Source organism: Brachycentrus maculatus, unplaced genomic scaffold (assembly GCF_059751285.1).
Source record: "Brachycentrus maculatus isolate JH-2025_06_01 unplaced genomic scaffold, ASM5975128v1 h1tg000093l, whole genome shotgun sequence".
Lineage (NCBI taxonomy): Eukaryota > Metazoa > Arthropoda > Insecta > Trichoptera > Brachycentridae > Brachycentrus > Brachycentrus maculatus.
In genome coordinates this window covers 273,543-334,490 of record NW_028280847.1, presented here as the reverse complement: position 1 = coordinate 334,490, position 60,948 = coordinate 273,543, and the positions used below count along the sequence as shown (strand labels likewise).

General features: G+C 32.9%; 3 protein-coding genes and 1 long non-coding RNA gene across 6 annotated transcripts in view; 3 read left to right on the top strand and 1 right to left on the bottom strand.

Moving 5' to 3' along the window:
* The first annotated feature begins 1,815 nt into the window (after positions 1–1,815).
* Positions 1,816–31,646, top strand: LOC148310478 (uncharacterized). The gene is made up of 3 exons (XR_015837390.1): positions 1,816–2,140; positions 29,573–29,845; positions 31,162–31,646. It is a non-coding gene; the product is annotated as an uncharacterized LOC148310478 (long non-coding RNA).
* A 9,825-nt stretch (positions 31,647–41,471) lies between these two features.
* Hakai (E3 ubiquitin-protein ligase Hakai) lies at positions 41,472–47,890 on the top strand. 2 transcript variants are annotated; one of them, XM_088258341.1, is made up of 6 exons: positions 41,472–42,119; positions 42,994–43,181; positions 43,823–43,897; positions 45,571–45,672; positions 46,032–46,247; positions 46,566–47,890. In XM_088258341.1, exons 1-6 carry the CDS (start codon positions 41,909–41,911, stop codon positions 47,040–47,042), a joined length of 1,269 nt encoding a protein of 422 aa, XP_088114467.1. In that variant the 5' UTR covers positions 41,472–41,908; the 3' UTR covers positions 47,043–47,890. The 2 variants fall into 2 exon arrangements, with proteins under 2 accessions (XP_088114467.1, XP_088114466.1); XM_088258340.1 differs by having other exon boundaries at positions 41,481–42,119; positions 46,563–47,873.
* Positions 47,891–50,628: 2,738 nt separating this feature from the next.
* On the top strand, positions 50,629–53,522 carry LOC148310476 (uncharacterized). The gene is made up of 2 exons (XM_088258368.1): positions 50,629–50,857; positions 52,523–53,522. The coding sequence occupies exons 1-2, from the start codon at positions 50,799–50,801 to the stop codon at positions 53,502–53,504; spliced, it is 1,041 nt and encodes a 346-aa protein (XP_088114494.1). The 5' UTR covers positions 50,629–50,798; the 3' UTR covers positions 53,505–53,522.
* Positions 53,523–57,202: 3,680 nt separating this feature from the next.
* LOC148310475 (glycogen debranching enzyme) overlaps positions 57,203–60,948 on the bottom strand; it is an 18,061-nt gene continuing 14,315 nt past the window's right edge. For both annotated transcript variants that reach the window (XM_088258367.1, XM_088258366.1), the window contains exons 14-18: positions 60,811–60,907; positions 60,261–60,419; positions 59,979–60,044; positions 59,756–59,892; positions 57,203–59,668 (exon numbers count right to left, since the gene is read on the bottom strand). In XM_088258367.1, the coding sequence (XP_088114493.1) occupies positions 57,421–59,668; positions 59,756–59,892; positions 59,979–60,044; positions 60,261–60,419; positions 60,811–60,907 (2,707 nt within the window). In that variant the 3' untranslated portion in view covers positions 57,203–57,420. The remainder of the gene's footprint in view (positions 59,669–59,755; positions 59,893–59,978; positions 60,045–60,260; positions 60,420–60,810; positions 60,908–60,948) is intronic.

Genomic DNA, 60,948 nt, shown 5'->3' with positions numbered 1-60,948 from the left:
AATGTGTGGCAACCGGCTCGATATTTGGATCGATATATATTTAGGTAAATATAAATGTCAACCAAATGTAATATGTATTTAAAAATTGCAGAATGTATCACTCATTTGCTTTTCGTGGTTATAAATAAGACGAAAATGTGATCACTTTAAGTCTATGTCATGGGCCAATTCATGGTTCCGTATTAATGACCCCACCTGGAATCTCATCAGAATCTATCCGAAGTGATACGCTACGGAAGTGGACACGTTTTTAGTGGAAATGAGTTGAATTATTGTTATCTGTTGAACGTATAGCAATATGTGATATTGAGTTAAGGGAGTAGATGTATAAGAATAATATTATGATGTTACAAGGACAAACAATAACATAATTGAGATAAACTAATGTAATCTTACGTCAGAGAAAGAAACGCGCCTCCGCACGCACAATGGGGCCAATACTTTATTTTCATCCTAAAATTCAATAACTTTGAAACCAATAAGAATATTGACAAAAAATTAAGGAAATATTACTCAATCAATATAAATTTATAATACATAAAAAGATTTCTTTAATTGTATTCGTAGTATGAATTATATAGTTCAGCGAAAATACACTTTAAAAAAAGTTTTTTATGGATAAAACTATTTTTATTAAATTGTAATTGGTATAATATTTTACATGAAAAAAATATCAATAAAAAATAATAATTACTAAAATATATATATATATATATATATATATATATATATATATATATATATATATATATATATATATATATATATATATATATTATATATATATATATATATATATATATATATATATATATATATATATATATATATATATATATATATATATATATATATATATAAATATATAAATATTTATTTATTGCATCCATACCTACAATTTTGCAGTACAAATCAAAGAATAATCGTTCATAATATTTATTTGATAATATTAATGTTAAAAGGTGAGTACATTTGTACTTGAATTTCATTACATGCATTTGGTAATTAGTTATTACATATTTTTATTTACAAACACCAAAATAAAAACTTAATAATAAAAAAATATAATTTCTAAACAAAACATACCTACCTCTCTTTACCTTTTGATTATTTCCAAAGTAAAAACACAAAATTGTAACTGAAAAAATTATATTGAATAAAATGCTGTAATAATATGGCGGCAGGCTGCAATAACATCCGTACATATATAATTAATTTTTTTGTACTGTTATTTATTTAAACGGTTTTCGCTCAAATATTTTTTTTTTTAAATGAAAATATTATTTTAAATTAATCACTTATCTAAAACGTATCTATATATTCGAAATTTCATCTAAATGAATCCACTTTTAAAATAAGCATTCGTCGCTTTATATTAAAGCAGACAGAACCTGCGCATAATACGTTTTAGTGTAGCTACTTGCTACCGTGTGTACATGCGCATATCAATAATAAATTTTTAGTTTATTGCATCATGTTTTGCTTACAAATATTAACGTCTAACTTATCAGAATCGACGTACATATATACAAATTGTCTTGCGGAGGCAATGGGGAAAAAGGGAAATGTACATTTATTCAAAAACATATCGTTGAAATATGTAAAAAAAAAAGCGCGTGCAGCACCGTACACGCGATAGAAGTGAAATTCTTAAAAATGTATGAGAGTGAGAGATAGAAAGCATCTCAAAAGAAATACAACAATACAAAATTTGAATAAAAAAATATTAGGTTTATTCAATATTTACACTGTCGTTGATTGGTGCTTCAATTGGTAATACTGGTTTGTGATAAGTAATATATAAGATATATTTCCTCGATTTGATATTTTCGAGATAACAAGGAAAAATTGCATCCATTTTAGTTCCGGAATTTGTTATTGATTGGTTGAGTTTGTTAAATCACAACGGTAAATATTACGTGAGGTGGGGACGACAACGAAGGCGACACTGGAATGATCATGTAAGCAAAATGTCAGAAGACAAACTTCCTCGTATCGTTCTTCAAGGAAACCCTGAAGGACGCAGACCCCCAGGCAGACCTCCAAAAAGGTGGAAAGACAGCTGGGAGTTAACATCCCAAGAGCGACAAGCGGAGGCACAAACAGACCCTTAGGATCCTAGAAAAAGAAGAAGAAGAAGGTAAATATTACTTACACAGCGCGTGGTGTCTCGCTGTTCAGATATAGCGTCTGACGTATAAATCTACAACATTAACTTATTCTACTCGTTTTTATTTGACATTAACTTATTCTATTCGTTTGTATTGTTGTGTTAACGTCGCTTTCTTTTGCTCCAGTGCTGTGGCATCGTAATGTATTGCTCTCTTTCTCCTTCTCCTTCACATTATATCTTTCTTCTCTCTCATGTTACGAAATGTGTCTAGTAAACGTATAAAATATCTTCTTCATCTATGTCAAAAAGCAATGTAAAAATCCTTTTATTGGTTCTCAAAGGACTTGTTAATTTATGTGATACCTTGTCTTACACAAGCTTGTAAGAATACGAGTATACAACCCCGGGTACCCATGCCATTGCTGCAATGCTATACTCCTTTTCTTCTTCTTAATTATTAGTACCTGCCACACCATTTTTTACCATTCGGCAGTTATTTCCATCATCCTTAGCTACTTTACTTACGCCTCTGTATCCTATCAAATATATTTCAACAATCTGGAGGGCACGACGGATCCCGTTACCTTCATATAGTTAGCACTGCATGGGTCCGATGCAGTGCTAACTATATTATGCACCGCTGGGGGACCAAATAAGCGGAAGATATGTAGGTATATTAAATCTGATTCGATGGATAAGGTAAAATCGTGATGAAATGATTCCGTTTATTCGATTGATAAGGTAAAAACGTGATGAAATAAATGTAAATAAAAACATCATATTCATATGTATTGACATTCTGTATCAACATTTTTTTTCACGATTCTTATTAAAAATACCTATGTATATATCATCATGATGACGAACACGTTAATGCAACCACGTTGTTATATCGTTGCCTCCTGACTAACTGTTGTAACTATAATTTAGCGGAATTTCATTTCAAATGAGAAGTTAAGTCTCATCCCTGTATATTTCATCGTTGAACAGGTATCGCGTATTTATACATATTTAATGGCCGTTTTAAAAATATTATTTAAATCAATATAATTTCAAATCTTACTTTTCAACTTTATATCGATGATTAAAAACATAATGGACGTTTTATAAATTCAACTTCTCCTGAGCGCATAGTTTACACAACAGATAATACGCGAAAAAAAATACGACATCTTGTCTGGAGAGTGACGTATTTAAAAGGAATGATCAAACTGCGCAGAAAAAAATATATTTACGTTAGTAGGAATGTGATGTTAATTGACCCGCATTTGACACGCTTAAAGAGTATTCTACTACTCGCACTAATAAAAATGTTGTTCATTATACACATTATGTACATACTACGAGACGTCACTTATCGAATAAAGTAGAAAAGTGAGTATAGGGATACATTGTATATACGAGTGTATATATTTTATTTTATATTATGCCATTTGTTGATGTTCATATTGTGTGTCTCTGTTTCTTTTCCAACCCCCATTTGGCGATTGTATTGGATCGACGTTCTTCACCTATATTTGCATTAATGTCGCCAATGATCAGATCTTAAGATCCTTTCAATATTTTCAAATAATACCTCAACATCCTCATCGTATCTTGCTTCCAAAGTCGAACAGTTGTATAATATTGATATTAAATGGTCGACCTTCGATTTGTATAATATTAACATCAATTTGTCTGATACTGGTACGAATTTCTTGACAGGTTTGAGTAAATGTGGAGGGATGAATATTCCAACACCATTTATATGATTTCGATTTGCATCCTCGCTCTCTGAATTTAAATTTTCTTTAAGATTATAATGGATACCTACACCGCGCCAGCGGAGTTCACTTACACCCATTATGCAAATGTTCATTTTATTCGTTTCCTGAATCAAGTTGTCTTTCTAGCTTTCCTGAGGCATATACCCTCCTTTTACATTCCATGTTGAACCAGAAAATTTTTGGTACTCCTGACCCATTGAAGGGTTGCCCGGGACTCGGGGTCGTGCCTTGGGTTCTCTTAATAATCATGTCCTGTGGAGATGTGTCCAGAGTAGTTTCCCCTCGTCTTCTCTGGAGGAATTTCTGTCAAGGTTACCTTACCTCAGCTGGGTGTATCCAGTTTTATGGCGCTGGAAACTTCGCCCTCTCATCTCTCTAGCCATGACACTAATATCAGTGGTCAGTGTACTTACAACTTATAACTATTGATCTTCGCCCATAGACAAATACAGGTTACTTATGAATATTTATTAATGGGAGTATACTGACACTTGGAACTAAAAAATCCAATTTTGAACAAGTCAATAAAAAAAATCCAATATAAATAAGTGCGAGGGCATCAAATTTTGTCATTTTAAACTAAAGTATGGACTTGCTAAATCTATTCGTAGTTTTAGGATCTTTGGCTGAAATAATTTTAGTAGTGGAGAGTTCGCGAAGTTTTCAACAATTTTAATGATACTCAAGGTGATCGTTTTTATACAAAAATTACCTTCCTACCGCGATTATAGCCATAGCCGATTGTATACGAAGTTGATCAAAACAACCCGACAGTAACCGAAGTTAGTTCAAGTTCAAGGCTTTTACCGGCGCAGGCGCAGGCGATACTAACGATGTTATAATGGGCAACTTATGTTTTCCCATTTCTAACCCTTACAATACGTATTATATAAAATAATAAATAAGGTTTATGCCTATAGGAGGTGTGTTCAATAAATAAGGTGACACTAAATTTTATGGATTACGTAAATTGTTTGTTTTTTATTTTTATTTATTAAAGAATGTATCAAAGAATCTATATTAAATTTTGTGGCACTTAAATGTGCTTCTAAACTATGCTATATGATATAAGAAACTTCTTTACCGATATTAAAACAAATTATACACGTATAAATTTCCATCAGAGATATCTATTTTAGTCTAAATAAACATGATTTCACATAGTATAAATAGCCAGGAAAGGGTCAACAAACGTCCATGCCAATGACGCAAATTATAATGAAATTAAAGGTATTTAAAAAATACACTTTTATTATTAACGATCTAAGTGACTAATCGACATTCAGTGAAGGTGTACATGGACGTTATCATAATTAATTGAAAACAAGATGTCACAGAAATGCGCTGTAAGTACATTAGTAGGTCAGAGCTGAAGTAACGATCTATAAATATCACCAAGTATGTACCTTATACACAATGTAAAAACTCTTCCACCGCTGATAACTCTATTATGCCGCATTATCAAATCATAATAATGTGACGTCAAATCTTTTGCCAAACACTGCCAAATAAACACATAAAAAACATACATCTTATTACTGGGTATAATAACAACATAAATGGAATTCATTTGAAATGCGTCATAACTTCAGAAAACAAAAACAACTTTATTGTGGTTATGTATAATAGTTTAAAAAAGATCTACATAAATTCACGACAATTTTAATTACCTACGATATTTTTAATGATTAATTCGACAGTCTTTGCTTATCTATCCATTTAAAAAATCAACTTTTATTTTGTAAATACCACTATGCATTATTGTATTGTGGTATACTAAATACATATTGTATTGTCACACGATATGATTATCAAACACTGCACGAGAAACAGCCTAAATTTGAGAGTTGCGCCCTCGAAACGTAAAATTATGAGAATATTTTAGAATTACTAAAGCCTCAAAAATATGAAATATCTCCTACACCCCCTTCTTCCTTCAAGATCGTAAGAGTACTCCCAACTCCGAAATTAAACGTTTTTAATACGGTGTTTGATAATGATGTTCAGCGCATCTAATTACGTGTCGCAAATATTATAATAATAAGTGGTTTACCTGATACCTAATTGAACATTAAAAAAAAGTACGGCATATTTTAATATTTTCATGGGTCGACTAAAAACGAAGCTTTGATTGAAAATATAAAAAATTACATACGAGTACTCGTACTTATATGATCAAATACTAAAAGATTAACATTTCAATTTTAAACAAAGAATCATCATTTCATTTCCTTCGAAGCGTAAAGCGTAGCAGAGCTACTTGGTACTTGCGCCCTCCATACATACCATATTTCAGATTGCACCTGTTGTACGTATAGGACGCAACGCATTCACGTTCCTAACAAAGGGGGATGTAAATGTGTGCGTGTGTATGAGATAAACAGCAAGGCTGGTTGGTCGCATGTGTGAATTTTACATCAACCGCCATAATGGTAGAATTTCGGGTAGGAATAAGGAAGGCAGGAAGGTAGAAGTAGGAAGGCGCGGCGCCCCTGGTCGACTCCGCTTTACCGCTTTCCGTATTTACCATTTTAGAAATGAGTACATAGGTATCACCCTGAAATGTGATAACACACATTCAACGGTTTAATAGTAAAAATAAAAGAATCCACATTAAACCTAGAGCTATCGTCAAATTCTTAAAATTTATGGTATGATTTCTGGTCACGGCTCAAGCCACTTTCAATATTGAATCAGAAAATCGTTCGCTTGCATTCTAGAAAGGTATTAAAATAGTTATCACCAACATCCTACTCTCATCTAGTTACAATTTTCTCCAACAAATTAATATAAGGCCGGGGGAAAAATATCTTGTTCAAGATGGATGTGAAAAATATATTGTACACATAATGATACGTATTTAACAATGTGTCGAAATTTGGATCTATTTTAAAAATTGATAAGCGATTAATTTTTTATGTCGAAACACAATAAAAAAAAAACTTTTCATTAAATTTTCGTAATTTTCAGTGTGTGTGATATTTTCCGCGTGTGTGTGAAATTTCCAAATAATATTTTTCTATCTAATATTGGTCAGGAATCTAAAAGTAAATACTAGAAATTTAACAAAAACTGTCATATGATGATAAAGTTTGTTGAATAAAAAAAAAAAAAAAAGAACACTGAGAAATTTCAATTATAAAAAAATGGGCTCCGTTCAATCGCTATTATATTATGTTAGAAGTAAATAAACAGTATTTTTTTTTTAATTACTCAAAGAAATTATTTGATGAGTGGAGTATACGAATAAAAGAGTATTTATTGCATTTGTCTTTAAAGGTGAGTATCCGTTTAATAACATATTTTTATTCAGGCTAGTTTATTTTATTCATTGCGATATTTTTATTGGTATAAGTATACAGTTTATTATGTAAATTATACCTGAGAATCGAATCTAGGCTTGGTGATAAATATAACTTATCACGTTGTTCGGTCATTACCCGCTTAATATTGCGTGGTGCATTATCCAATTTAATGATTGCTTTCAATCGGCATCTGGAGGATTGTGCAACTTGCGATTATTTTTTATATTTTTTATTAAATTTAGTACAACTATTTGAAATTTTAAAACTTCTTTTTCATCAAATTTGTCTAATGTCGGAAATATCCCATTAAAAATGAAATATGGCGATTATTCGCATGAGGTTCTCGGAATACATAAACTTTATCATCTTGTACAGGATGTAATTTATGTTTCAAAGGTTTTTTGAGTATGCGTCTCTTAGAGCGCTTGTGCACTACACGGAATTTTACCGTCTGGCAGTCCGGTTAGCATGATAAAACGATGATTAGCTTGGATTGGCTTGTGCTTTTGTCCATCTTTCTTCGGATCGGTGCGTGAACACGTTGCGCGTAAATTCGATCACTCTAAACTGTCGTAGTCGCTTTCCTTTTTCAAAACCGGACTGCCGGACAGTAGAATTCCGGAATGTGGACAAGCGCCCTTAGTCAACTGATTTTCTTCCATCGTTTCGCTGTATCATCTATCGTTGCTTTTGAATCCCAAAGATCTTCTGTTTAAACGTTTTCATTATAATTTTCCGTTTTGGAGTCTGAACAATCTTCCGTTTTATTTTGAAAAAACATAACCTTTGTAAAAAAAAAAAATATTTTGGTATATACGTATGGTTTTGTGGTTTTTCGTGATAAAACCAGATCCCTTCTCCTGTTTTTTTTTTAAGTTTTGTAATAATTATCTCGAATAAGCGTCCTCTTCAAGAGAATAATTTTAGCTGCCGACAAAAAGATTAGTTATCTTTTCAACATAGGGATTAACGCGATTTATAAGTATTCAATTTTAAACATCTAAAAGTCAGTCTTCTAAAACATATAAGAGATTAGAAGCATGTATGGTCGTTTCGCTATCCCTGTTAATATCTAACAAAGACTATTATACATTTAACAAAATCCTTTAATTTACTCCTTTAAATTCCTGCTTCCGCTATCTGACGCTGATTTGGACATATCCAGAGAATAATCCCACAAAATGGGTTTTGCTTTTACCAACGAAATAAGAAATTCCGCATCTACGTATCTACCAGTTCATTTCGAAAAATACTCTTCGACACGCAACCGCCCCAACGCTTAACGGATTACTGCGGCATTCCCCGTTTATCCGGTTGCTGATCGGTACAGAAAATACGACGTACGGCAGCATCTGAACACGACCATTTTAAACGGATTCGTTTCTGCGTACAATATGTACTTCACTTTTTAATCGGGAAGATGGATCCTATAATCCTTTTATCTTTTATCCCTAGTATCTTCCGTGTCCTGCATTACATCGTGATATACACACGACGAAATACAGTGACACGTCGCGACGTGTCGTGTTAAGTTAACGGACTTTAGTCTGAAGATCGATGAAAACTAAATAAACCATTATTTTGTTATGTTGATTTTCAAAGGTTTACTCATTAAGTATTTTCTGATGTTTATCCACGGGTTGGATTGTGTAAAATGTTATTAAATATCGAACCCTAACGGCACCCCTAATTGTAAGCAAGTCAACCAACTGGCGAAATATTAAAACGTACCTACCTATGTACTCGTATATAAGTGTGGAGAGTAGGATATGGTTTTACCTGGTACAAAAAAAACAGATATTATGTTTATCACAAATCTATGCGACTATAGCATTGGCAAACTTCAGAGTCAATTAAAACTACCAATCTGCGTACATTGTTACCATAAAGTACTCGTAGAAAATATACCTTATAGTAAAGTATGTCCAATATTTTTTAACAAATACTCCTTTCACTATTTTAAGTCCTTAATAACTGGGGAAGTATTTTTTTATTTAAAAACGCACTACGCTACGATAAAAGTAACAAATATTATTTTTTTCATCGCCATTCGATAATATTTCTGTCTAGTCTCGAGATTAAATGTTTTCCATTGAAGACTAGTACAAACACCACACATGCCAGGACGGGAGACAATAAAAGCAATAATATACAAACATACCTAGATATATCTTTGTTTATACGTTACATAGCGCAACATATTATTTCATCTAATTTAAACGATATACGAAATTTTATTTCGAAACTTGTGACAGGATATAGGATACAGGACATGCTTATAATAAATATATATATATATATATATATATATATATATATATATATATATATATATATATATATATATATATATATATATATATATATATATATATATATATTTATATATATACATATATATATATATATATATATATATATATATATATATATATATATATATATATATATATATATATATATATATATCCCTGCAAGAAGCAGGTACAAACCGTTTTTGCTGGGATGGAATTTTTTTTAAGAAACGGAGAGATATCTACAAAAGGCAAGTTTGCCTAAAAGGAATATATTGAAGATCCAGGTATAAACATTATGGCAGAATGGAAAGTTTTAAGGAGTTGAATTTTTTTATGCGACGTTGAGGAATGCCTTTATACACATTTAATTACTTGATGTATTTCCAAAAAAAAACATCTTTTTTACTATATTGCACAAGTACACAAGAAGATTTAAAAAAAAAAAGTATTTGTTGCTTGTATAAAAATATTTACATATTCAGTAGAATTTTTTTTTTAAATTCACGAATATGTAAATATCTTATTTTATGCGTTTCCAAGTTGATACGGCCTAGTACAATAATTTCCGAATTATACACGTATGCCATCAGAAACATTTTAACAAATAAAGTAGGTAACGTATGTATTTTGAAAAGTCCATCCACTGCGATTTTATTGGATAGCGAAAAATGACGCCAAAAAAGTACATATGTACAACGAATAGAATATTTTTCTTTCTGAAACATATTGCAGGTTTAAAGCTTTTTTTAATTTTAAAGTAATTTGTAAATCGCTAATATTGTTTAAAACGTGAAAATTTGCAGGAAAATCCGGACTGAAAAATCCCATAAAATGTCCATAAAAATGAGGAAAAAAATGTGTGTGTTTACACGTTTGTTTATGTAGCAGGATATCATGCAGTCACTTTCAGTTTTAACCCATCTCAGCAGCATTTAATTTTACATATCTAGCGTCATTTCATCAACAATTAGAAAATGAAAATCGCATTTTTTCCAAGCAAGTATTTTATGTTGTTAACCAAATAGCTTCTACATAACTTATGCAGTTTTCGCATTACCACTTAGGTTTTTAAGTTTTTAAAATTTGACTGACGCTAATCTCATTTATATACATGCTTTTGAATAAAGAGTGTATGGCGAAAACAACAACAAAAAACTCAGAAAGTGCTACCTTGAGATGCCTTTAAGCATCAGAACTATATAAATTTTCAAAGGATAGAATAGCTTTCAACATATTTGCTGTCATTATACTTTTGTAATCCAAGGAATGCACTGTTTTTTTTACAGTACAATTAATTTTCCACAAAAATTCTGAATTTTCTGGATGAAATAAGACTTTTCGGTATACAATATGTTAAAGTTCTTTTATACAGTCTGGTGAAATTTTCATCACATATAAAATTAACACCACATTTCACGTTTCAGTGCATATATGACCTTCCAATTTTGACATATAAACCTACCGCCCTCTTATACAAGATTCTTCCATTTATTACAAGTATGCATATATCCCATGCATACATTTTTAAACATATACGGAGAAACTTTATATATGTATTCACAAGTACGCAAACACCCTTCACTTTTCTACCCCCCCTCCAGCGATTTCCAAACATTAATTATTATTATATAAAAATATTATTGTATGGAAAAACCCTTGTAGTCGAATATGAATCGTTAAAAAGGTTATTCCCATTAGGAGTTCTACAAATACTTATTGAAAAAATATATGTAGTGATTTGCATACTAACCAATTTGATTATTCAATGACAGAAAACCTGTGACAAGTGATTATTTATAAAAAAAATATATGATGTATGAAATATTTATAAAAAAATAAGTGCACATTAACTGTTTTGGTGACGGTTTATCTACGTTGTTTATATAAATTTTCCATTACTACCGAATAGAAGTAAATTTTGACCATACCGATGTACCTGAAGTTAGTTATCTACTGCCAAGGCAAGGGAATCGTCGCTGTAATGGATCAGGTGCGGAAAGGGTTATTATTGCCTAGATGATCTTTTGTTTTTATTTTTATTTTTGGGCAAGTCCTGTCCAACGAGCGTTGTCCGCTATGAAAGATTTAATATTTTTCACCTGCATTTCACGTGCACCTGGTTAACTATTGTTATTTCAAGGTGTCACTGTCCACAAGTCACCAAACCACAAGTGCGAGTGCGATGGTGATCTTACGAATGGCGAGTCGAAAATGTCGGTAGAATGACGAAGCGTATAACTGGACGAACGGTGCGGTGGGGTTACGCTATACATATTATTGTTTGTTAATTTCCATAGTTGTTTACCTATATTTTACTCACAATTATTATACAAATTACGCCGTTAATTTCTTAACAACAATACGGCTTTTTTAATCGTTTATAAGTTGTTTGTAAACAAGTTTATATACCTTTATTCATTAAGTTTATATACCTGTATTAATATATTTTTAATCGTAATTAATGATATTCGTACATAATAATTTATGATAGTACATAGTACATGTTCGTATACATGTATACCATATGTAGATTTACTATGCTAATTTGTGTAGTTTATTATAGTAAATGGTTTCTCTCCCTCCATATTATTATTTTTTTAAATAATTGTAGTTTAAATTGGGTTGAAGATATAAAAGTGTTACTCACATGTTACAAAATTAAATTGAAGTATTTTTAGGATGACGAAATACGGTGAATTTATTTCGTTTGGGTAAATTGTAAAAAAAATTAAATTGTGATCATGCAGGGTATGTATGTTAGAAAGAGAAGTCAGTTAGAGGATGACGAAAGATAGAACGTAAGTGCGAATATGTCAAACGGCACGAGAGGGAGCGCGAAGGTAACAATCCTGATGGGCGACTAGATGGGAAGTAATGTTGTCCGTCAAATTGTACATAATAAATACCTTGTTCCAACCTACGTTTCATCCCTTGAAATATTCCCTGCACCCAGTATATTACAGATCTCAATGCCTACATTTTCCTGTCGGTCTTGAGATAATGAATGAAGGTTTCTATATGTTTAGTCCAAAAAGGTGACAACGATAGTCACTTGATTCTCTTACTTTTACTGTAGAAATCGTCAAAGTAATTCCGAAGTACTGAACAATGTTGACCCGAAGAGTCCTCCTAGTATACATCGCCATCTGGTAGTATTCATTCAATATGACACCTTGGGCTGCCAGCTGAAGCGCAGGACATACATGCCTTGCTTTCATGCAAGTACCGGTTAAGATCACATTGGACCGATGAGGTGCTGTGCCCTATACGCCATTTGGTGCGAAATAGAGTAAGAAGAATAAATAAACTGCAAACACATTACCATTTTTTGGTTTTGTTGTCGGTTTTTCAACCCTTTATAACCGTTGGTTTTTGTTTTAAATATGTAGTTGTATTTTTTTTACAATCCTTGCATTAATATTGTTCCCAAATAACACTTTGAGAATGCCGGTCTCAAGTTCCTAGTCAGCCCCTAGTTATCCTATGTTTGTGTGTAATAAGTGCCTCACGGTTAAATTTAACCGTCGTCGTCTCGCTTACATTGGCATTTTAGTAAACTTATACGCAGTTTATATAAGCCTTAATATATAAGCCTAATACATTCATATTCATGGCATAGTTATGTACAGTTTGTGAAAAAAATATAGCTAAGAAATTGTAATACTTCTGATCTAAAATGTTGGCTTTTTCACTTACGATAAAAAGGTATCTATAGTTTTAAAATAGGGATTAATTGGCGAGCTGAAATTTTTCATGTGTTGCGTGTTCGATGTGTTGAAAGAATAAAATAATAATTTTACATCGAATATTGTAAAACTAAAAATTTTTGGAATAGAAGAAAGGTTGATAAGTAAATTGATGATCACACTAGTACAATAATTACGGTTAAACGTATTTTTTACGATTTTTACGAGTCACAACCTCCCACTGTGACAGATAAAGTAATCTCCAGTAAAAATTATATGTAAAGTGACGAAGTTTTAAATCAACTAATAGAATAGCACTGGATACGCAGAAAAAAGCGATTTCCCGTACAGTAAGTGCTCATAAATTGTCTTTGAAAATTTATTTGCTTTGTAGTTAAATCCTATATAACGAATCTTTAAAAAGTTTTACTACAGTCCGTTCATATTTATTTTACCTTTGATTTATTAACATTCATATTTATTTTATTTATGCTCACATTTATTTTACTTTATACATATTCATACTATACATATTTATTTTACCTCTGATTTAAATTAACAACAAAAAAAAACATAACAACTAGAGGTAAAATAACTGTAGATTCACAGTACAAAAAAAAACACTTTTAAATGATAAGTAAATTTATATTTTTTTAAAGTGAGATTTGTTTGGTTTTTTATAAATAAGAAATTTTTTGGGCAAGTTTGTACAAAACCTTAGGATGACTAGTTAATCGTAAGATTTTACTACACGCGGTATAATGTTGGTAGGTAGGTATCATGTTGTGTTATGTCTACTCAGTCTACTTGTATGGTATGGAACTATCCATTAACCTTGAACTTGATAATCGATTTTCTCAGCTCGGTTTTGTACGGAAAGAGTTCGGTCATTTCCGTAACGTCGTAGTTTCTAGCCCTCTAAAAACACCAGTGACTGGAACGCACGTAACATATATATATGTGGCCTCAGTCATTTTATAACTAGGCACCCGAGTCCCGACTCCGACACCACGTTCGCGATACATGCGATATAATTATTATTAGAATCCTTGTAAAATTTTGCATTACGCACAATAATGTGATGCAATAGTAGAGACATATTTTCCATACGACTAGTCATAAGTATTATTTTATTTTCAATAGGGAGGAATATTGAATTTAACATAATATACATACATGAAAAAGGATTTGCGTGATTTTATTTGTATTTACAATTTTCATTAAATAAATGACATTAACTTCATCACACATCTGACTGACATCATTTTCCTTCGCAAGATTTGAATTTGGTAAACCATCACTTTAGTAAGTTGGTGACATAATGTTGCATCATTACTCATATCGCTCACTCCTTTCAAGAACGTCATAAATCAAAAAACTTGATTTTTCAGGAGAGCGTTTTTAAAGTTTAAAAATATAACACAATGTATTAAAAATAAATATCAAGCCACTTATTGAACTTTTTACTGTGCAACAGATCTTATGAGGTAAAACCTGAAGGTTTTTTCTCCATTTGTAAAATATTTAGTTTATTTAAAAAAATAATTAAACATTACCTTTTCTTCAAAATGCAAAAACAACACTTTCTGCCCTGTAGCGGGTAAATATTAAGTTAAAAATATGCCTCTTTTGGTGGGATATAGTACATTTTTTGGGCATTCCGAAAACATGCACAACTAAAAATTGTCAATTTTTGATTTATGACGTTCTTGAAAGGAGTGAGCGATATATGCTTGATTTAAAGTTTAAAAAACTGCAGGCAGCTCAGATCCCTTTTTAAAAACGTAATAAGTAAACGTATATACATATTCAATAACATGTAGGGACTAGGGACGTATTGGAAGAAATAATATTTTTTTCTCTATTTATAGTACAGTTTTGTCGCTCAGTACCCATGAACTAAAAATTCTAAGCAAATGTATTCATTCAAAATAACCTTTCGTCGTAATTTCTTATTAGAGTTTTTAAAAAAGCCGCTTGTGTTCTTCACGTCAGCTTTATTCAATACATATTAACCTAAGCTTTGTTAGAATGAAATCAATTACATATTATGATTTATTTGCTGAAAAAGGTTCTAGAATCCAGTGAATAATCAATAATAACCTCATCATGTCATTAGCACTGCCTTGACTCTTATCGTATGAAGGTCAAATTCTATTATCGTGGATAAATAATTATTAAATGATAATAAAAATAAAGGTATGTAAATAATTGGAAAATATGCAACAAAACAAGAAATGGTGGAATGAGGAAAATTGTCTTTTAAAGGGTTAGAGCCAAAGATCCAACACAGAAATTTGCGTGGATTGTTATATATATTTATTTTTGTTGTATTCTTTTATTGCAACTTTATAACAATATATTTATATTTGTTATAAAGATGCAATAATCCGGATTTGTATATATATATAAATATATAAATATATATATGTATATATATATATATATATATATATATATATATATATATATATATATATATATATAATATATATATATATATAATATATATATATATATATATATATATATATATATATATATATATATATATATATATATATATATATATATATATATATATATATATATATATATATATATATATATATATATATATATTTATATATATATATATATATATATATATATATATATATATATATATATATATATATATATATATATATATATATATATATATATATATATATATATATATATATATCTATATATATATATATTATATATATATAAATATATATATTTATATATATATATATATATATATATATATATATATATAATATATATATATATATATATATATATATATATATATATATATATATATATATATATATATATATATATATATATATATATATATATATATATATATATATATAAATATATATATATATATTTATATATATATATATATATATAAATATATATATATATATATATATATATATATATATATATATATATATATATATATATATATATATATATATATATATATATATATATACATATATATATATATATATATATATATATATATATATATATATATATATATATATATATATATATATATTTATATATATATATATATATATATATATAACGTGGTAATATTTTTCTTTGTAAATTGGGTGTAAATAATATGTAAAGTGGGTGTATAATAATAAAATAAACAATGTGTTGCTTTGTAATTAAAGAAACGACAATAAAAGTTTATTCTTAATTAATCTTTACAATAATTTTTATATCTATCTGATTCTGACAGTTAACAATATTATATTTTTTCTATCGGATGTCTTTTGTTTTATTCTGTGCGACGCATGCGACATCTGGTGGTAGAACTGTTTTATGTAGGTACTATTTGTAAGTACTTAATAAAATGTATAGGTAGGTACCTAGGTATTTTATTACACACATCGCTCACTCCTTTCAAGAACGTCATAAATAAAAAATTGACAATTTTCAGTTGTGCACGTTTTCGGAATGCCCAAAAAATGTACTATATCCCAGCTAAAGAGGCATATTTTTAACTTAATATTTACCCGCTACAGGGCGGAAAGTGTTGTTTTTGCATTTTGAAGGAAAGGTATTGTTCAATTATTTTTTTAAATATACCTGATATTTTTTAAACGGAGAAAAAACCTTCAGGTTTTACCTAAAAAGATCTGTTGCACAGTAAAAAGTTCAATAAGTGGCTTGATATTTATTTTTAATAAATTGTATTATATTTTTAAACTTTAAAAACGCTCTCCTCAAAAATCAAGTTTTTCTATTTATGACGTTCTTGAAAGGAGTGAGCGACATATATATATATATATATATATATATATATATATATATATATATATATATATATATATATATATATATATATATATATATATATATATATATATATATATATATATATATATATATATATATATATATATATATATATATATATATATATATATATATATATATATATATATATATATATATATATATATATATATATATATATATATATATATATATATATATATATATATATGTATATATTTATATATATATATATATATATATATATATATATATATATATATATATATATATATATATATATATATATATATATATATATATATATATATCTATATATATATATATATATATATATATATATATATATATATATATATATATATATCTATATATATATATATATATATATATATATATATATATATATATATATATATATATATATACATATATATGTGTGTGTGTGTGTGTGTACGTATCCCACTTACTGTATTAATGAAAATAAAAGCAGGGGGAAATATTCACATTGAATGAATATTTACCTCACTCAAATGCAAAAAAAGTCTGCTTTAATCTAGTTACGGATAAATTAAGCAACCTTATAGCGATACCGTAGTGTGACCACAATACAATAAACTTAAGCGATCATTTAGAGAGGACCGCGAGATCTTGATTCGTTATTTAAAGATGCTTGTGTAAGAACTATCAACACGTGTACTCTGTTGCTGCCAAAATATTCTTTGTGATAAAAATAAATATGCGAGTTCTAATTTCTTTTGAACTGTTACTTTTATTTATTCAATTTCTAATTAAATAAATAATGATATCCTAGGACAAAGGAAAAACCTTAAATGTTTTTCCTTTGTTCTAGTTGCATAGTACTGCGGTCGGCGCTGCGATTAGGGGTATATAGTTAGAAAATTGTATTTGCTTACAAGAATGTGATAAATTTGTTTAATTTGAAATTTTCATTTAATTTACATTTATATTCGAGTAAGAAAGGGAGGTGATACTTTATATGCCCATGTGGAATGCACGCCACTGAAAATGGCTGAATGTAAAACTTATTAAAAAATCACGGCATAGTCCCGAAAGGAAAATCGGAACTCGCTTCAGCCTCAATAAAAAGTATGGAGATGGACCCAAAATAATATACAGCAGGTTTATACAACACGTATAACACGTACTATGTTGTTACCCTGAACGTTTGCTTAAAACTCATTACAAATCAATAAAACAAAATATTTGGTTAAAAATACAACATTATGTTAAAACATAACATTTTGTGAGTTGTCTTATTCCCGGGATTACAAAAGAACATCGAAACTGTATTCCCTAGCCGTAAAACACCGTGAAAAAAACTAGTGTAAAATATTTTAAAATCATATACATTTTTTTCTTTATTTAAAGGAATAACCCCCAAAGCCTCTACTTCTTAAAGGCTTTTCTGGAGAAAAGATAGTATGAATGAGGAAAGTTAATGTTTAAAATACAGCATACCCAGACCAATTGAAAATAAATATTTCTTGAATTTATTTTGTATTGGCGGGAATCGAGTCCGCGACGCCTGTTTCGCAGTCGAGCGTCTAACTCAGCCACGCCGCCTGTCTACAAAAGGATACCTGTATTGCAAGATTAGTTAACATGACCTACATGTAAGTGGTGTTTTTTTAAATATAGGTAGACATATTTTCGTGCTGCAAATGGGACACATGTGACGTCACACGTACACGTATTGCCCGAACTTCAGGTCCTAAAACAACCGAACTTCAGGTCCTAAAACAACTGTCAAATTATTGTACTTATACATTTACTTAAGACACATTAACATTCGCTCTTTGCTATTCCTAAAAAACGTGCTACAAACCTTTTTATATATATTTTTTTATAAACAAAAAATATAAGAAGCATGTAGCTGAAATTTCGTTTTAATGATAATATCATATAAGATTTATAACATTGTTTTTGTGACAAAATCCAAACAATACATGTGTCAACAATTTGAAAAAAGACTTGAAAATGAAGTACAAGAAACACATTGAAGTTTACTTTACTAGATAACAGAGCTCTGGAGTAGAAAAAAATATGTAGAATATGTAAAACAAATTTATTTTACGTTGTGTGAAATAAAATCTTCAATTAGGCACCGCGAAATAAATAATTCGGGTATTATTATATTCCTTCAAGTAATGTAATTCGTATGATCTGACGAGTTATCTTGAAACACTACATGATTCTCGTATGACTCGTTGGGAAGTTACATGGAAGAGTGATAGAGAACATTAAACACGGCGTATTTTTAAACACCTTTTCATGCAATTTTACAAGTTACTCGCAACTAGTTCACGTGGGAGTTCTAAAAATATGTTCCTAGAAAACTAGATAATGTGTAGGCACCGTTTACATTGGACAACTTGGTGGAGAGAACGAAAGTCGACATCAACTAAAACAGCGTAATAGCTCTTTGTTAAAAATATTTAGTTAGAAAATGAAAAGTGTAGTTACTAGACATGGGTGATATAATTAAAAAACTAAACTTTTTTCGAAAAGAAGTCGTTACATTACATATTCGGTTTTCAGGTACGAACATTAAAAGCTAATCACGGCAATCAGTGCACCAACAAATACCAATAACATACCAATATGGTAACTGAAAAGTAACAATTATTTAATAATAATGCTTCCTGAAGGTACAAATGTATTGAAAATGAAATAAAAAGTGACATTCACGCTAGTCTATTTTTTGTGTAGGTCGAAAGATATTGCTTCATGGCAATGTAGCCCTTCAATGTGCATACCAATTATACCAAATAAATCATGAAGCAGTAAAGAAACGCGGTAGGGGTAATGCTTCGTGCATTAGACACGACAGTAGAAACTCATTCTAGACATGAACCTATTAAATTTACCAATGTAAACTGGGCTTAGAAGAGGTAAAATACGATATTATTATACTAAGAATGTAAGTAAATCTTAGCATCTGGAGCGGGACTTCAAGGACGTACAAATAAAAGAAAGTAATTTGGAGTCTTATTAAATTATCAGCAAGGCTAACGCATATCTCTACCTACGCCAGAGATGGCAAATCCACGACACGCGTCCGTGCGTGTCGTAAAGTGATAAGTCGGTAAGATGCGTGCTCCTCGACGTGAATTTTATATTAACCTCGAATGATTTGGACATTTATAAAATCCTATTATGATATTTTTAAAGAAAAATAATAATAAATATTTCAATGTGATATACGTAAATGTGCAATAATTTATGATTTATACATAATTTATGATTTATTGCTGATATCTTTAAATAAAAATATTTAAAATATTTGGATCTAAAAAATGAAATGAATTGTCAAAAAATATCGGATGACTTTCTTAGTTATAGTTGTAATCCATATTTTTTATTGACACCATTTCAGTATGATTTAATTTCCCTATATAGATTTATTTATTTGTTTTTTCTTTACTTATTTGCTCTCTCAGAATATTACGATATATTTGTTTTTTTTTTCTGAAAAAACAGAAACCACTCTCAAACCAGTAAAGGCACAGCAAAATCACTATTTATTTTAATTAAGTTTAATTTTTATATCGACCGGTGGTAATAAATCGTTATGGTTAAGTTAATTGTTCAATATTTTTGTTATATTATATGCAGCGTGTTATAAAACTAACCAATTAAATCAATGTAGTTATATTTATATTTATTGCCTCATTGCCAGCGAAGCAATACATAAAAATCAACTAGGTATATATATATATATATATATATATATATATATATATATATATATATATATATATATATATATATATATATATATATATATATATATATATATATATATATATATATATATATATATATATATATATATATATATATATATATATATATATATATATATATATATATATTCGTCGGGTGCGTATGAGGAGATGCATGAATGTAGAAGAGGCGAAGAATGTTTGCAAAGACAGAATGGTGTGGCGTTCGATTCTCTCTGCCTACCCCTGCGGGGAAGCGGCGTGATGGTTAGTTAGGTAGTTTTTTATTTTAAATTTAAAAAGTTTAAAAGTGATGTTTGAGATTAGGAAAGTGTTATATTATAATAAATAATGAATGACACAAATGATATTTCATAAATGTTTTTCGTAAATCATTTACCTAAAATAATAATTTAAAAATAAACAAGATATCATTAATTATTATAGTTATCATGATAGCCTTACGCAATAATCAAAAGTTATTTGCTAAGCGAAATTCGTGAGAACGCATTAAAAAAACGACAATACGTATAATACACAAAAAAAACGATGTACATAATAAATGGGATGAATCGAATGATTTTATTCGATTATTAAAATTGATCGGAAAAGCCAACGAATAATGACGGTATGTATACTATTGAATTTTATTTAACTGTTTTTTCGCAGTTTAAAATTTAACCATGTAATTATTTTTTTTACTCTTTAAAATAAAATAAAAAATAATAATCGCTAATATATATCTCCGTTTTCATGAAAAATTACCTCAAGGGAGCGATGCATAAAATTAAATTCAACTTCCTCATTATACATAGTATACAGCTCTAAACTTGTTTGATTTTATTTTGGGGCCCCCTTATTTTGAAGCCCGTAACATTCTGAAAAAGGGACAAATCAACAACAATATAGTTTTTGCCAAAAATTTAAGAATATTTTTCTTCTCCAAACCTACTAGCGCTGCGTGGGGACTTTATACAAAAAAGTTCCACATATACATTCGTTTGTAAATGCAGTAAATATAAATTTGGAGTGAAATCGAATTCAGGATAGATGGCGTAAAACTAGAACTCAATCGTTTATCAGCCATTCTTTACGCATATTTTCTATTGGAATTATAACTATCGAAAAAATTCAAAATGTTCTTCAAAACGGTATGCTTCATTATATATTTTTTCACATTTAAACATTAACAAAAATTTATCTCATTTGATAATTTCGGGGACATTTTTTGCGAAAAGAATACACAAAATATGGATTTCCATTATTTGCTTTATTTTTTATAAAAAAAAGTATTGGTCTCGAGAGAGCAGGTATTAAAATAATATTGTAGATGTGAGTGATATCAAAATTCAAAGTAACGTCCGGCTTGTCATCTAAACACGTATTGTATTGTGTACGAGTACTCGTGTACAATGTTGCCTGCCATCTTTGTAAATACAAACTTACCTGGACGCTTAGGAAGTACGATTGAAGAAAATTGTAAGTATGTACTCCCCTCGTCCAGTATGTCCTTACTCTTACGGTCATCTCGGTTAATGATCAGCCCTGGTTCGCGCACAAAAAAGTCGTGTGTTTTTGGTCGCCTTGATGGGAGAAGAAAGGAAAAGGTGAAAGCGAAGGGTGTCTCTCTGTAAACTCTGTAAACTCTTATCAGAGTCTTCGGGAACATACAGTACATATTAGGTAAAACAGTAATGCACAATATTAGGGTTCCATGGGTTTATTATTTTGATTTAACTAGATTCCTTTATTTTGCGGTACTTATTGACTAGGCGACAATTAAATTTGAGCCAAACAAGAGTTGGATATCATTCAGACATAAGACTCTATTCAGATTGCATTTCACACAAATCGTGGGTGTGACTAACCAGTCGATGACGAGTGGAAACAGGCGAAGCGCAATTCAAAACGAATGATCGAAAACGATCAGCAATCCAAACACAAACACGAATGCGTTTGAACCTCTAGCTAATGATTCGCAGAGTCTTGCGAATACAGTCGAATATTGCAAAATCCTGTTAACTACACATGTACCTACTAAGAATTTATATTTATCATACCCACCTGATTTATTGAAAAACAAAGAAAATAATGTCTGTAGACAAACTCATTTCACCTTTGAAAACCGTGTCGAAAATAAATATGTACACAATAAAAATTCATAAATTATTATTTTTAGAATGGTGCTGAAAATTCAAAGAACACCTGTTTAAACTGATTTTTTTATGCGTGGTATAGTCGTGTTATACAAAAGTAATTTTCTTCTCTCATACCTATCCGCGTCCAATGGTGCATACGGCACCGCATCGGATCGGGCAGTGTTGAGTTGATCGTTAATTTTAAGAAGATAAGGTGATCAGTCGTGTCCTTTACAATCTCTGAATATAGTCGATAAGATAAAGAAGACGTTAGGGAAGGAATTCAAGACGAAGGATATTATTGCTATATGGAAAGAAAATTGTCATTTTGAAATGGGAAAATACAGCACTAAACTCATCAATCGTACGTACGACGAGGTTTATGGATATTGGAAAGGTGACCCTCGAGATAAACATTGTCTGGCCTCAAGTAACGTCCGCGTCTTATCAGTTCCAATAAAATATTTGTTATAATATGTATCATAATTATTTCATTTCCTTAATAAAACGCATTAAGCACAATGTACCTACATAATATCGTATTCAGGAATTATAGATTCTTCCGTAACTTTCTTCCAAACATTTGGGCGGACGGAATCTCAATCTAAAAAGATTTTGGATTGAGATTCCTACCGCTAGGTTCTCTAAGCGCGAGTCTGTCGCACCTGTCGCGCACCCCTAAGGACGGCCCTGGGTGCCATTTCAGGGTCGAGGTAGGTCGTTCCAAATACGAAAGTGCCAATTCGCACGTGATGCTTAGCCTAAGGGCGCTTGTCCACTACCCGGAATTCCGTGTAATTTTGTTTTATTTATTTAATATAGTTACATTTTTAAGTACAACATAATACAATTTCTAAACATTTATACAGTTTTCGATTCGCTGTGCCTCTCCAAAAAAGAGACTGAGCTCTTGTGCTTGGAGAGTAATTTTAATTCCGTGTAATTTTACTGTCCGGCACGTCAGTTAGCGTTTTAAAACGACGATTGACTTGGATTAGCTTGTGCTTTTGTCCATCTTTCTTCGGATCGGAGCTCTTGATCGGTGCGTGAAAACGTTGCGCGTAAATTCCATCGTAAAATCGTCGTTTAAAAACGCTAACTGACGTGCCGGACGGTAAAATTCTGTGTAATTCCGTGTAGTGGTCGAACTCCCTAAGGCTTACCAGACGTCCCGGTTTTCAGACACAATCCTGGGCCGGTTTGCTTAACGTTCTGGTAAAAGTCAAATTCACAATTAACTGCAAAGGATTATTTAGAATGATTACTTTGTCATTTATTTCACGGTACTGTACGTTGGGAGCATTCCGGTATTCCGGTTAAACATTTCAGTTCATCTAAATACTTAGGGCTTTCACGGTACCCTATCTCTAACAGAATAACAACTTTAGAGAAGCAGTATAATGAATTTGTGAGGCGAATGTAATTAAAAATAAGAGCAGAGAAAGACTGGGGAAAGTTTGTCATGATCGAGTATTTAATGTACTTGAATAATCGTCAGGAACAATTGGCGGGTATGTATGAACATATCCGCCGATTATTCCGACTCCTGATCAAACAACTTTAGAGTATTATTTTTTGACATCTCATCAAAGATGAATAAGAATATGGAAGTCTGGGCATTTACGGGGCTGACGACCGTCATAGGCTGGTTTAAGTGATCACTTTACACACGTGTAACATTCACCAATTCTACCCATTATTGACAAACACACTACTCAAATTCTTGCAAGTTCTATATATATGAACCAATTTAGAAACCTTGTTCTTGAATCACTAGAACTTCACTAGATACATCTATTGGTGAGATGTAAGCTTTTTACTAAGCAGAAACTCTTATATTAGTATGTGAGATCCGAATCCTGGATTATAATCACACACATGAGAAACGCCAGAAAATACCATTTTCATTTTTATTATTTAAGCTTATAATTTGACCGGATAATTTATTTACAACATTTTGAGTGTGTCCAAATACTTTATACAAATAAATAATTAATTAAGATTGTAATTGGAGATAATCCAGATTTTGTGAACAAGTATTTGGACACAATCAAAATGTTGTAAACTTTAAAGTAATTTAAATACTCGATCATGCCAAGTTCTCCTCGTGGAGATGCATGAATGTGGAAGAGAAACTCTCAACATTCTCGGCAGGACCGGGTTAAGAGGAGGAGTTGTTCCGGACGGCAGGGGGACCTGACAGGTCACATGAAAAAGAAGAAGTTAACACTCGTTGGGCAATTTTACTAAGTCTGAGAGGTTACAGTCCCAGGTCTCAAATTAATGATAAAATATAAAAATTATTAGGTAACTGGAACACGGCAGATAAATCCCAAAATAAGTTTATCATTTTATTATCGTAATAAACGCTATGCAAACGAGGTCACCGGGGATAAAATATCACATTATTATTATTATTAAAAATAATCTTAATACACTTTGCAATTAATTAATTTCTACACTCGCCGGTTATTTGGGAAACTTACGAATGTCGTATCTACTACCTGATCGTCTTAATAGGGCATGCAAAATTACAGACAAATCGGCTGTCCAAACTCAAAACACAGTTAGGGACATTTTTTCTCTGGTACGTTTTTTTTTGCATTTTTTGGACTAAGTAGATTCTACTTAGTCCAAAAATGCAAAAAAAACGTACTAAGAAAATGCCCCTTACTGTGTTTAAGTTTGGACAGCCGAAATGTCATTAAGGTCTAGATCAGTGGCTCTGAACCTTTTTGAAGTCAGGGAGATCTTTTGATCGTAAGGAAAATTCGCAGCAAAAGTAAATATATAAAAACATACAAAGAAAACTTTTAAAAAATATTACAGACATGTTAAAAGTTACATTAATTAAAAAAATACGTAAAAACATGAATACTAATCCAATGAAACTTTTTGCGGCGAAAATTATTTAACGTGACACCTAAGCCTGTTGGCCTTTACAAATTTCAGCCATATCAAGTTTAATATTTCATATAGCTACTCTCATTTCTTCATCAAAATTGCTAAGCCATAGTTCATAAATCAAGGGTCACAAATTATGTTAATGAACCTACCATTGATGGAGCACCGTCTGTATAAATTGCTACACAAATATCTTATGATATTTTCAATTGTTCTAAGTATGATGATATAGCGTCAAAGATATCTTGACCGCTGTTCTGAATGGAGCGCACACAACTTCACTTTGCAAGGGTGCTGCCATCTAGCCATTATATTTGCAACTCAAATCGCACAGTAAATGAGCCAACATTAAGTATTGGGTTTCATAATTTCGCGGAGCACTGGTTGAGCATCGATGATGTTTAGGAAACAGCATCTCATCGATGCAGTGTTATCGTGATTATTGATTAAGTGAAGGCAAGATAATCAGTCCCGCGCTTCAGGTATCAGCGTTAGGGTTATATTTAATAAATATTAAAGTAAAAATATTTATTTTGTTACTCTCCCCGCATGGAATTTCTGGACTACTGCGCTTTTTTGAGGTATCGGTGCTTCGGTGTTTCCGCTTATCAATTTGACAGCCGCATTCAAACGGAAAAGGCCAAATGCAATTCAGTTCTCACCGTATAGTACAATAAAACTTGCGGTGAAGTAGTAGGTTAGTACTCGTATGAGTATTTTTTTACTATTATTTTATTAGTCGGAAAAACAATAATATTAAATACCATGGAAATAAAGAAATATTTTTTTTGTATTGGTAGATATGTTATTATTAATATGTAAGTACCTATTTTCTAAGCACACGTCATGTAAATACGCAAATACATAGTACGTAAGCGGAGTTTTGATTAAATTGAATGTAGGTAGGTAGATACATATTGGTCAGCTCGTTAACCTTTTGAAACTCGAATGATGCAATACCAAAACAAATTAACAATATGTACCACTGATTTGTACCGCCGCTGTCCAAGCCGCGTGGACTAGCAACAAAAATCGCTCGCAATCTAGTCCTGCCCCCAGACGCGTGTTCACGCCGGGCCGGCATTTTTCACTTTTTGTTCCGAATGTACAAATCCCATACAAAAACTACGCACCAAGAACGCGGCCATTTTATTTCTAGCGGAAAATTATTATTATCTGCTTACAGCAGCCTTGGCTGATGTGCATATCTCCCTACACTATCTAATTCCGAATGAAATCTTCCGTCTTCCTATATTCCTGAAAAATTACAACTTTTTAAGCTTTTTTTCCATAAATGAAGTTTTCATTTCATAAAGTGAATTTTTATAAAGACGGATATGGTAGATAGATTATTTCTGATACCCTAGCACTCCATGTAGTATCACATATTTATGCGTATTGTAGTTTGGTTTTTGTGTGTTTCATGTCGTTTCATTAAACATTTTAAAATACGTTTCATCGAAACTGAAAATGCAGTATCGTGTGAAGCTCTACAGAATGTCGATGAATATGAAATATGATTTTATGTACCAAAACCCCATTGCAAGATATCACGACCATCGATAATGGCAAAGGGACAACTGAAAAATGACAAGATCCGCGATCTTTTTTGTTTATAACAGGACATTAAATCTCTTTTTTTATTAAATTACTGAGGAAACGTGATATTGATAATTTAAATTTTAGATACCTACTAAAAGTTTTCTTTTGAATCAAATATATTGTGATACCCTTTACTAATGAGTATGTTAAAAAAAAAACTGTCCCAAATCCTAAAGCGATTTTCCAAAGATTAAATAACAATGTTCCAAGTTCCAATGTTCGAGTTACGTACATAACAATGTGATCCAATTATGTTTCTCTAAGCCCGCCCCTCCGCGCCGGGAAGACTTACTAGATACCTACCTAATCGTCTTAAATAAAATGGCAGTTTTTCATTTTTACATAATGATATCGATATACGAGACCGCTAAAGCATTTTTACAGCCTTGGAAATCCGGAAGTTTAATAGAATACTGCCCCCTTTAAAAAGTAGTACGGCATCTATGAAAACACCGTATACGTGGAAGAAGGAAAACTTATGAAAAGAATAAGAGAGATTTAATGCGAGAGATGGAGAAATACATCATCCCATACAGCATTACAAAATTTGCATGGAAATATTAAATATTTATTTCTGTTTATTAAATATTTAATACAACGACTGAGATATGAGACATAAAAATAGAAGTTGCCGACAAGGTGACTTCTATTGCAAAGTTGTAAAGTCTCAAATATAAATATTTACTTCTGACGTCTAAAAAATCCTGAAAAAATTAAAAATACACGAAATGTTCCTGAAAATCGTAGAATGTTCGTTTCCCTCGTCTTAGACCACGTGGGGAGACAATATCGATGTGTGTATGCTTACGTGACAAAAAAAATGTACGTGCGCGCCGGAGTCCCTGTGACCTGTATAGAATTCAATTCGAGGCCATATATATTTCGGCTTCATCTATGATTATGTTATTTATCCAGCGATATCTAGCGGAATTCGTATTAAACATAGTGTTGATGAGATTTCAAAAAGATTTCATACATATAAATTTTAACGTCCGCTTCAGAAGTATAATGATTATCTCGTTTGGTTACCGTGCACGAGGTCCTGGGTCTCGTAAGTACTATTAGATACCACAGAAATAAACTTGGATTTGCACTTGAAGCTCAGAACTTATCCTAAGATGTTGCCCTCACATGCAGTTCCATGTGCTCCATTTAGTTTGGAGAAGGATTCAAAGAATTCAATAAAATATTATTATCCATAATGATACTTTACATTACTTACAAAACTTAAGATGTAAAATAGTATAGGTACTATGGAAAAACAAAAACGCTCGATGATAATTTGGCAGTTGTTTGAAGTTCGTGTACCCAGACAGCGTGTCGTTCTACACATAATAAGTAACAATAAGTATTGGGTATCCATAATACTATATGTATTATAAAACGTGGCTTACACATACTAGTGCGCCAATTGTAATCGAGTTACTTGTATAATCACATATTTTTTAACATTGTATTTGTGTGCTAATTTATAATATTATTTTGTACTTAGGTAATCAATTAAATCATGAAAGATAGGAATCGTTCGCACTTATTATGTTATGAATGATTAAAAACATGTTTTATGCAGGTAAAACTAGAGGTCAGATAAAAAATATATCAGTAAACAATGTAGGTACAATAGCGTTTTTTTTCAAAAGTTGTAAATCACTCCAAAAAAAAATATGCTCGCATTAGTTGGAATTTCAGTCATGTGCGAGTACTACACGATTTTAAAATGAAATGCCCGTGAAAATTGGTTTTCCGAGTTTTGTGTCAAAAGGAACAAGGGCTTTTACGGGCATTATGAAGTTGAATTCTCATTGGCATCAATTTATCCAACAGAACGGCGCATATTTGACTTAAATCGGATGATTGTAATACTTTTTATAAAGCATTGAAATAAATCGAAAAATATCAAATTACTTTTCCTCAACCTAATGTTATACATCAACAACCAACAACTATATAATTTTTTTCCATATCTGTTTTAATTGTCCAGCGACCGGGTTTCGTCGTTACCGACATCATCAGACTGGTTTGACGATATCGGTAACGAAGAAACCAGGTAATAATAACCAGGACGAATCAAATAAATGTAGTAAAAACTATAAAGTTGTTTTCTTTTTTACATTTTATTTATTCCAGTACAGTGATAAACATTTGTCATCTTAGGAAGTTACTCGGAGGTGATGCGACCTTCAATGAGTTGGCAGCTGAGAGGAACATCTTCATACTGATGACTGCGGACCGCGGATGTGTCGAGTTGTTCCATATAAGACAGATGCACTGCAGACCACGTCTCCATGTTATAGACGTTATGGACTTACGGTGCACCCTGTATGATATTATTGATTGAATCCAGCTAACGGCTTGGCGTGGCGCGACAGTGGAAATTTCCTGATGTCCCTGTGTTTTCGTGGATTACTTTTCGCGATAAACGATCAGGTAAATATTATGTCCGTTGTTCATTCCGCGCTTCATACAATCTTATCATGTTATTGTCCTAATTTATCATTCTATTTTGACTGTTGAGGCAATCATAATCAACATTATTTTTCGTCGGTCAGATTACTGTATTTTTCTGATTCTGATGGAAATTGTAATTAATGAAACACTAAGACTATGTAAGAAAGACATTTTTGTTAATTGAGATATGAACATTTCATTTTCAATTGAATTTTTACTGAGTAAATACCACTATTTCTTAAAATCAATAGTGACACGTGTTTCGATTCTGTCAATGTTCCCACTGATAATAAATAAAAAATAAATAAATAAAAAGTAACAGCTCCTCTCCCTCTTCAACATTCAACGTCCTAAGGACCCACTCTAAAATTTAGAATGACATCACATACGGTGTCTGAAAATTATGCGATATGTATCAAAATACGTGTCACATAAGATTTTAAGAAATAATGGTATTTACCAAGTAAAAATTAAATTAAAAATGGATAGATCTTACCACAATGTGACTGCCGAATCAATGAATAATTTTTTTTTTCAACTCTAAACACTATTATCGGTTGAAGCGAAATATAGTTTTTTGTAGATATATGCAGCCACTAAAGCGCAGTAAGAAAACGTTATAGATATTAAAATATTGAAGAACTTTTCAAAAACCTTTTACATGATCAAGATAAAACAATATCACATTACCGGCTTTTTTCTGTCGGGAATCGACCCAATAACGTTTCGTTTTGTATTCTGGCACCAGTCCACACGTCACCTATGGCGTCAAGTCTGGGGTGTCAAAAAGGCTAGGTACAATCATGATATTTTCTAGGTTTATTATATATATAATGCACCTACTTTATTTTATATTATTGATATAAACACTCTTAAAAAAACTTAACGAATACTATATAAATACAAAGACTATTTATTCAATAAAAATAGTAAAAATAAATTAAACAAGATAACTCCCTCTCCAAGCATAAGAGCTTGTCTCATTTTTGGAAAGGTACAGCTAAAAAATATATTATACCCTAGTAAAATTGTTTAGATATATAACTAAAAATAGTTTTAAAAATGTTTACTATGTTACTAATAAAAAAATGAAACTACTTTTCGTAAAAGGAATGTTGAAGAAACACATTCGGTTTTTTGTAGGTATAGAAGATTTGAACATATTTAAAATATTGTAAGTATAAATGAACCGATCAAAAAAAGAATAATGATATTTTGAAAACTATTTTAATTGAAAATAAAATTAATACAATTTTCGCCTGTAATAAAAAAGGAAACTTTTCCCTTTTCAACAGATGGCAGTTCCAACCGACATGACATACGAAGTAGCCATTGAAAATACGATGTAAATACAACTCCAAAAAATCAAATCAACACGGATGCTCAATCATGGACACAACGGTGAACTTTACATTAATGTATAAAGTGACCACTGAGCCAGCCGTTGATAGGTCATAAGGCCTATAAGTTTAGATCCTACCAGAATTTCTATTTGAGTTCTACCAGAATTTCTACAAGAAATACATGAAATTAAACTAACTATGAACATAAGGGCCAAAACCATTCACATTTAGGAATAGCTGCCGCTCGCCCTTATGCTATGATTCTGCAAGCAAGGAAGCGATAACCAAAGGAAATGAAATTGGATGTTTTTTTTTTCAAAAAAGCGTAAGAATTTAATTTCGTGCTGACGAACTGGTGTGTTAGTATTTATTTCATAAAAAAATATTTATTATATTAAGAGATTATTTATTTTGTAAACGAATTTAAACTTTAAGATACATTTACAATTTATTTTATATACTTATAGGCTAAAAAAATATGTTAGATTTTTCTGAAAATCTTTGACATGGAACCTAATTACACGTCGTCCATTATATTTGTGTTAATTTTACGCTGATTTTTTTTACTCCCGTGTCTCTCGGTACGGAGCTCCGGCGTAAAACGAGGTTTAAATGTATTTGAGATCTCAGCACGGATAAAGAAATATACAGTACAATATTAAGATGAGAATATGGAAGTCTTGAGTAATTTCAGGGCTTACATCCTAACATTGGCTGATTTAATAAATTTAATTGTCTGACATGCATTGTGCATTAAAATATATTATAAATTTGTGCTTTCTATTTCATTTAACTAGATTGAGCCACAGCAACGCGTGACCGGGTACAGCTAGTTATTTATAAATAACTAATGTACATATCATTGTAATTTATTATTATTAATATAAGCACATTTCAGTTTTGTTAGCTCTATAATTACGAAATTACCGATTAAATACGGAAAGAGTATGGATCCTTTTTCATAAAATAAGGTGAAAAAGGTATAAAAATACAACGGCATAATTGTGCCCATGTGTTATAAATATGCACGCATAACCCCTCTGCTGCTCAATCTGCGATATTAGCACTCGTGACAAATAATAATAGCTATCGGTTGACCTTCACCAGTGAACGAAACGAAAACGAAAGTAAATATGGCTTAGTTGAAAAGGCTTATCCAAATATCCGATCTGATTTTCCGGGAGTTGGAACATTGGTAAATTTTCACAACGTGGATCCACCGTGCTGCCAGAACACATTAAATCGAGTTTTAATGCAGTCTGGCCGTGGCTGGATGTTTATGGCACGAGGCACGTGGTCAGACATCATTTGTGGTTGATCGCCTGATCGCGTTATCTGTTATCGGGGTACGAGAGACGCCGCCACGAGGCCCGCGTGGCGCGTCGCGCCCAACGTACCAATTGTAATTTAGGAAAATAAAACCGCGATAAATAAAAAAAATGGTAATTTTTACACTATGTGTGTTGAGAAGACCCGGATTCAAATAACAAGTAACCTTCTGGTGTGATATTAATAATTTTGAAAAACAATATTTTAAATATGTTCAAATTATTGTACATAAATACTTAATTTACCCCACAAAGGCTTGTTATCGAGATTGTACTTAAATTGCAACATAGCACCCTATTAGGTATACTGTATATATTATACATATGTCAAGTCGTGAGCGTGGTGACATCTCATGATGTACGTTATTTCTTTCCCTACCTACGCTGGGCACTTCTAGAAACTCTGTGGTGATTTTCCAAATTTTCATTTATTTAGGCAGTTACAGGGATATTGAAAGCTATTAATTGTAAATTCAGAGTAAAATCGGGATACAAAACGTTTGGCATTTTCTTACAATTTTAGCTACTTACATAGTTCAAAATTGCTTTGCGAGAGTGGTCTGTCAAGAAGCCTACAGCTTCTATTTCGTTCTCAACAAATCGAAAATACAAGTGCGCGTTTTTTGTAATATTTAAAAAAAGGAACACTTCTTACTTTCTGGACATATGGTTAATCTATGTGTGTACAGTATAGTATACGGCATGTACCCGTGTTACTAAGAATCTAGCATATAGCTTCGATTAGCGGATAGTGCTCGGAGACTAGCTTGCAGCTTGCAGCTTACGGAGTCGCAGAGTGGAATACAGAAATACATTCTCCGCGTGCGACGAGTGGCGGGGCACTGCGGAAGGTAGGGGAGGGAGAGGGACAAGAGCGTTGAACGCGGTTCAGCAGATTGGCTCTTCCGGCACTCCCTCAAAATATTGAAACTTCGTGCGTGGACGTGGATCTCTCTGAACGCTGACGGTATAGCATACGTGGATGTGGGCGATATCATTCTCGTTCAACCTAAAATCACCAAAACCGCAAACAAAAAACCATTTTGGATTTGAGAACGTTTAAAAAATCGTTTTTGTTGTTCTACACTTACATTATTTTTTAGAGTTATTGAAGTTGGATTCGTTTACATGCATTAAAAGTGGCTTGTCCAAATAAAGCAAAGTATCGATGGTTAGAGCACCCGTTCTTACATATGTTTGTGTAAGTCTGACTCGAATGCCAATGCTCTTTTCCCATATGGAAGATATCGCTCACTCCTTTCAAGAACGTCATAAATCAAAAAACTCGATTTTTCAGGAGAACGTTTTTAAAGTTCAAAAATATAATACAATGTATTAAAAATAAATATCAAGCCACTTACTGAACTTTTTACTGTGCAACAGATCTTTTAAAGTAAAACATGAAGGTTTTATCTCCATTTAAAAAATATTAAGTTTATTTTAAAAAATAATTAAACAATACCTTTTCTTCAAAATGCAAAAACAACACTTTCTGCCCTGTGGCGGGTAAATATTAAGTTAAAAATATGCCGCTTCTGTTGGGATATAGTAAATTTTCTGGACATTCCGAAAACATGCCCAACTGAAAATTGACGAATTTTGATTTATGACGTTCTTGAAAGGAGTGAGCGATATGTTCTTCACCCTTAGCTCCTTTAACCTTCGTTAGCTGCAACAACGACAAAGTAAAATGTTTTAATTGTCTCAGGAGAGGCATATAAAGTTGTAACATGTAATTCAGAATGCTAGGCAGCCATATCCACGTTTTCAAATTGCCTTTGAAATTAGACATTGCAACAAAAACTTCACATTAAAAATATATATTAGGCTGCTTCTCACCAGTATTCTCATGCAGTTGAAATCATCATATTATATATTCCCTCGAAAATTATCAGCGTTCAACGGCCATGGTGAAAAACCCATCGCGAACGCAGTCATCATTCGTTGCGTTAAACCATATTTCTGACGTAAATTTATATGCGTTCCTACTTCGCAATATTTCGTATTAACTAACTACTGATCCCTTTCCCTGCCTACACTGTAGCACTTCTAGGAACTCTGTGGTGATTTTCCAAATTTCCATTTATTTAGATTTATTTTGACAGTGACAGAGACATTGAAAGCTATTAAACGTAAATTAAGAGTAAAATCGGGATTCTATTTCGTTTGGTTTTTTCTTATGATTTTCGCTACTTAGTTCAAAAATTGCTTTGCGAGAGTGGTCTGTCAAGAAGCCTTCTATCAAGAGCTTTAAATGGGAAATATTTCATGAATTGTCTCCAGTTTATGTGCTTTTCCATTAATTCAACATGACGTCACTTTACGTATGACTAGACCATTATTTTATTACGGTTTGTTTTTTATTTTAACTATTTTTATTATTACAACTTATTGTAATTACCGATCAAATTTGTTAACATCGCGTCTCGTTCGGTGCCTAGTGCACCATTGGTGAAGATAGGTCTTAAAACACTTAAATTAGTAAATCGATTGAAATTAACAAGTTTATAATTACTTATTTTTTATTCAAGCATCAAGCATATCCGTAATATAATTTTAGTAAAAACAATTTGCGCAAGTGATTTGCGATATTTACTAACTTTGATATCGTCATTTCTTGGCACAAAACAGCAGACACTTTTTTGTAAAATATAAATCTTGGGTAGAATTAAGCACATCTGGCTGCTGGGTATGTGTAAACATGTTCGTATACACATAACATTTGGCCAAATATCAAAATGCAATCTGCGTTGTACCGATAATGTAATTAAGTATTCTCTGTATTATATAATCACGTATAACATATAGAACTTCTAGCCGATGCGCAATGGCCAGCTTACGTATTAACTTTACATTCTGCATTGAGATGAATATGATATACCTACTGCTAAAATCACGAAATCACGGTGCGTAATAATTATTTCACAATAAAAATTTACATAAATGACGTCAAATTAGATTATATTTCAGTTTGCTCTTCTTGAGTAATTTCCATTCTGAACTTCGAGGAAAAAAATACTGAAGCATTATGTATAAATGTAATTTCTGTAAAGAAAAACTGTAAACATATTTATATTTAACCATTAAATTTATACATTCTTCTTCAAGGAACTTGTACATATAAGTATTGTCTAAGTACGGGTATGCAACCCGTGTACCCAAGACATTACACATTACTGCTTTTCTCGTATGCCTTTCCTACATAACAGTATATTCCTTCACCCAGAGCTTCTCATTTACGACATCTGTATCCCGTAAAATATAAAGCACTCTTGTAAGAGTATAAGTGGATATATCCTAAAATCTAAAGCGCAGGACTGATCACCTTGCCATCATGTAATTGACCATTAATGTGTCGATACGATGCGGTGCCCTATGTACCATTTGGGTGGGAATAAAGATTAAAGAAGAAGTTACTTAACCTAAAATAAATCGTAAAATAAAGTAGGTACAAAATAATATATTTTTGATTCCATCGAATTGTTGGTTATGTGAAATACGACATGTACATACACAAATTATGATGATTTATGTAACAGGTGTAAAAGTGTGTGCAATTTGAACACGGAACACGTGCTTTATGAAACAATTTCTTTTAGGTTAGGTCACAGAACATTACTAGGTTAGTTTGCGACGGCCACGCGCCAACCGCTATCGAACTTTCTCACGGTCACCGATAGCCGCCTGAGGAGTGATGGCAAAAATAGGAAAAAGCGTTTTAAACCTAAATTTTTCGCTTATATACCGAGTAAATAATAATAATTGTGTCGGGTTGTGGTCCCGTGGTAAGTGTCGCGGACTCTTGAGTCCTGTTTCTTGAGTTTCTGGGATCGAACCTAACCTACCACACGTTGATACCTACAGTATCGAACAGATTAATCGAAACAAAACTTTTTTGTTGTATGTTCGTAAAAAGTTTTTAAAATCTTTTGTTTATTAGCTATATCACAAATTAATATTTCATATGATCTCATTTTGGCTCAACCAAAGATTTTACTCTTCTTGGCATATATTATATAAGGTTTTGGCACGTGGATGCCATTTTTTTCGTCTCGAAACCATACTCGATTTATGGACAAAATTAGCTTTTCCACGATAACGATTCTTACAGTTTGCCGATAGATTTTTAATTAGGTGTATTTATGGCAAAATTCTTGACCAGTCCAACACAGTTCATTGTTTTTGTGTGAAAAATCCTGCTGAAATATTCCATTACCATTTGACCTTCGTTTTTGTATCTCTGGTAGTATCTTTTCCAGTAGAATTAAGTGATACTTCTCGCTATTCATCATCTCAGTCACTGAAAGAAGCAGCCCTGGTCGATAATACGAGGAACACCCCCAAAATATTTTCTAGAGGGTGTTGAAATTACGAAAACAAAGTTTTGTTTCAATTAATCTGTTCGATACTGTATTTATAATAATGAGCCGCTTAGGCTCACAGAAATAGAATGAAATTGAAGTATTTTTATAAGTAATAAAAACAAAAATACTTCTCTTTTTAATATATATTTTTTTATTTATAGCGGTTATACTTAAGTATTTTTACATTTATTTGAATTGTTTTAGATTAAAAACATTTTGCATGTCTGTGGGACAATCACTCAGGCGACGGCTCGCTACGTGATAATATTTGTTTGTTTACCGATTCCATATTATATTAGGTGTTTAAACGTAAGCATTTCTAAAATAACACATTATTTTATTGCTAGGTGAAGCGGGTGTCCTCGAAAGTCGACTCGTGGTTCGTGGTGGCGAGCGGCGAGCAGCAAGCGCGGAGGAAAAGCAAACATTGGAAAATGTTTATCCAAACTAAAAATAATAACTAAGTTCGGTAGATGTTCGGTTCTTCACTGTAAACCTGGCGTCGCGTGGTCGATAAACATTTTGACATAAGTCGAATTTGTAAAAAAACTGTATTTATAGCATTTTACTTGGGGTATTGCCAGTACCCCCTTCGGAACCTGCGGATTATTTTGTTTTCCTCCGGACCGGAAAGGTCAATAACATCCTTCTTTCCCCATACTTTCCATCATTTTTTATTATTTGCAATTATGTTGCTACAGACCGCGGCTGGAATTAAAATGAAAAATGAAAAGATAACGCGTTAAGACTTACTCTCAACAATAAAATTCATTAGTCGGTCATTAATTATTGCGAGGCGGTCGTCACTTCTCCCCCGTTTTTTTTTTGAATACATATTGGATTTTTATTTTATTTATTATTAATATCTGTATTATTTTAACTCTTTAATTTTTAATAACCCTTTTCTTTTTAATACCATATGTTTATTTAGAAGAAAAACTTGTTTAAAAATGAAAATTCAATTGCGTCAAATGTTACCTGGGTTCAGAAAATTAAGTTGCTTAATTAATTTGCGATTAAACGTACGTTGAGCTTTAATTGCGTATTGTTTATAACTATAACTGTACTTGTAATCAATAGATGAAAATATGTTTTTTTTAATGTAACATAAAATAAATGCTGGCCTATGTAAGACCTAACCTATCAACTGATTTAAAATCAATTTTCATTGCTCCATCTTAAAAATTAAAATTTTTATTTTATTGTAATGGCTGAAATATTTCTCTGTCCTAGAGAATCCTTTGATTTCTCAATACTCTTAATTAAAAAAATGGTTGAATACTAATCCAGATTGTTTAAAAATACATATACACTTAAAAGTGGACATATACATATACTCTAAAAGTGGAGCCAGACATACATAAAAAAATACATAATAAGCAATAAAACCGAACACTTTAGAATCTAAAGTCATTACTCCAATCATTGTCTAAAATTTAGACAATGATCGGAGCAAAGAATTCCGAGTTAGTATGATCCATACATCAATGGGCTCCGTTTCCCAAAACCAATTGATAATATTAAATACGATATTAATCGAATTCGATAATATTTCATTTTGTTAAATACGATATTAATTGAGTCTACGAGATAGAATAAGGAACATTAGTATAAGAGAAATGTGCGAGATCGAAGAAGTCGTTAGGTAGAGAAGGCATTAAAGGAGACAATGGTATGCGCATGTGAGGAAAATGGAACCATTTAGACTCCCTCACATTATATTTATATTGCACTACACGACCAACCCAAAGGTAGACGACTCCCAGGCAGACCACTGAGAATTGACAGCTGGGAATCGACATCGCAGGATGCTAATCCCTCTTTAAAACAGGGCCAGCACCTACACCGAGCAGAAAATGAAGAAGAACATAATCTTTTTAAAAAATCATGCAGAATTTTTTATTGCAAGTATACGCTGACCTTAATCTGTATTTGAACGCATGCTAATGAGGTTTTCTATATTTGTAGTCACCTTTTCTTTTCTATGAATGTAAGTTTTATTAAATTTTTAGGCCCACAATGAAGTTTTCACGATATCTCTGCTTATTTTCTAACTGCCTTCTAACCTGAAAACATTACAAAAAATGGATTCGCCCTAATTATCTAAATAAATTTGTAACATCATCTGTTTAAAAAGAGGTTATTTTTTTTAGATTGGTCATAGAACCAGGAAGCACAAAAAAAGTCTAGGAACGATGCCAATTTTTTTAATGAAATCCCTAGAAAACCCGTCTTGTTACACGTCAATTTTTCGCAAAATCATTAAAAGAGTTTGCCAAGTCATCGTTACTTAGATTTGTTAAAAGTGATTGTTTCTCATTTCGTCCTACAAACTTAGTTTAGAAAAAACTTCGATATTACAATTTCAGAAGTGCAATACCCCAGGACAAAAAATAAAAAGAAAATAAGTTCAGGAAAAAGAGGACTTCGATTGATTACTAGTTATTTTTGACGTGTATGTAATTCACGCATAAAAATGTAAATGCGCTACATTTTCAGCAGTAAATTCAAACGGTAATAACTTACCTTAAATAAAATGGATCATCACATTTAACTGTAAATTGTAACTTCGTCCTGGTGTTTATAACGATTTTCGGTTGAATATAAATTTAAGTCGGTGTAATTTCTTAAGTAGAAAATGTAGAAAAGTAAGAGCTTAAAGTGAAGCTTGTAGAAAACTATTCCAAATCAGTCAAACATGGCTCACTATATATATGCATATATATATATATATATATATATATATATATATATATATATATATATATATATATATATATATATATATATATATATATATATATATATATATATATATATATATATATATATATATATATATATATATATATATATATATATATATATATATATATATATATATATATATATATAAATATATATATATATATATATATATATATATATGTATATATATATGTATATATATATGTATATATATATAAATATATATATATATATATATATATATATATATATATATATATATATATATATATATATATATATATATATATATATATATATATATATATATTATATATATATATATATATATAAACATATATGCATACACACACACACATATATTTTCCCCATTTTTCTGGCAAGTTATGGATACCATGTCAATAAAAGTCCTCGGTTTTTAAGGCAAACCAGTTGCATAGTCATTTTCGGACGTTTTCGTAGGAATTAAATTGCTGCTTAGCAAGCGTATGTTTCATAGACGAAAACAAGTGATAGTCGGAAGGGGCCAAGTCTGATAAATAAGGAGGAGGTCAGGAAAGGAGAATAGAAGCAAAGACTAGAGCAACTGACGTTGCATACCCGCACCCGTCAAATTTTAAAGGCAATTGTAAATACGCTCAAAAATATCTGTAAAAACTCTCACGTGTAAGTAACAATATGATAAGCGGCGTCTTACAGCCTATAACTACATAAATATGGTAGAACCCACTAAGTCACTTGGACGCTTCGTGAAAAAAACTCTTATTTTTCTTGTGCCATCTCTTATTGAAGATTGGGATGAGAGGATCGATCCATTGCAATGGATTTACAGGGCTCCACTGTATAACTGGGGTGGGGAAGAAATTCGAAGGTGTAGTGTTATAGAAATACATTATGTCAAATTCTAATTTTTGTTGAGGTTTCTCAGCAACATTAAAAAATATCTAGAGTGATCAAGAAATAATCTTTTTTTGAAATATAGAATAAGCAAATACGTTATCAAATATATGATATATGGATGTTAAGTGGATGTTTTCTTCGAAGACCTTGTCAAACTTTCCCCCAATTTCATTGTCGATCATTGAATCGCAAATATTTCTCCTATTTCGATCCCAGGAGGATAGTTTTGACGCCGGATATTTTTCCAATTTTTAGTTTTATGATTTTTCCAGGAACGTTCAGTACCTTCTGCTTCCAAGGCAACCCATTTGATCGGCGCCCTCTTTTCCTAAACGACCTCAACTGTGCCCAGTACCGTGCAGTCCAATGATTATTGGTGTAGCTTGTAGTTTAAAATTTGAGACTTAAATCACTCCTTGATACTATTGTCATAATACGGCAATGAGTAAAACAAATAAAGTAATAGAGTAATAAAACACTTGGTAATTTAGGGTCTGTGAAAAAGAAGATTTTTTTTCTTCTCTCATTCCACTTTCCCCCCCAACAAAAAATCATTGTATATTATTTTAAAATATTGTCTTAAATTTGTAATAACTATAACCTTCAACGGAAACACCTTGTCTGATTGATTAAATACCAACATTGGATTAAAATAATAATAGTTATTGCACATGAGGGTGCAAAAGGAATCCAAGAAATTTAAAACTAGACCCGGGAATGTGACGAGAGTTTTCAGAGTGCCAAAGGTCACGTAGATGCATGAAAGTCAACCCTTATAACATTTTCCCACATCACAACATCACAAAATTATTATATATTTTTTTTACTCGACTTCACTTTTTGCGAGCGATCGTACTGAGTAATGGAACGCGTAGCCATTCATCCACGTCTTTCTCCATACGTTATCTATGGTTGTAGCGATGTGACAACTGTCTTTGGTTGAAATTTTATAGTTCATAATCTTTGGTTGAGATGTCAAAGGATGGTAAAGTTTGGTTTTGATCAGGATGCCGGATCTATATAAGATTTAACACCAAATACTATCAAAGAAATAAACTATAACCCATCGTAGCCGGAAAAAAGTATTATGTTTTCCATCGTTTTTATACGTAATTATAATTCAAAAATATAATCGCTAAGAGTAAATCTCGAAAATATTCTACTCAATGTGGTATTCGCTCCACGATTTCTAAAATATATTTATATATGTGTAAACGATTACAATGCGCTAAACATAAGTACATAAACAGTACATTTATATAACTTTTTACTTAGGAAGGTGTACTTGTACGTATTAGCGGAGGTTTAATACATTTTTTTAAATTTTAAAGTTATCTACTTTATAATAATCCAGTTGCAATGAACGGTGAAAAAAGAGGTCGGGGCCGTGGAAGAGGGCGCGGGAGAGGCCGTGGAAGGGGGCGCGGGAGGGGAAGAGGAAAAAAAGCCCAAAAAGTTCTTTCATCAGATGAAGATGATTGTTCTATCGAAGAAAATTCAAATGCAGAGCCTGAAGAATCCAGCGGCACAGAGATAAAGGATGAAAATGAAGAAAACGAACCACCAAAACGTAAACACTTAACTCAATTGTAAATTAGTGCTTATTACTTTTTAACATTTATTAACCCAGATCAAAATGATGAAACACTGAATAGATGTGCGGCTGAGCATTTCGTTATACACGTTTGATAGGTATGTTATAGCGGCTTAGGAAGTTGGAGTGAATGATTGATGAAACAATAGTTTGAACGTTTTTAATGTGGATCTTGAAGGGTGTAGAAGCCGGAGAGGGCTGAAGAAAACAGGCGATAACAATTGACGAGTATGTTTAAATAATAGCGTGAATGTGGAACAACAAACGTAATTCCAATATAAGTGTGTGTTCTGTGTGTCCCTCTGCCTACCCTTTCAGGCGAAAGGCGTCATGGTTAGTGACAACCATAGTAAAATATTATTTTGAACGGATTGAAAATGATATGATTGTGTTATTATGAAACAATGCAGTTTGCATTGTTTTCTTATAAGTTAATGTAACTGTTCTTCCCCGGGATCCTGCACTTACTTAACTACAATTTGCAATAGTGCCTCGAGACTCAAATTGACAGATTTGAAATTTTGAACAGCTGATTCACAATAATTTATAATCAACAAGAATAGAAGTCATAGAGATTTGTTGTTTATGATCATATTTCTGTTCCATCCAACATTTTTTCCAACAATCTATCACCTTATATCAGCTATGACAAAAAAAGGCTCCATGTTTCACATTGCTTTTAATTTAGAGCAGAGGTGGGTTTGACATTTAAAGGGAGAGGTTTCTGAATCTGAATTTTCGTATGTTTTCTTTATTTTTCTGAATCAGTGGTGTAAGAAATATTTTGATTAAAAGAACAATGACTTCCTCATTTCGATATTAGTAAAAATTTGCTCGGTTGTGTGCACAGTGGAGGTCCCTACGGATATATCACAGCTAGAGGCCCCCGTGTTCACCACACTCCAGCGGGGGCCTCCAGAGCCCGTCTTGCGCCTGGACTGGAGCCACCGGGCCACTCTTATCGGAGAAAAAGTACTCAATCCCATGATCTACTGCTGCGATACCTGCCTGAAACCAATTCTCATCTACGGTCGAATGGTAATAAAAAGTATATAAATTATTATTCATCATGTTATAAATTGTTTACCATTGTATAATATTGATTATCTATTATGTTGGCATTTACTTATTTAAGATCATTCAACAGGTACAAATAAAATACACAATCAAAGTTAAAAATTACATTCAGGATGAAGTGCCTCACTTCTCCCGTCTTACTTTCTAGAAGAGTTTTCTCTTCCACATGCCAGCTTCTTGAATAATTCTTGATTCTCTTGGTTTTTTACTGACCTCTTGGTGATGTCAGGTGTTTTCTGCCGTGTCAGCTTGTATGTTCGGGAGTTAAAATCCACATCCGCCTCCGTGGTGTAATGGTTAGCGTGTTTAGCTACCATACTGGAGGCTCTGGTTTCAATTCCCAGGGGGATGGAAATAAATATTAGTGATTTTACACTCTTATATTTATTTAATATTACCCTAGACTGGTCCGTGAAGCGCAAGTGTGATCACCTTGCCTTTGTGTATGTAACAATCAAGGTAACACTGCGTCGATACGATTCAGTGCCCTATGCAACATTGGGTGCGGAAAGGGTTAGAAGTAAAAGTAAATCCACATTCCTGTAAACTTTTTTCTTAATTTAGTTACTAATCATGTAGTATTTTTCTCTACTTGGTTTCAGATTCCGTGCAAGCATGTGTTCTGTTTGCAATGCGCTCGATCCGATCACACTCACTGTCCCCGGTGTGGAGATAAGGTAAGACATAGTTTCAAATGAATATCACTGAAAACTAAGAGGAACATGAAGAATACATTGAAGCCAGGGGGCTCTAATGCCAGCTTCAAGCTGGCATGTGTATCTTTGGCCAAAGACTTTTTATTTTTCGGGTTAGAACAGACAAGATACAGTAATGTACAGTAAACCCCCCTATATCGTTGAGATAGTTACCGCGTTATTGGAGGGAACTATATATGGGGTTATTTAAAAAAAAAAGTATTTTAATTTAAATAACTTATTTCAATCTTTCCCGCTGATTAAAATGTAAAAATTCAATTTAAAATATTAACCCCAAATAAAATTTCCTCCGATAACGCGGTACCTATCTTTGTGTACAAATGTAAGCACTTCTTGACTAGTTTTTAATTAGGATGTATTCTTTTCAGCGTCTCCATTTTGCAGTCAGGATACAGTTTTCGTGTTCCTGAAACACACTGCAATATATTTTCAAAAACCTACCGCGCTTGATGCATAATACCAGGAGATCTTATTTTCTAGTTTTTATCTCCATCACAACCCAAAAACATGTTCGTTCAAAATGATTGGCTTAATCTTTGTCTGAAAAACTATCCTGTTTTGGTACAGCAAGAAGTAGTTCTTTATCATGGAAAGAAATTCATCCTGGTAACCTTCTTCTTTGGAACTCCTAAAGTTCAATACAGGTAACAGTTTCCTGTCCTAATGAACAGTTATTATATCCGCCATATGATTTAGAAAATCTGACTTTAAAGCTTCTAGCCTTTCCTTTCTCATTTGACAACGAACCCTTTGAATGGACGATATATTAATTGGATATTTGTCTACGCATTTTGAGTGTGTCCAAATGTTGTGAATAAAAATAACTGGTTAAAATACAAGCTACATAAAAATAATGTTTTCAAGCATTCAAGGGTACAGATCTTGCATACAAATAAAAAGATTTCTGCTGAATAAAAGCTTTTCTTAATCCAACATAGATGGCTGTTGTGACCTCATATGTACTGTGTAATGAGATTGATCAATATATCTAGGAGTTCCGAAAAATTGAGTAGCATAGAATGGTACTCGTGTGTAAAGTGATCAGTTAACCAGCCTATGACAGATCATTAGCCCCAGACTTCCATTTTTTTTTCATCTATGTTGAGATGTCAAAATGGAATCAGTTCTGGTGAAATAAAATTCTTTCTCCCTCTTTTTCCTGACGTTTCAGTCGCTACAGCAGCTGCTGTTGGTGTCTCCGGCAAAGGTTCTTTCGCCAGAATTATTTTGAAATTCTTTTCGCGTTAGAAAATCATATGATGAAGAATTTGCAGTTAGCTTCCTCTTTTCATTCTTCATTTTGAGGAAGAAAAAAAGACTTATTTTTTCACATCTAATTTCTTGTCGATGCCAACCGAGCAGCTCGGACGTCCTGGTCTCCTCAGTTTCTGCAAGAGCACTTTATCTTCCTCTATCGTCATTCTTTCAAAGGCATCTACATGTGTGATATCAAATATGCCCGCCGATTGTGAATTTCTTGGGTTATAATTAAATTGAATAAAGATCATCAAGTTTGTAAACACATTTTAGAAGTGATTTCATGGACATTCTTGCTTTTTCTCAGAATAGTATCATTTGCATTTTGCCCGCCATATATATGTGTTTAAACATTTTAAGTTCTTGTAATTTTGTAGGTAACAAGAGTGGAACAAACTGGACTAGGCACTGTGTTTATGTGTACTCACGCAGGAACTAGATATGGGAATGCCGGCTGCAGACGAACATATCTTTCTCAGGTAAATATCAAACCTCATTCCTCATATTTGCAATAACACTCTCCCAATGGTGCATTGAATTGCTGCATTCTCAACACGATTCTTAATTTCATAAAAGCAAGGTAATCCGCCTTGTGCTTTTGGCGCCCTTACGCAGGCCTACATGATTTTTATATTTGTAAACATGATGACTATTCTCGCCTAATATGAAGGCGCTGATGACCAATCAGAAAACTTAGAATTTTGCAATGTGACTCCCCCCGCATCCCGATCAGTCAGTGGTATAACATTATGTCTGAAGTATGTAGTCTGAAACCGGATGTATGCTTTCATGTATTTGTATTAAAAGTGTAATTAAATGATTTTATTTATTATTGCAGCGTGATCTACAAGCCCATATAAATCACAGGCACCTCCCATCTAGTACGGTGGTTCCGAGTGGGGTTCAGTGTCAGCAAGAGTTCATGAACAAGATATCTCCGGGGATGGTTCCAGAAAGCTGTTCCGGAGACCTGTCAGGGAAGGGGCCCCCTACAGCGCCCACCGGCTTGTTGAGCCCCATGCCTAGCCCGCTGCCCACATCTAAACCTCTCAGTGTAATGTCCTTTTTTGACACTATAGAATTCATCAATTTAATCTCTGTCACAACTTGATTTCTATTTCCAAACACAGGTTGCTTAGGATTACCTGAAAAAAGTATTATATGTATATAGACAGGTTATAACAAAAATATTTGTGGTGATTAGAATTGAATATAAATAAAAGAAGACTGCCCTTATCTGTTTTGTTAACTACTTGTCTCGAGCGATGTCTTAATGAAACAATTTTATTTCTCAATAACTTCTTAAATATAGCTTTAGCCATAATTTTAGAGAAAAACATAGTATATTTAATGGATGCTGTATTGTTAGCAGTTGCCGACGGCTGTAGATCCTCGTGCTCATTCGGGAAATCATTCAGTGGGTCCTCCAGCTCCCCATGCCCTACCTCACCCTATGGGGCATGCGGCACCTGCGCGCCCGCACCTGCCCCCGCCAGTTAGCCGGACCAACCTCATCACGGTGCCCATCCAAGACACCCACGGAGCCCTGCCACCGCCCGAGCACGGCCCCGTGGTCCAAAGCTACTACCACCACGGGTACTACGCCCCGCAGGGTGGGGCGCCCCCGCCGGTGCTGAGTCCGCAGCTGCCGCCCGCGCCTAGCCCCTCGCAGCAGCTGCAGGCCACCATGGCCCACAGCATGTCTGTCCCGCCCCCCTCCTTCTACACGACCACCTACAACGCCCCGTCCTACGGATCCGGCTACCCCCCTCCCCCCGCAGCTCCCGCCGCCGGGGCCCAGTGGCCTCCCCAGCCGGTTCAGCCCCCCCAACAGCACTACTACAGATAGCGACCACCGTATACTTATTACTTTTAATACAAATAACATATTTAAGTATGTTTCTTTTGAAATCAGTGAATATAATTTTTTATATTTTTGACATTCATTCCTATGTGTGATTCAACTTTCTTATGAATTCATGCGTAGCAAGCCTTCTTCTTATGAGCAGTAATTTTTACTTATTTACGGTTGTTTATTTGCTCGCAACATCAATTTAGCAAGAGTGAAAATTTTTTTTAGCAAGATCAAGTCTCCTTACTTTGTAATTTGATTCGTCATTCTGTAGTCCTGTGATGAGCAATGGATCAGGTTGTTGTCTGTCGTGAATGGTAAGATCATATAACATTTACATACATATAAGAGTACCTGTGGTGCATCATAACAACGTACATACTATCATGGTGTTTCATGAATTGACAATAAACATGCAGAAAGGAGGTTTTATGTATCCCTGGCGCAGATCTCCGATCTTGATCTCAAATGCCAATTTATAATACAATTTTACTAAAATTATAATCAACTTATAATTTAGCCTTATTCTCAATGTATTTTCTTGATTTGAATCCTCTCAAGCCAAAAAACTGCTTCATAAAAAATGATTTTGGTATTCAAGGATGTGTATGAAGTCAATTATCAATGCGTCATTGGCCTATGTAAAAGGGAATAAAGTACACTTTATATATTATTGTAATTGAAAAATTCTACATTATTTATTAAATTTCAATTTAAAAAAAACTCAATGAATTGCACTAAATGATTATGTACCCTTAATGGGAACAAAAAATGTACACCAACAAATAAAAATTATGTAATATATATTTCTTTTACGTAAAATAGAAAATAAAATATTAAAGAAACGTTTTATTTTTACCCCATTAACAAAAAATTTCACCACCTCCATGGAGCATTATTTTGCGTGCCTGTATCGTGCATAATATTTTTTGTACTTGCTTCTATAAATAATAAGCACAGAATGGACCACCTTACTTCCATGAAATAAACTATTGAGTTAATGCATTGAGATGCCCTATGCACCATTGTGTGATACTCATGCTTGCCTCCGTAGATTGTCATAATGTATAATTTCCATGGTAATTTGGTTTCACTTCATTAAACTCATTCATGAAAGTCATTACTATCTGACCGAGGATTAACTATCTCCCCCTCCCGAAAACTCTGCGACCTAGAGTACACAGATGACGCTGTTATAATTGATGACTCCATCGAGGGTCTTCAATTAATCTTTGACAGGATAAATAGGCATTCTACGCACATGGGGCTTAAAATAAATGCTGCAAAACAACACTTGATGTTGAGTAACCAGTATATTGAAAGGGTCGAGAGTTTCAAGTACTTGGGAGTGAAAATGGCAGCCTTCAAAAGGAATTGGAAGTGCGCTTAGGACTCGCAGGGTCCACATTTAACAGTATGAAGGCTGTCTGGAGATTGAATTTATACTCGGTGAAGACCAAATGCTGCCTATACAATGCCTGCATTGCTCCTGTTCTCTTATACGGCTGTGAAACATGGCACCTTACAAGGCCCCAGAGCAGCCATGTACTGAGCTTTGAGAATAGGTGGCTGCGGAGAATTTTAGGCGTGCGGTGGTTTGACTTTGTGAGGAATGAAGAGATATGGCGTAGGACGCAGCAAATCTTGGTCACAACTGACGTCAAAAAAGGCGATTCAGTCTGCTTGGCCATGTACTATGCATGCATCCCGAGAGCCTTAATCAAGCTTGCCTCTTTGACAAGGCATCAGGTTTGCACTGCCCTAGACGACTACTGTTGACAATTTGTCGGCAGTTCTCGTCAGAACTTCGGGACGTGGATCTGACTTGGTAGGATGCAAAGGAGCTGGCAGCCAATAGAAAAGCCTGGCGACAGTTTGTAGACTCCATATGCTCCACTTAGGAAGCGGGTATGGTTTAATTCAATTTAATTAAATTGTTTGCTTTAGTTAAGTATAAAAAAAACTTAAAGACTGCTAACCACTTACAATGAAATTTATGAAGTTAATGGTGAGGCATCCAGTTTGTGTAGTGATCCGATGTGGTGAATCTGATCGGTATCTGTAAGTACAGAAAGTTCAGTTGTTATTTTTGTCACCTCGTAAATGTCAACAAAAATAATACCCAAAATAACTTCCTGTACAAAATCCGATGGTTTTCCGGCAACGGAAATTACTACACAAACCGGATGGTCAAATATTTTATTTTAGAATTAATTTGTGGATCTTTGCATTCGTTACATTGGGAAAGTGTTTCATAATATAGATATTGCGATACTCTTTATTCTTTTAGAAAAAAATATATTTTTATGTGTTATTTGAATAGTTACATTCTAAAATATGATCAATTATACTACTCAAACGCACTTGTGGTTCTGTGTAAGTAAGTACTTATTCTTTTTTCTATGATCGTTTATTTGGTAGCAAAGAAAACTTCAAAAGAGCTAGGTCAGGGGGGGTCGACTCGTAAACGTCAGATTGTTCAAAAAACGACCAGAAATGACGAGACACACTAATACACTAACAAAAACACCAAAACGGGAACGAAAAATACGAGATACCAACAAGTTGTTCAAATATTTCAAATAAATATAGACAAACTATGGTTATAGACAATTATCGATAGAAAAATAGAAATCCGTATATGAAGAACTTGATAATATTGAGTATTATGCCAAAGTTAAAGTTAAATTTTGCGTATGAAAGTGTAGTTTTTCTTACTTGACACAACGCTCTCTTGAACTTCTGCAGCACCCCCCAAATGCAAAAAATTTAAAAACGCCTAGCCAGACTTCCAAAACGCCCACAAAGGGGCGCTGGCACCCCCGTTAAGAAACATAACTTCAGAAAGTGGTGGGCACTCCTTCCGCCCTTTTAAAATATTGTATTTTCTAGAATTTTAAATATAATATAGTAATTTGAAAATTCCATCGTTTTTGTTTTTGTTGAAAAGCCTTATATTTATACATAGTTTGAGAAAATGATTTCAAAAAAGTTACCATTACCATTTACCATTGTAAGGCTGAGTTGAGTAACCATTATTAATCGCCTGAACTCTTTTTATAAATGTCGCGTTTTAGCCGTGACCTTTCTATTTTTGTTTACACTGAAATAAATAAATTTAGATAGTGAAATATCTTCTTTGTAATATTAATATTATAATTTTGAAAATATGTAATACAACAAATTTCAATATTTTTTTTTTTGAATTACCTAACGTCCAAGTGACTCTGAAATCTAGCTACGGCTTATGCAACACCGTTTATCATGTCCCTACTCAGGCTTCAACTTTAAAAGTTTCATAGCCTATGCCTACTTGTGAGTGGATTTACTCTTTATGTTTAAAGTTACTATAATTTCATGTAATTCATGAGTGAAAATTCTAGGCAAAAACACTCGCGAATTTCAATATAAATACCATTTAAACTGAAAAATGAATGATAAATATTTCGGCGGGTGGATTTGACATTCAGCCGCGGCGAAGTCACGCCCAGCCGGGAGCTTAGTACTTCTAGCCGTTTACGTCACTTCCGGCCGCTGGCGAATATCACTTCTAGCCATAAAAAATCGAGGCAGTTGGCGGTCTTTATATAAATTAGTTAGTCTGTGAGCTAGGTTGACTTATAATTTTTAGGTTATCTCACGGGTCTAGTATCTTTGCACCGGTCTTTAGCCTAGTTTTTTTTGGTGATGTGTGATATCTTTTAATGTGTGTTATTTCATTTTGAAAATATCTTATGTTAATTATATTAGAATATGGATTCTGAAAACTCGAACTCTAGCTTCGGTTGGGTTCGCGTGGATTATGAAGAGAGGTTAGAAAGTTCAATGTGTCGTAATATTATATATTTATATTAGATGGCAAGGTTATTTAAATAAAATAAAAACTAGAAAATAGCATGTCTCAAATCTGCTGGGTAACGAGGTATTTTATTCTTGCTGATAGGTTACTATTTATAATTTGGATTTCATAATTCGTTTCTATCATTACTCCTAGATCCGACTTACTTCCGCATATTCAGTCAAATAACTAAATACAATTCATTCAAATAATTATAAAATAATAGGTTCAATTTTTTTTATTTGTCACATGTACAGCTGTATTATATCAACCAATGTGCGTTAATTTTAATGTGACCATTCGTCCCGTTTTGAATGGGACCGTCCCGTTTTTAGATAGCCTGAACCGCTGTCCCCAAGTAATGTTTCGGGATGTTGAAATGTCCCATATGTAACAATTTACAAACAAGTGTATTAGGGATACAATTCTAGAAAACACTATATTATAAAAAGACAGAAGGAATACCCACCACTTCCGTAAGAAGATAAGTCAATAATTTAATAAAGGATTCATCAATAGCAACTAAAACAGAAGTATTTGATGAGTATTCACTTTATAGTAACTATATTACACTCCAAAAAGTGACCGAATGGAATATAGGAAACGTGTCAATCAAAAATCGTTGAATTGAATTGTTCCAACACTTTCGTAATAATAATTTGAACTTATTTATTTTTTTACAAAAATGTTAATAAAACTGAACCTTTAAAACTTAAGAGTAATCATTGAATACATTTTATGCTTGCCCGGAACAAATGCGCCCGTAGAAAGAATCTTTTCACAGATGAATAAGTTGTGGAAGACAGAAAAAACACAAGTCGGAGTACTTAAAGCGATGTTGTTAGTTAAGATAAATTTTTAAAAATCCTGCCAAGAATTCCATTCTTATTTAAGAGCAAACCCACTTATACTTAAGAAAATTAGTTCATCAGAAAAATATAAAACAACATAAATTTTTCATATTAATATTGTTTATTCTTCTCATTTTCTTTATCAACATTCCTTTTCTTCTTATTAATACATAAAATCTATGAAAAAATATGTGTTTTCTTGAATATACATACTATTACGTAAAAATTGGTAGATGTCACGTTTTGAGGACAAAAATAAATGGTCAGTTTAGGTAATGTCAAATTGTCGCAGACTCTTGAGTCAGAGTTTCTGGGTTCGAGTCCACTTTAGCAAAACTTAATTTCTACTTTTAATAACTAGGCGCTTAGGCCTGCAAAAATAGTACAAGGACTAGTATTTTTTTCTTTAAAAAAAAAATATATATATGAAAGATGAGTGTGAATAGGTCATTCATTTAGGCAACTGAAATAAAAAAAAATTATACATCGCATACGACATTGAAGCCAAAAGTGATCAGTTGAATAATCATCAATGCTAGCTTAGTGCATTCCTCTCACCCTTGTCCGCATGCAATGGTGCATAGGGCACTGCATCATATTGATGCGGTGTTATATTGATTGTTGATTTCCCTATTCATTATTAATACATATTCATCAATATTGCATAGTTTCTTTCAAATGTTCACTTGTATTTCGTCTCGACCACATAAAAATGAATGTGGAACAAGTAATAGTTTCATACATCTTGTATGCATATTTGAATACTAATCCTATTATTTCTGTTTTAGAGTCTCTGATCCAAAATTTACTGAGGAAATAGGAAGCATTCCATTAAAAAAGGTAAAGTTGGAGAAGTTCAATGATGATGAAAAAAATATAGTTTCCAATCATAATAAATCTCTGGATTACAACATGACTGTAAACGAATCTAGGTGTAACGTTAAAATAGATAAAGGTGACCATAAATCAGTTCCTTTGCACTCCGGAGCCATTTTAACTTCAACAAAATCTAATTTCATAAGTGTTAAAAACTCCGAAGAAATTAACAATTCAAATAAAAGTATTTTAGATACATTTGTCAAAGAAAAAGATTTGAAGGCTAGTAAGAATGAAGGCAAGTGCGAGATTACCGATGATGATGATATTTGGTTGTTGCAAAGTCCTCGCAATCTCCCTATAAACTCTTTGGTAGGCCTCAATTTTCTTCAAAAAGATAAAAAAAAGTTAAAAATTGGAAGCAATTCTTACGAATGCATTTGTTCACCGATAAATAATCGAGAAAAGCTTTGTATTTTGGAACCTTCCATTGCTGCCAGCGAAAATTGTAAACTGTCTTGTTTTAATCTGCACGGTATGTATTTCATACGAGAAAAATTGACCAGCAACAATGATATAGAGGTATGTGATGAGCCAATTGTAAAAATACCATTCCCCTCGAATCTAAAAAAGCGACACCCTCTCTTAGGTGTTAATTTTAAATCACTAATAAAGATACCGAACTCGATCAATGAAAAATTAAAAAATCCGACAAATAATTACAAAAAAATCAGTAAAAGTATTCAAATCAAAAAGGAAGTGAACGATATTGAAATGCCTGAAAAAACGAAAAGAAAACGAAAAGGACAAAATATGGAAGACTCTTTAGAAGAAGTTAAGCCAGCCAAGAAGATAAAAAAGGAAAATGATAAAATGTGGACTTCGGAATTATCCATTGAAAAAAGTTTATTTAAGTTACCTTCAAAGAATAAACACAAAAATAATTTACAATAAATTATTATTTATAAATTTTATGATACTTTTATTTCCTATCCATTATTGATAAGCAAGGTTTATTGCTATCCATTACTGTTATTCTCCTTATCCATAGCAGTAATAATAATTACCATTCCTTTTCCATAGCACTAATGTCTTTCACCATAAAATCCTAATCAATATATGTATTTTTCATGTATATATGTATATAAATATATACAACATATAAACTTACAATGAAAATCTCTATAGCGGTCACTTTTTGGAATGTAAACATGGCCGTTATATGGAGGTGACTGGTCTTGAGAGGGTAATAAAACGGAAAAAAACTAAGTGTTTCTAAGAAGCACATATCCGCCTTGGCAATTTAACAAGAAGCAATGTCTATTGAGATGCATTCATGTGGGATTATCCTCAGTTGGAGCTATTTCCATTTTAAAAAGACTCTTCCATTAGGAGTTTAATTACACTGACCTTTATATCTTCTTAAAACCCTATCCGCACCCGATGGCGCATAGGGCACTGCATCATATAAACGCAGTGTTATCTTGATCAATAACGCATATCCAGGGTATTGAATAAATATTATGGTAAAAATATCACTTAAATTTATTTGACCTCCCCCCCTGGGAATCGAACCCGGGACCTCCAGTATGGACCTCCAGGTTGAGCATGCTGTCCATTACATTACGAAGGTGGACCCTTTATATCGCTGTTATGAATTACTTATTATTCTCGATAAACCCAAGAAAAATAATTTGTAAATTTATTTCCTTACAAATTTGCCCAAAAGGATTTAAATAAATATTCACCCGTCCGAAGCGTGCATGATCTTAATTGCTTATTTTCATTTTCATTTAATTTTATTAGTTTGTAAATAATAAATGTTTCAAAATGATTAAGAATTTTGCATAAGTGTGTATTACATATATATTATGTATCGTAAATCTACATAAAAAACATAGAATTATTGTTAAAGTCTACTTTGTTATATCCTTTGTGCAGATCACATCACATTATATATTGCATTAATGTTTTACCAGAATACTCATAATAAAAAAGGCTGTATTAATATATTATAATATTTTATTAACACAAATGTAAAACGAATACATTCTTGAAAACTTAACAATAAAAAAAAATATATGTGTAGCAAATGAAAATTTTATAATTTTTATAAACTAGATTTATACATAAAAATATGAGGTTTTGCAATTTTCACAATATTACAAATAGATAGTATAATTTTTATTATTAAATTAATATTTAGTGATTTGGCATGCAAATGGCTCGATGAAGAAGTTTACCTGTCGAGCGGTGTATTTAAATAATGACAAGAAATGCGAAATATTGTGTTGTATGTCATACTAATGTACTTCATGATAATATTCTTTAAAAAATAGTACATAAGAGATTACACGTCACCGCTCCACAGACTAATATAACATCGATATTATTACTAGGTAAATAGCTGCTTATATGTGAGAAATTAAAAAAAAACATGAAAACATATTTTTAATATTACAATATGAATTAGTAAAACAACAAATATTTTTATTAGTAAATTATCGAGAATTGGTGCATAACAGGTATCTATAATGGGCTACTATTCCCGCAATTATTAACGTCTAAAATTTATAAAAAAAATTAAAATTACACAAAATAGATTTACAAAACTGTTTTTTTTTCTTTAAAAATAAAATTGTGGTATTTATTCATGCTTCTGTGATAAAATCTAATACATAATATTTTGGCAAAAAAGCAAGAAGTTACTTTTCACAAGAGTTTTTATTTTTATAGAAATAAACAGGTAATTTGTTTAAAGAATATATTTATTTATTATTATAAATTTAGATTACCATGCAAATAACCCTTTGAATCAGATTAATGTTTTTTACTCCTTCCTTTGCTGCTTTTATCAGTTGTCAAAAAACACTATTTCTTTTTATGTAAGCTGAGGAGATTTCAATCCTCAGATGTAGTGTGCGATGCGTGGAGGGCAGAAGCTTTTTCTTACTAAAATGGTACATTAATATAGCAGTTTTTATAGTAAAAGTGACTAAAGACCCTTAATTACGCGTGACAATTTGTTAGTATGGCATACACAGGCATAATTTATAAAACACACAAGTATAAAGATGTGTTCTGCAAAAATATAGCATGTAAAAGTACATTACACACTAGTTTATATGTTAATGTACTTGGTTTAGGTAAAGTACATAATATAGAAAGCAATAAGAGAAAATGCTATAAAGAAAGCGGTATAACCTACAATAACTAAAACCATCAATCTCTGCGCTTTTTTGGCAGCGAGAAGTTTAGACTTTATACGTTCTTCGTTAATATTTTGTAATATAATAAGAGGTTCCATAACAAGCAAATTACCTCTTTCACTACTTGTGGCAGATAAAATATCCGTTATTTCTCCACTCATTTTGATTAGACTCGATTGTTTTAGTTCATTCCTCGAGTCTACAATTACGCTACTGCCTAAATTGTTTTTACCAACGTCTCTAACACCATAACTGTTGTTGGTAAGGGACTGGTCAAACATGATCTTCTTTTTATCTAGAGAGTAAGTTTTATTATTTTGTTTATCAAATAAATCCGTTTCAATCAAATCTAAATTAGATTTGGAAACTCGTCGGCCGGGTTTGTATAACTTTTCGTAAATTTTTGTCGGTTCGTACTTCTTAGATTCCTCATACAAGAAATTTTTGCTCCTTGTGAGTAGTTCATCATCTGACAAAGCAAAATCAGGAATGGGAAATTTAGAAACAAAGTGTGTATACCCATAGGTACTTAACTGACCGTAAGGATAACTTTTTTTAAAAGCTTTCTTTTTGCTACTCATTTCATAATTTGTTAATCTGCGCAAAGGTACGGTGCCTTTTGCGGAAGATCTATAGTCAAATGGTCGTCTCTCCAAATAAAAAAGAGGCTGCATTTGCCTTTGATTCATTTCACCTAATTTTAAATTTGAATAAATAAAATCATCGTAGTCCAGAAGTTCCCGACTAGAAGCAAACAGGTCCATTACTGGCCTGTAGTTCGGGAATAGTTGTCGGTTGAAATCAGAAAATTGTTTAATGTCCTCAAAGAAAGAAGAATACTGATATCGGCGGTCCGCATACTGACTGAGATAGCGGTCACTAAACTCTAAGAGAACACTGCAGTATGGGGAATACGGTTGAATACCCCAATATGTGAATATAGGCATGTAATGTTTAGTGTAAATTTCTTCATTACAATACTTTTCACTGTGGAAATTTGAAATGTTGTTATAATTCATACAAGAACGCGTGTATCGTTTGTAAAGTAATTCTCCACCCAGATCGTGGGAAACAAAACATTTTGTAGGCATAGTTTTAGTTTCTAAGGTTAAGTTATACAGAAAATAGCGATCGCTGTACACAACAGTGGCAAAACTAAATGCATAGTCATAATGATGAATAAGTTTGTTGTAAATATGTTTGGAAGCATTTTTAGCTGCTTTGTAATGCTTCTGACACATATTTTGAAATCTAGACACAACTTTAGAATCCGTATTAGAATTACAATCTCGGGCATCGAGGAATGGCGTCGATGCTAATTCATCTTTATGTTGCCATTTTCGTTTACTATTAAACCTTAAGAAATTAAAACCATTTCTCTTATGATTTTTACCAAATACTTTCCAATTATTTTTTTCTTTAGAATCAGTATTTTGTTTATCATTTTTCTTCTTTCTTTTCGACCTAATTTTTTTATTTATCTTGGAATCAACATACAGAGGTTCGGAATATAAATGTTCAATATCATTAAAATGGCGAAGATCATTGAAATTTTTGGGCTTCGCATTCTGCACGGTGCAGTCGTTACATTTTGTATGATAATGGTTTTGGCCCACGTCACTTGCGTATGGCACAATATGGACTACGATGCGATTTCTACGTCAGTTTTCATCGGCACTTAGCAGTACCGGCTGCTTGCTTTCCCACTGGCGGATCTCGTGCAGAACTTCCAGTACACAAGCCATGCTCCAGGCCTGAGTGCGACACGAGTCGGGGCAGAAGGCCCCCGAGCTGTTGGTGAGCTCGGGCAGTCCGCGCCAGTGGGTGCTCTGAAGTTCTGACAGGTGGCGAGACAAAACGGATTGGGTTTCAGCCACAGTTTTCCTCAGACATCCATTCTCTTGGGCGAAATGTAAACGAGCTCGTAAATAGAAGCCAACGGGCCATACCCATTCCGGACCCTGATGATAATTAAACCCGTGCGCAAGTTTAGGGTCAGAACTTTGATTAGAATTATCGTAATCTCCGCAGTAGCCCCAATCCTCCGGATCCAAAGTCTTCATCCCGAGTGGACCCAGCAACAATTGCTTCATGTTGTCCAGAGCCACCCAAGCGTGCTTCGGGTCGAACAATTCCGGAGCGACAACCATAGCTATAGTGAAATTACACCGAAGCTGGTGATCAGCCCAGGCTTGTGTAGCTCCGTGGGAATCCTTGTAAATTCCCCTTCTGTGAATCAAATCAGGTCTGGTGTCATTAGACGCAGGAGTTGTGTTAATCCAAAAGAAGCGCTCAAAGTTTTGTTGAATTTTATCCGCCCATTGAATGAACGTCCAGGAAGTGACTGCACCATCGCGGTGTTTGCGGCACACTCCAGGATAAGGATACTTTCCTGCCGAGTGGAGAAGAGCCAACCAGCTGACTACGGCCTTGGACAATCCCACTAACTCCACCGCGCTACCATCTCGTGGAGTGGCTGGTTTTCCTCTGTTACCTGCCGCGTCGGAAGAACCCATTTTGTCCATCCAAGTCCCGCAGTTTGCGTCGTTGCCTCCAAAAACAAAACCTGTGTCGGGATGGATCCCAATCTGATTATTGAATCCTTTGTCCGACATATGCGCATCAATAGCCCGGCCCGCATTTCTTTCCCTAAATATCAGCCCCTGGAAATGCACATTCAGAGCCTCTTGGATGACATCCTGTAAATCTTGTTCTACCTGACCTGGACCACAGGGCTGAGATTCATCTGTGGGAAAAATCCTGGAAACCGGGTCCCGAAGAATAGAGAGTCCCTGAGGAGCTTCTGCGCAGTAATCCTTTATACTATGAAGCCACCACCAGACGGCATCTCGACAGTTGAAGCGCGAATTGCGGCCACCATCAAGTAGGTTGGGAATGAGGCCGTGTCTGAGGCAAGCGGCGTACGCCAAGATGTGGTGTCGAGCGTCCTGATAGCGACCCGTCAGCAGGAACATGCCTCGTAGGGAGATGAAGGTGTCGCGACCCCAGCAGCGCATGTAGCCCGTAGTGAAGTGAGGCAAGCCAGCTGACAGCGTGGCATGCTGGGGTAGAAGTGGTGGCGGCGGCAAGTGAGGGGACAGAGGAGGGAGCGATACGGAGGCCACGACTCCCGCACACTGAACACTACCCAGAGCTAATGCTTTTTCGAATGATGATCCTCGTCTTATAAAGTCTGACATTTGAGAAAAGCAGGCTTTTAATAGAACTTGATGTATTCCCGTTATGGTAGTATCAAAATAACAAGGGATTAGGAAGCGAGGTATTTCTTTCAAGGGTTGAAGTGTGGATCGATACCAATTGGAAAGATCTGATAATCGGGGATACTTCTCCAACCTTTGCCATATGTAATCAATCATCCAATCACCTTCGCGGAGATTATTGCAGAGTGGGTGTCCTAAATCATTATTGGGCCTAATTTCACTCAGAAGCGAGATGAAGCCTTGAAGTCCGCAGTAGAAGAGCGGACCCGATCCGGGAATATCATACACCCCGGAACCTCCATTGTCCCTCTCCTCCTGGTCGCAGACGTAAAGGCAAGCAGTCAGATCGGCTAAAGTTAGTCGCGGTACTATCGTATTCAGTCCGATCTGATTGAGGAGACTATCATAAGGAAGGGTATGGAAGGCATCGGCAGCTCGATGGAGCTTAAGGAAGGCCGACTCTATAGCTTCCGGCATGGAAACGCGAATAGCCACCACTGACCCGGGAATGAAATCCTTGAATTCCAAGATGGTATAGGTCCCTTCGTGCCTTTCTGAGTTTTTGAAGAGTGTGGACTGATTTAAAGGTATATTTTGTTTTATGATAGTTTCAAATTCCGTCAAACCGTTGATGTACGTGGGATGTTGGGTGAAGTTCTTGAATTGTTGTAAAGCTGCGCCACCAGACCTAAAATGGGATCATTTTATTTTGTATTACTATGTATTAATATTGCATACCTACATGTTACAAAATATTTTTAGAAGCTATCTTTACCTGGCATCTACATGCTTCAAACTTGCTTCAAAAATAACTTCGTCTAATTTTCCTTCAAAGCGTAGAGGTTTAATATATTTTCCACCATAATTAGAATCGGGTTGAGAGAATGCAGTAAATGCCACAAGTATCACAGTCTAAAAAATTATAAAATATTATAAAAACGTATTGAGAGATAATGAATCTTTGAATCATAGTCTAAATAGTCAAACAAGAAACGTACCTGATGAGATCTCGGGTTATGTCTCGTAACAGCTACTATATCTGAGTCCATTTGATCCACATATACCTATGATAAATTGATTTCTTTTAATACAATTTTTCATAAAAATTACACCAAAAAATTGAACAAGAGAGTCATAATGTTAAAATAAACTGACCTATTGGGTAATTAAATTGAAATATTTATAAAACATTATAACATGGGAAGCACATTGAGACATGTATAAACAGAGTTCAGTCAGTTATTATAATAACTGACTGAAATACTTTAGAAATACTTTACCTGATCAAATCCTTGGCTTCCCAATTCGAAGTGGAGCTGATTGAGAGCTTTTTTGGCAGCAATAATACCAGTCTGAAGACTCACTCGTACTGATGCTCCTTCCACCGATCCCCCATCTCCCCATTCACCATATTGCCGAATTTCATCTACAACATGAATCTAAAAATAAAAACATTAATATGATAGAAGTCAAATTAACAAACTGTGTATTTTCAAGTACATTATTCACTAAATATCAAATAATCAAATTTTCCACTACTTTGTTGGGATCTATATATCTTTGTTGGTTAGTATCTAACCTGCAACAATATGACTAAAAAATATATATAGGTAAAATTTATAGAAATCTTGATGATTTAGAAGAGGATTGCAAGTGTATTGTCAAACTTTGATTGTGGTATATTGAATTTCATGAATTATCATAGATTAGTCCTCATATTATTGTAGGTTCGGTAATAAGTCACAAAAAAAAGTTTTTTTTTTAATACCAAGATATACACAACCACACCTGACTGGGGAGAGTATTGAATTATTAAACAATCATAATTACGTGATGCGGGACTAATTCATCATATCCTCGGTTACTTCCTGAAGCGCAACACGCCATCGCAACTAGAGCGGCGGATGGCAGCAAGTCATACACAGACCTGGAAATATTACATTACAACAATCTCCGTAAGTTTATGCA

Bases quoted from the DNA above. Each gene is read 5' to 3' on its own strand.
- Hakai (XM_088258340.1), top strand. From the start codon at position 41,909: ATGAACGGTGAAAAAAGAGGTCGGGGCCGTGGAAGAGGGCGCGGGAGA. The intron at 43,182-43,822 runs GTAATAAAAAGT...ACTTGGTTTCAG, and splicing joins TTCTCATCTACGGTCGAATG to ATTCCGTGCAAGCATGTGTT. The intron at 45,673-46,031 runs GTAAATATCAAA...TTATTATTGCAG, and splicing joins GACGAACATATCTTTCTCAG to CGTGATCTACAAGCCCATAT.
- LOC148310476 (XM_088258368.1), top strand. From the start codon at position 50,799: ATGGATTCTGAAAACTCGAACTCTAGCTTCGGTTGGGTTCGCGTGGAT. The intron at 50,858-52,522 runs GTTAGAAAGTTC...TTTCTGTTTTAG, and splicing joins CGCGTGGATTATGAAGAGAG to AGTCTCTGATCCAAAATTTA.